The sequence below is a fragment of the Prunus persica genome, chromosome G8 (genome assembly GCF_000346465.2).
Source record: "Prunus persica cultivar Lovell chromosome G8, Prunus_persica_NCBIv2, whole genome shotgun sequence".
Taxonomy (NCBI): Eukaryota; Viridiplantae; Streptophyta; class Magnoliopsida; order Rosales; family Rosaceae; genus Prunus; species Prunus persica.
Genome location: NC_034016.1, coordinates 1,102,810 through 1,163,757, shown reverse-complemented (window position 1 = coordinate 1,163,757; position 60,948 = coordinate 1,102,810). Strand labels below are relative to the sequence as shown.

At 36.1% G+C, this 60,948-nt stretch overlaps 8 protein-coding genes across 12 annotated transcripts in view; 5 read left to right on the top strand and 3 right to left on the bottom strand.

Annotated features, from left to right (window-relative positions):
- LOC18766170 lies at positions 3,989-5,548 on the top strand. The gene has a single exon (XM_007200328.2). The coding sequence runs from the start codon at positions 4,275-4,277 to the stop codon at positions 5,271-5,273; it is 999 nt and encodes a 332-aa protein (XP_007200390.1). The 5' UTR covers positions 3,989-4,274; the 3' UTR covers positions 5,274-5,548.
- On the bottom strand, positions 7,590-9,712 carry LOC18768990 (probable indole-3-pyruvate monooxygenase YUCCA10). Its single transcript, XM_007199542.1, has 4 exons — positions 9,101-9,712; positions 8,529-8,759; positions 7,941-8,063; positions 7,590-7,775 (listed from the first exon to the last, which is right to left on the bottom strand). Exons 1-4 carry the CDS (start codon positions 9,710-9,712, stop codon positions 7,590-7,592), a joined length of 1,152 nt encoding a protein of 383 aa, XP_007199604.1.
- LOC18768723 lies at positions 16,677-21,216 on the top strand. 3 transcript variants are annotated; one of them, XM_020553834.1, is made up of 8 exons: positions 16,677-16,986; positions 18,143-18,342; positions 18,431-18,628; positions 18,714-19,053; positions 19,565-19,662; positions 19,726-19,920; positions 20,108-20,200; positions 20,271-21,216. In XM_020553834.1, exons 2-8 carry the CDS (start codon positions 18,187-18,189, stop codon positions 20,910-20,912), a joined length of 1,722 nt encoding a protein of 573 aa, XP_020409423.1. In that variant the 5' UTR covers positions 16,677-16,986; positions 18,143-18,186; the 3' UTR covers positions 20,913-21,216. The 3 variants fall into 3 exon arrangements, with proteins under 3 accessions (XP_020409423.1, XP_007200550.2, XP_020409422.1); XM_007200488.2 differs by having other exon boundaries at positions 17,622-18,342; XM_020553833.1 differs by having other exon boundaries at positions 16,677-17,236; positions 17,622-18,342.
- Positions 31,568-36,465, bottom strand: LOC18768498 (ATP phosphoribosyltransferase 1, chloroplastic). Its single transcript, XM_007199870.2, has 10 exons — positions 36,043-36,465; positions 35,829-35,942; positions 34,295-34,360; positions 34,096-34,203; positions 33,880-33,963; positions 33,242-33,343; positions 32,993-33,106; positions 32,829-32,909; positions 32,562-32,681; positions 31,568-31,920 (listed from the first exon to the last, which is right to left on the bottom strand). Exons 1-10 carry the CDS (start codon positions 36,310-36,312, stop codon positions 31,825-31,827), a joined length of 1,155 nt encoding a protein of 384 aa, XP_007199932.1. The 5' UTR covers positions 36,313-36,465; the 3' UTR covers positions 31,568-31,824.
- LOC18767383 (ras-related protein RABC1) lies at positions 38,568-41,122 on the top strand. The gene is made up of 6 exons (XM_007200424.2): positions 38,568-38,868; positions 38,964-39,032; positions 39,381-39,446; positions 39,569-39,690; positions 40,202-40,330; positions 40,720-41,122. The coding sequence occupies exons 1-6, from the start codon at positions 38,724-38,726 to the stop codon at positions 40,828-40,830; spliced, it is 642 nt and encodes a 213-aa protein (XP_007200486.1). The 5' UTR covers positions 38,568-38,723; the 3' UTR covers positions 40,831-41,122.
- On the bottom strand, positions 41,469-43,932 carry LOC18766633. Its single transcript, XM_007201321.2, has 4 exons — positions 43,772-43,932; positions 43,111-43,420; positions 42,739-42,860; positions 41,469-41,960 (listed from the first exon to the last, which is right to left on the bottom strand). The coding sequence occupies exons 2-4, from the start codon at positions 43,364-43,366 to the stop codon at positions 41,796-41,798; spliced, it is 543 nt and encodes a 180-aa protein (XP_007201383.1). The 5' UTR covers positions 43,367-43,420; positions 43,772-43,932; the 3' UTR covers positions 41,469-41,795.
- LOC18768129 (probable protein phosphatase 2C 11) lies at positions 52,205-58,211 on the top strand. Of its 3 annotated transcripts, XM_007200341.2 has the most exons (9): positions 52,207-52,653; positions 53,720-53,862; positions 54,127-54,225; positions 54,341-54,499; positions 54,803-54,889; positions 56,112-56,203; positions 56,312-56,383; positions 57,667-57,816; positions 57,949-58,211. In XM_007200341.2, exons 1-8 carry the CDS (start codon positions 52,457-52,459, stop codon positions 57,796-57,798), a joined length of 981 nt encoding a protein of 326 aa, XP_007200403.1. In that variant the 5' UTR covers positions 52,207-52,456; the 3' UTR covers positions 57,799-57,816; positions 57,949-58,211. The 3 variants fall into 3 exon arrangements, with proteins under 3 accessions (XP_020426436.1, XP_007200403.1, XP_020426435.1); XM_020570847.1 differs by lacking the exons at positions 57,667-57,816; positions 57,949-58,211 and adding an exon at positions 56,576-56,637 and having other exon boundaries at positions 52,205-52,653; XM_020570846.1 differs by having other exon boundaries at positions 57,667-58,211.
- LOC18768130 (chaperone protein dnaJ 10) overlaps positions 58,416-60,948 on the top strand; it is a 6,736-nt gene continuing 4,203 nt past the window's right edge. Inside the window, exons 1-3 of the mRNA XM_020570845.1 lie at positions 58,416-60,138; positions 60,209-60,342; positions 60,882-60,941. Coding sequence (XP_020426434.1) covers positions 60,256-60,342; positions 60,882-60,941 — 147 coding nt within the window. The 5' untranslated portion in view covers positions 58,416-60,138; positions 60,209-60,255. The remainder of the gene's footprint in view (positions 60,139-60,208; positions 60,343-60,881; positions 60,942-60,948) is intronic.

Sequence of the window (60,948 nt, the reverse complement as noted above, 5' to 3'; positions counted from 1 at the left end):
CTCGAACCCTCAATGGGCCCTGTGATTGCTTGTTCCTGTCCATACCACAACCTTCTCAGCAAGCCCCGGGTAATTACGTGACTTGGGCCCACTTAAACTTGTAGCACGACTTGGTATTAGAATAAGGGTTCATTATGTGGCATCGCGTGTTTATTTAACATGGTTGTGCTTGAATTTTATTGTGCCATAATAAGCCATGGTCTAGCCAAGTAGCATCGGATAAGTTAGTGAGCGTGAATTTATAAAGCTGGTGCATGTTTGCCTGGCATGGCGCATGGCCCACGGCTTATGTGGGTGCATCCTCCAATTTCTCTTACGTCCCGATCGAGCCTCTTTTGTGATTAATTACTTGCTGGGCTAAGAATTAACCTGGGCCTAGCCCTTGGATTTTTGGGCCTCAACAGAAGGTAATGCAGTTCTCTGTTTTCTAACATCTACATGGAGTTGGAGAATATATCAAATCTATAGCAATTCATAAAATATAAGACAAGAGAATATATGTAAGCTTACTAAGTTACTCTCCCGTTGAAAGGCTAAAACCTGAAGGGATGTTCATCTGCAACTCCAGGGGAAGAATAGTTAATAATAAATAAATAAAAGTACATGAACCATTAGCGACAAGAAGACAAAGACCAAATGCAACCTATCTGGATATCGTGTACTAAACAATTTCATCTGAGAGGGAATTCAGCCAAATGCGGGTTTGCGTGTCAATGAAAATTAATCTTTAACTGTGCTGCAATTACCTGCAAAGTTTCACAACACAACTTAACTCTCAGATCTACCAAACAGTCTAGCCTATCATTTAGTGTCATAAACATGACCAAAAAATTACATACCTTAGCACAATCACCAGGCCAGCTCATTATGCCACGCGCAGCTTGGAATAGCTCTCCGAGGGCAGCCAGAGTAACCTGTGGCAAAGATGAAATTTAATAAAGATAATCTAAATTTAATAAAAAATGTTGAGGGACGTTTTTTAATTTTAGCTGATCATCCAAATGATAAAACTAAGAAATTTATGCAGTTAATTCTTGATTCACATATATAAGGATGAAATTTGGTGGCTGGAACACTTAGGTGGTTGTTCACTTACTTTAGCAACATAGCACGCTACAGTGAATAGTAGTCTATGATCGGTAATAAGACCCTACTTTTCTAATCTTCTTTTTATTTGTTCACGTGCCCCAACATAAGTAACACCATATACTGAAGTTATTACAGTCTGCTTCACCAATTTCCTGCCAATCTAAAAGATTCCAAAACCGTACATTGTCAGATATACGTATGCAATATGGGACTTATTTATCTACAAATATTACCTATATTTAATTTTTGTTGTTTATGTGTATGTTTGTATGCGTGTGTGTCTGTATGTACATGCATGAATGCATACATACTTGTACATGAAGTTTAAGTATCCACAGTTGACAAGTAAAAGTCCATTTTATAGTATATTGCAACTCTGAACTCGAGAAGAATCCAGGAAGAACAACCTGATTGACTAAGATTCTGGCTAATAAAGCGTTTCGACTCGTAGTTGGGTTTTTATTGCTGCCTCTTTTCATAATCTCATGTACTCTGACAACATATATATACAGAGAAGATAAGCCTGAGTGAGAGGAGCTCGCAGAAGAAAAGACTAATAAACAGATCAAGAACGAAGCAGTTATTCTATGAAATATTGCAAGACACAACACACAAGTTCTTTATCTTGTTTCTCTCTCTCTCTCTCTCTCTCTCTCTCTCTCTTAAACACTACTTCACGGTAAAAATCTATTCTAAAGAATTGGAATGAATGATTGAAGTAAGAAAGGTTGATACTTATAGGAGCGGCTACAGATATGCAACCAACAAATATTTTAAATCACCAAAAGATAAGATAGAAAAGTAAAAGAATAATGTTACTCATCCCTCATCCTTAGTCAATTTTGTTGTTGTTAATTTTAATGGTGTTTTATTTGTGTATATGCGGCCTTTGGAGGTCTAGTTGTGAGGGATAGTTACCGTTTTAATGTTTACTTCCAAAAGAGTTAAAGTGATTGTCAAGAAGATTATAAAATTGCATATATTATCATATATTCTTTTTCCAAGCATGCATGGCTCTTTTTGGCACTTGGATTCCGCCAAAGCATGTATTAGTATATCTTGTAAATACCACTAAAACATAATTACGGACAGCAAAGCACGCATTAGCATAGAATGCAACGATGCAATCTATGCTTGAACTTTTGTCCTTGATATTATCAAGAAAAGCAACATGTTACAACCAACATGATACGGCAAAGCCATGACTTCATATATCCAATAACAAAAGTCTCACCGATTGAAAAATAATAATAAAATCAGTCATATTGAAAGGGGGTTTTTCATTTTTATTTTTTAAAATACAAGTTTTAGTCTAAACTACATGGGAGAGGGGGGGTTTCTCACACATGCATTATCACACAGTGTCATACAGATTTGAATTTAAGACCACTGATTTGCAAACCAAGGTTCTTTTATCTGAATTAAACCTCATTGGCACCTTACTTCAATTTTTTAATTAAGTGAAGTTGCCGTGTTCTTTTATTTATTCGATTTGACTTATTTATCCGAGGAATGGTATTTGAACATGTTGTTCCTATTAAATCGCACTAAAACTCTATTTTTCATGTATGTTTGTGTAGGATGAAGAAAAAAAAAACAAAAACAAAAATTCTGGTGTGGAATTTACTCTCTATTTTCTTAACGAATCACATAATATGAAACATTTGTGTTCTTGACTTGGGCTAGGATTGTGGGAGGTGGAAGATAGGCTCCAATTCGTATGTGGTCAGCTCAAAAACAAGGGTCAATTATTTAATAATGAAAAGAATTAGCCGTGTGCGGTGGTTTCTTCCTAGCAGGCCAATGAGCGTGTTGACTAAGTTCTCCATTGGACCAAGCCCACAACAAGAGACTTTGAAAGTGACGAAATACCATTGGTCAGGCCGCGAACGACTTGACGTATTGATCTATGTGGTCCCTCCCATGATCCCATCTCCTACTTCCGGAAATACCCTCATACTATACTTAAACTCCACTTCTACCATTTTCTAATTTTGACCAATTCCATCAACTACACAAAACTCCGTTTTTTAAGTTCACATGAAATACCGATGATTTACAAACTTATTATGTTAATTAGAAAATAACAAGTGATTAATTTTTAGTTTTTTTTATTTTAAATACTTTTGTATATTATGTCCGACTAAAATAAGTTTATTACTGAAATTCTCTTTTGAATTATCAATAGTTCATAAATAAAAAACTTGAAAAATAAGTAATAATTTATTTGGCGAGTTATCTGTAATTTACTCTAACTAATCCCAAGTTTTTATGAAGGAAAATTTTCTCATTAATGATTGGGATTAGGAAAATCAATAACCAACCTGCTAAATAAGTTAGAAAAAGAAATTGATGATATGGTGGTGGGGACAGGGTTAACGACTCTAATAAAACTTGCTGAATAAGAATATAAATGGTCCTTTTGTAAACTTCGAATAAGGTGAGATTGTGATGCAAGGGGTATGGAATATATGGGCAAAGTCAATAATATACATGTACACTTTTCAATTTTTCATTAAGAATGCTGAGAAGAACAAATGGCCTTAATAAAATTCTGGAGTATAGAATTTGAGGACTAGACTATTCTTATTGTGTAACATTATATATTTAAGCATGATAGTAAGACGAGCGATTAAGAGAAAGAGGATTTACACATAAATATTCATTAAGTGCTTAAGAGTTTCGAACTTCTATCTACATACATGAAAGTAGAAGAGTTTAACCAACGTTTAAAAAAAATTTAAATTTAAAAAAATCTTTATAAATTATCTGAATGAAAATATTCCAATTAAAAATGATAGAGACTCAAACATTAAAAATAAATAAATAAATCACAACAGTTGAGAAATTCCACAAATGCTATAAAAATGAGGAGAAAAAAATAATAAGTATAAAGCATCATTCAGAATATGTTATCTCCCTATTTACTCCATAATCAATATAAACCTTGACTCTTGGCAAAGAAATAGAAAAAAAAAAAAAAAACCATTGACTTCTAAAGAACCAATACATTGACTTGGTTGGTTTCGTGGAAACTCAAGGGTAATCTTGTATCATAATGTCCAACCTACTTTCCTATATACCTTCTTCCAAAACATTTCTTCTCCAATATCCCAATCTTTTCTCCTATCCCCCTCCTCACATTTCTCTCTCTGAATCAACAACCCAATTGAAGAAAAGTCCCCATGGATAGAGAACAAGATGAACTGCAATTTCTTGGGATCTTTGGCATCTGCAAAGAAGCCTACAAAATTGTATTTTCATGGAGAAAAATCTTCAGCCAAATCACCTTAACCCTGATCCTCCCTTTGAGCTTCATCTTCTTGGCTCACATAGAGCTCTCAAACATCCTTCTCTTAAAGATCATCCACAACGAAAGAGTCTTAGACCGAACAAACACCAACAGTCCAAGATATCAAAGAGTATCGGATGTCATATCCTCTGAGTGGGCAACTTTTTGGCTTTTCAAAGCTGTATACTTCACTTTCTTGCTCATCTTCAGCCTCCTCTCCACCTCGGCCGTGGTATACACGATCGCATGTATATACACGGGGCGAGAAATCACCTACAGGAAGGTGATGAGCGTCGTCCCGAAAGTGTGGAAGCGAGTCATGGTGACGTTCTTTTGCACTTTCATGGCTTTCTTTGCCTACAACATAGTGGCTTTTATTGTCCTAATTATTTGGTTAGTTTCGGTGGCCCTTACTGACGCTGGTGGTATTATTGGTTTCTTTCTGCTCATCTTTTATTTCATCGGGTTCGTTTACTTGTCCTTAATCTGGCTACTGGCGAGCGTGGTCTCTGTGTTAGAGGAAGCAAGAGGGATCAAAGCCATGACCAAGAGCAAGGCGTTGCTAAAAGGAAACATGTGGGTGGCTGCAATTATTTTTTTCATGCTCAATGTTCTGGGCGGCCTTCTGCAGTTTGCATTTCAAAAGCTAGTTGTGCATGGATATTCATTTGGTGTGGTGGGTAGAGTTGCTTATGGATTTATATGCTTGTTGCTGCTGTTCAAGCTCATCTTGTTCTGGCTTGTCATCCAAACCGTGCTCTATTTTGTCTGCAAGTCTTACCACCATGAAAACATCGACAAATCTGCCCTATCAGATCATCTGGAGGTTTATTTAGGAGACTATGTTCCTTTGACTGCTAAAGATGTTCAGCTTGAGCAAGTTAATGTTTGACCAAATATTAGTCCTTGCCCGGTGATGATGATGATATTAATTTCTTTTGTAATGCCTACTTGTCTTGATTATTATTAGGTAGAACCATTAAATATATCTATGGTTATGTAATCATAAAGTAGTTTTTGTAACCCCACATGTGATGTTCAAGCTTTTGACGTTTCCTCTTCTCTACCTAAATTTTTGGGTAATGCTTAAAGCAACACATAGGTTGATTGATATTGATGTGATCACATGATATTTTATTTGGAAAATTTTGGCAAGGACATTTGAAGTGGATTTTTGAGTTTTGGGGTCTCAAAATTTATGGCAATGGGGCGAATCATGGATGCGTATACTGTTTTCATCCTCATTCCCGTTAAGTATTTTTCACATCTCATTTAAGGACCCAAGCCATACTTACCGTAAAATTCAGGAGGCAAATTGACAAATTCCTCCTTACAGATACTAGATTCATAGAATGATGAAGCTTATGAGGTTTGGGCCGTTTGATTGGGCCGTGGACTTTGATTAAAGCAGGTAGGCTTTCTAGCATGAGGGTGGAGATGTCTTTATTTCTATTGAGAATAACTAGCTCGGTATCTCGGCCCATATTAATCTGTGCTTAGTTTGGGCTTCGGCCCAAATTGGTGGTGGTGTCGTTGTTTTGGGGAGGTTGCTATTGAGGGAGATTGGGGTGGGGCCGGACGTCTTGAGAAGATTGAGGCCGGAAGTGGGGACGGGAAAACAAGGAGGAGAGATTGCGTGGGGGAGGAAGGTGGCAAGAGGGGTTGGTGGTGGTTGAGGTTCTGTTTCGGGGATGGTTGGGGGCAGGAAACTTTTCTTTTCTTTTCTTTTTTTTTTCTTTAAAAGTTAATTTATTGGTTTATAAATTGCATTTCTATTTTTTTTTTTTCCGTCTTTGATAAATTAGAAGGAAACAATCCCCTTTTTTATTGAGGGATTCAATGATACTTTGTATTTTTCAAGTCTCCATTCATAAGTAAAAATTTGCACAAATTAAAGGTCATTAAGACTTCTAATTGTGACTTAAAAAATAACAATCATGGTGCTTCAAGAAAATACAAAAATAACAACCATTAATTAAGTTGTTAAATGATTTCGAATTCAAGTGATTTTTGTTTTTATTTTTTGCATAATGATCTTTGAATGAATAGATAAAATAGACGATTCTGATCCTTTAAATACTATGTGTGTCGGCCCCTACAAGGGTGTCACTCACATTATTTAACCTTATTTGAGGGATTCCTCAATTGAAGCTTTCTACATATAGAAACTACTTCCCTCCTTTCCCTACAAATAGAAACTCTTACTTTCTTACTAATCACACTATATAGAAATTTCTCTTTTTGTGTTTTTTTACAAAAATGAGGAATGTCTCCATATAAGGAATGAGACGAACAATATCCTTTTGATATTTTGTGGTATTGAGCTTATGAGCTTTTGTGGAGTTGTTATTTTTTAACCAAATTTTAAAGAATAATGTTACTCTTACCACATTTGTATACCACATTCTCATACCACCTTATGTGGCAGATGAGGTGAACAGCCACATCAATTAAAAGTATTTAATATTTTCTTTTCTTTTATGATTGATTAACACTTTTAAAAAAATGTTAATAAAACTCTTTATTAAAATGCACTTTATTGATTTTAATTAATGTTGCATATGATATGGACATGTCACATCATGTGGTATAAAAATATGGAATAAAAATGTGGTAAGTGTAGAGCATTATTCAATTTTAAATTAGTCTACTCACCACCATCCCCCTCTCTATTCGTCTAGGCCACACCATATTTTGGAAATGCCTAAAATGAATTTTGTTTTCCGTATTGGTAGAAAAAATTGCCTTTCCATGACCTTAACCTGTTCCTAAATTTTTAAATTTGATAGGATACGTAAGTTTAATAGGTAAAATACAAGTGCCACCTGACTTTGGAAATGCTTTCTAATTGTTAATATTAGAATAGATTAAACCCTAATTATTCTAATATTTCTCTCCTCTCCGTTATCCCCCTGAACTAGCAAGAGATTGAACCCTTAACATATTATAATCTTAACTTGTTTCTTCTATCCTCTCCTTGGCCCTTTGCGCTAGCCCTAACCCCGAAGGAGGTAAACTTGACATTTTTGCGTTTGAGTTGACAAGTAGAGGTCTTGGTTTTCAGTCAAATATCCATCACAGATAATGTTATTTTAATTACTTAGAAAGGCAAAGTCATGCCAAACACCCCAAAATCCATGCCTTGAGAAGAAAATCAAAGAAAAATATAAATCTAAAATCAGCTTGTAAATATAGTCAAGCTGGTCAGTTAACTCTTTTTCTTGTTCTGATCCAAAGCAAAGCTAATGTCGCTTATTATCATTCGCGCATCATGTGAAATGCCAAATAATCCACGCCTAGAAAATCCAGCACAGTAAAGACCGTTCTTCCCTTTCCAGTTATTTGGGAAACTTTGTTTCGGCATTCCATCGTCATTGAAGAGATTGTGCCCATCCTGCAACATTTACAAGTACATCACCAAATTAAAACGTAGTGCAGCTTTATAATTCCATCAACATACTGCCCTAATTTGATCACATCATCGTGAGAATTCGACTCTTATTCTACTCTTTTAAATTAGAAAAAGAAAAGGAAAATGTACAAAATGATAAGTAATAACCTTGAGCCAATTTAGCACAGTGCTTTTGTAGCCAGTAGCAAATACAATAGCATCAAAGCGGTCTTTGCAGCCATTCTCAAACTCGATATTGTCTCCTTGGATGCTTGTGATGGATGGAACGACCTGTGTTATCATCACCAACTCATGTTAAGGGATTACAGAATAAAGAAGGAATCATGGTGAATCTACACACACAAACTTATATAGAATAATATTCCCTTGTTAGATTGTCTATTTGAAATACTAATTAAATAAAAAAATTATTAACCTCTAAAATAGATAATTTATTTTTTTAGTACAAACGATAATTTAAACTATAGAGTTTAGAGAAAGAGGGGGATTTTTCATATACACACAACTATGATGCTATGAGGATTTGAACCTAAGACCTTTGGTCTACAAGTGAAGGCCCGTAAAATCTGTCGTGCACTGCTATACCTTTCAGAAAAATTTATTAAAGACAAAACTTAATTTTTGTTTAAATGTAGGTTCCGATATTTCAAAAGAAAACAGTGATTTATATTTGCTTATGTATATATATAATTTATATTTTAAAAAATGAAGTTATTTTATTCATTGCATATTTACCTTTAATTCTCCGGTCCTGATCTTGTTAACGCTCCCTACATCAATGATGGGGGCTTGACCCTTTTCCTTGAGAAAAAAGGGTCCACTTTTGGGCCTTCGAATTCCATACTTGGATAAATCTCCAAACCTTAATTTGCTTAAGATAACCATAACGTTGTCGACCAAATTAATAGGAATGTATTTTGCCATCACCATTCCAAGGAACACGATTTCCTTGGTGAGAACATGTATCTGAAAATTTATATATGTGGTAACAAATTAGGTGCTAATAAAGAAAGAAAGAAAAATAATAATATCTAAAGAAGAATTTTATTTGGAAAAATGTTACTCTTACCACATTTGTATATCATATTCATATACCACTTTATGTGGCAGATGAGGTGAACAACAACGTCAATTAAAATTAATTTTAACATTTTATTTTATTTTATGATTTATTGACACTTTTTAATTGATATGGTTGTCCACTTCATCTATCACATAAGGTGATGTACAAATGTGGTAAAAATAGCATTACTCTTTAATTTGTATGTGGAGATTAAAAAGAAAGAGATACAAGAGAAAAGTTTTACCGGAGAACGGACAACAATGGAAGTATTTGCACCCGAATTTGATAAATCATAAGCAATTTCCATGCCTGAGTTCCCACAACCAACAACCAAAACATTTTTTCCACTATATTTCTTGCCATTTTCGTACTTACTTGAATGCATGAACTCCCCTCCAAAGCTATCCAGGCCTTGCACTTGAGGAATATAACCCTCACTATTTTCACCACTTGCAACCACAAGAAACTTACCAAGGTAAATTTCTTGAGCATCCAAAGATGTGTTTTTCACAATGACGTGCCATTTTTCGACATCTGCGTCGTAAAAAGCAGTTTCCACGACACGGTGGTACAGAGGTTGTATCTTAAAATGAGACACATAAGAATCCAAGTATTCAACAAACTGATCCTTGGGGACATACTTTGGTGCATTTGGAGGAAATGGCATATGGGGAAGCTCGCAAAATTGCTTTGCCAAGTGAAGCTTCAGACGATCATACGACCTTTTCTTCCAAAGAGAAGCATAACAATCTTCTCTTTCAAGTACAACGTTTGAAATATTAAGGCGGTTGAGACATGCAGAGGTTGCAATGCCGGCAGGACCAGCACCTACGATCACAACATCCACTTGCTCCATTTTTGGACAGCAGAAAGAAAAAAAAACGACAATGAAAAATGTTTTCAAATTCGATTAAAGGGTTTTCGAGGTTTGCAAAAGCAAGAAGAGACTTTGAATCCAGGTGGTTTATAGATTTGAGTTTCCTATGTTTATATAGCATATACCGTTGGATGATATATTTGGCATTTAATGGTAGTTGGTAGCACAATGTTTTCTTGAGCTTCCATATATATAATTATCCAAATGCAATGTACTAAGATAATTCAAGAAAAATATATGAAATTATTACTTTGCAATTTACAATATTATACCATGTATGTGTGTAACTGGTACATTTTACAATTTCCTTTTTATCTAAATAAGTCGATTATCAAATTGTACAAGTGTTTCTAAACTGTGATAATCACCTTAATTAGAGACGGGTCATAATAAAATAGGCCCTTACAATTTAAAAACTCTAAACAATAACCCACTAATAATACAATGTTTAAGTAAAATCCAATTTTAAATTATGATAAAATTTGTTCATGTAGGTTGATTTATTTACAAATCATGCCACTAGATCTTTATTTGGTTGCTAACCATTTTTCAATCACCTAATTAAGGCAAATAAATAATACCTCACTGCATATTTATGTTTCCACTCCCATAAATAATGGGCTACAAACCTCCTATAACTCGAATAAATGAATTTTATTATACCTAATATGCTATAATTATATTTAACATTATCTAATATCCTCTAATGATATAGATATATATGTATAATATATATTCTAACGGTAATGCTACGAGCACCAATTCTTTTTCCAACTTTTTGTTACTAACTGACGTGGCATATGACATGTCAATCCAAGTCATGTGCCGCATCCTCATTTTATTTTGTCTTATTTTTTTTAAACCCTAAACTCTAAATATGTCTTCTTCTTTTTTTCATTAACCTGGTATTAATTTTTATAAATTTTATGTGTTTATCTCCTCAACAATCATCTCCACCATCGTTCATCCATGGAACCCAGCCACGACCTATGAACGGTACGCTCTGCATTGCCGCTCCACACAGCTCCTTCATAGCCTCTTTCGTAGTCACCACCACCATCACTCAAAGTTTTCAGAAAAATTTAAGGAAAAAAATCCAGATGGAAGAACACCATTAATTAATTAATTTTTATTACATGAAAGAAAAGAAAAATATCAGTTGCATGGAATACTCGTCTATACATGAAAGATTAATTACCATAGATCCTAGATGAGCAAGTTCGAAAACATTTTTTTATTATTTTAAGTTTAGTTAAAACTTTAAATTTTGGGTAATTAAAAAGATGATGTGGCAAATTACATCTATTGCCATGTCATATGCCACATCAGTTGGTAACCAAAAGTTAGTAAAAGAGTTGGTGCCCGTAGCATTACCGAATACAATAATAGTTTAGTTGGGGGGGGTATTTTAGGAATTGAAAAAGTATAATAAATTTGCTTTTGCGCTTGATTAGGTAACTTGCTGAGTTGAATCCTAGTCATTAAGTTTTATTTAGAAAAAACATGATTTTATTCAGACATACAAAAAAAAAAAGAGTTGTAGTTGAGGAAAAATGACTTTCAAAAGATTAAAGCTAAATGTCCTATAAATTATTCACATTATTGGTGGGGAAGGAACCTAAGCAGTAAAATATCTCCTTTGGAATGGGTGAGATTCATATTTTTTTGCTTGTTTAGAAAATTCATGGTTTCATGGAATCCATAGTTTCACATATATGTTGGAACGGTCGAAGAGAGTTTTAAATGGCTACAAAACTTTGATAAACTAACATACATGCACTTGAAATCAGTTTAACAATTTTCGACCAAAAAAAGAAAAAAAAATCAGTGTAACAATTTATTCTTTGATTAATTAACATGCATTGCTAGATGAACTCGTGACTTTGCATGTATTCATATATCATTAAAGAAACAATTAATTAGTTTAATTATCACATTACACATGACAATCCAAATTAAGGTTACATAACATACCACAATTAAAGTAGCCATTCTCAAATTTGATTATGTTCCTTCTATGTTTGTTATGGATGGCAAGACCTGATGAGGAATATTTCATCAATTTTTATTGAATATTGTCACCAAACATGACAAAGGTAATCATGTCATATTATATACAAAATTAATGCGAGATAAATTCGATCATCAATTAAGGAATTGATATGAAAATATGAAGATATAAAGATATAAATTATACATGCATGTGTAAGTACCCTCATTTCTCTAGTTTTAATTTTCTTAACGCACACCCAACGTGCGGGGGCTCAACTTTGACAAAGTGAATGACAACCCAAATGCAATGGAGATGGAGGGTGATGTACAAGAAGAATATCATATTACTCAAGGATCCGGAGTACAAGAAGTAGAAACATTAAGGGACAAGATTGTTGCAAGTTCAATGCATGCATCTTTTTAGACATTTTCTATATTTCCATGTATTTAAGTCTAGTTTCAATTTTTTATTATTGCTATAATTTGAACTTTATATTAAAATTTTTTTTTTGGGTATTTAAAAATTCTGACATCAGTAAACCTAGGCAGTAGCCCAAGCAAGTCTTGCTTTTGGGCTTGCCCAAGTTGATAGAGCCCACTTCTTATCCAGGCTGGCCTTCACCGATGGAGTTGGTTTTGGGGGCTAAGAGGCCTTCTGCCTATGCTGGCCTACACGGATGGAAGTGCTCTTAGGATTTCTTTGGACTTCTATATATAGCGGCGTGGAGTGGAGGGCTTTATATAGAAGCACACGCAGCAAAAAGAGTAGACCGCTCATTGCAAAGAAATCTTCTTGACATATTTGCAAGTCTACAAGGAAAATGGCATCAGTGTTAGGGATGGGTAAGGTTCAGGTTGGATCGGTTTTTGCCTCAAATGAGAACCGATCCGATACTATTCCCCCGATTTGGTTCAGTTTGATTTTAATTAAAAAAAATTCAAAAACTGTCCGGTTTGGGTTGAACCGGTTCTAGTTCCGGTTAGATTTTGATTGGGATTTTTAAAATTGTTTTTTAACACAATTCTCAACTGATTTTTTTTACTTGAAAATTAACAAATTATTCAATTTCATATTAAAAAAAATATTAAAGTTAGAAAAAAGAGATATTTTGAAATTGAACTTGGATAAATATTAGTTTTTTTTTTTTTGGGTGAAATTAAAAATATAGCATTAAATATAAATATATATTAAAATTATATATATTTTTAATTTGACCTATTCTATTTGGCCTGGTCCGATTTTTGAAGACATGGAACTGGATCCAAAACAGGTCCGGTTCAGTTTTTGATTTATTTTTGACTTTTTGGTCAACTCAGTTTTTTTCCGATTTGGTTCGGTGCGGTTCGGCTCGGATTTTCAGTTCGTCGGTTTGAGTGCCCACCTCTAACCAGTGTGGCCAGGGCTTGAGAAACCAAATGGTTTTAGAGGCGTAAAGAAAATGGCACCAGTGTGACCAGGGCTCGAGAATCCCAAAAATTTGGGAGGCCAAAGAAAAAATGGCACTGGTGTGACTGGGGCTTGACAACACGACACCAGTGTAGCAAGGACTCGAGAAACTAAAGGAGTTTGGTGGCAAAGAGAAAATGGTGTCGGTGTGGCCAAGGCTCAAGAAATCTAAAGATTTGGCAAGGAGAAAAAAACATGGCGCCAGTGTGGCCAGGACTAATACATCGAAAGACTTGGTTGATGCAAAGGGAATTGAGATATGCCAGTATCCGGTGTGGCGAGGACGTGATGGACTGGCGCAATCGTCCAATTGTTTTGTTGTTGAGTTCCCATCATTTCCCTTCTAATGTAATTCCTTCTTGTGCACAAATACGTTATGTTTAGTTGTTCTCTCATTCTCAACTTTCTTTTTCTTTTTTAAGATACATACTAATTAATATTCATTTACACCTAATTAATCTCCTCTCCTTTCTTGAAACTAGGGCTATATGTTTATCTTGTACATAACGTTTTCACTCATGCTCATCATGTGTGTTTTTTTGAAAATGTGTTTCCTTTTCTTATTCCTCACCAATCCGCTGCGTCCCCACATCATCACCATTTGCCCAACCTTTCTTCCCCTCACCTTGACCCGTCCTTACACTTTGACATGGACTCCCTCTCCCAAGCCCATCTGCCTTCCCCTACTGCTGAGCCCATTCCACCTACCGGCCCACCTGATCCCACTTTACCCATCACACCTACTGCAGACCTCACGGATCTGCCTTCTTCATCCCCTAATACCGATCTCACCGCCCTGCCTTCTCATTCCCCATCTTCATCGCCCACATCTCCCACCATCGCTCCGTGCCGCAGCAGTCGCTCCACTCGACCGCCTGCCTATTTGCAAGACTTCCACCTCGAGTCTGGCCTCCCTTCACGACCCGCACCAATGTCTTCCACGAACTTGGTCATCCCTTCAGGTACGGCCCACCCCCTCTCTCAGTCCTTGTCTTATGCTCAACTTTCTCACTCTCACAAAACATATCTTGCCCAACTTACCCTTCTTCAAGAACCTACGAGTTTCTCTCAGGCAGTCCAAATTCCACAATGGCGTGCCGCCATGAAATCTGAGGTTGATGCATTACAGGCTAATGAGACTTGGAGCTTGGTGTCGTTGCCCCCTCATAAACGACTGATCGGCTGTAAGTGGGTATATAAGGTGAAATTGAAGGCCGATGGCACGGTGGAACGCTACAAAGCCCGCTTAGTGGCAAAGGGTTACAGTCAAGTGGAAGGCATTGATTACCAGGAAACTTTTGCCCCGGTTGCCAAATTGGTGACCGTCCGTGTTCTCCTTAGTGTGGCATCCCTGCGTGGCTGGCATCTCCACCAATTGGATGTGAACAACGCATTTTTGAATGGCGACCTTGATGAGGAGGTGTTCATGTCCTTGCCTCCTGGTTTCGGATGAAATGGGGAGAATCGGGTCTGTCAATTGCACAAGTCGTTGTACGGTTTAAAACAGGCATCTAGACAGTGGTTTATCAAGCTGTCTACTGCCCTCAAAGCCGCGGGATTCCAACAGTCACGATCCGATTATTCTCTGTTCGTCCGTCGTCGTCAAGGTAACTTCCTAGCACTGCTTGTATATGTTGATGACGTCATACTGGCAGGGAACAATTTGGAGGATATAGAGAACACAAAATTATTCTTGGCCAACCAGTTCAAGCTTAAGGATTTGGGGCAGTTGAAGTATTTCCTTGGCATCGAAGTTGTCAGATCACGGCATGGAATCAGTTTGTCGCAACGTAAATATGCCTTGGAGATTTTGGATGATGCTGGATTTTTAGGTGTCAAACCTTCTCGGTTCCCAATGGAACAGAATTTATCACTCTCACAGTTCAATGGAAAATTACTAGATGATGCTTCGTCATACAGAAGAATGGTTGGGAGGTTGATATATTTGACCATAACTAGACCGGACCTGACTTATGCCATACATGTACTGAGCCAGTTCATGGACAAGCCACGGCAACCGCATTTGGAAGCAGCCCATAAAGTGCTTAAGTACATTAAGCATACACCGGGTCAAGGTATCCTACTACCATCTACAGGGTCACTCCAATTGCAGGCATTCTGTGATGCCGATTGGGCACGTTGTAAAGACACAAGGAGATCAATCACGGGGTACTGCATTTTACTTGGGCAAGCACTGGTCTCTTGGAAGACTAAGAAACAAACAACGGTATCGCGTTCAAGTGCGGAGGCCGAGTATCGCTCCATGGCTACCACTTGCTGCGAAGTCACATGGTTGAAGAACATTTTGAAGGATTTGGGAGTTGATCACACACATCCAGTAACCTTGTTTTGTGATAATCAGGCGGCTATACACATAGCATCGAATCCGGTGTTTCATGAGAGAACCAAACACATAGAGATAGATTGTCATCTGGTTAGAGAGAAAATTCAGAAAGGGATAATTCGGACAGCTCATATTCGAACTGCAAATCAGCCAGCCGATTTGTTCACTAAGCCATTAAGCTCGGCATAGTTTGAAGTGTTACTTAGCAAGTTGGGTGTCATAAACATACACTCCAACTTGAGGGGGAGTGTTGAAGGAGAACGAGCTTAGAATGGAATGTTGATTCTATCAATATTGTAAATAACTTCTTTCCTTATTTGTGAATGATTTAGCTTGATCGTAGGAACCATATTAGGATGCTTTTGTATCTATAAGTTTGTGGCTTTGCCTCTTGAATAATATAACACAAATCAATTACATATCAGTTTCTTACACCTCTCCTTTCTTGAAACTAGGGCTATATGTTTATCTTGTACATAATGTTTTCACTCATGCTCATTATCAGTTATCCACTTGTATCGATAAGATATGTTTTATGTTCCAAATATTTACATATCTTTATTATAATTCATAAGCTCCCTTGCCATCCAGAAAAATAAAACAAAGACAAATGACATGACATTTCTTTACTTTCTTTTTTAATACAAAAACATTATGTATCTTTCCGGTCCATTAGGATTTTGACAAAAATCATAATTTTTAAATTGAAAACCAAAACGTGTTTGGATATTAAAAAAAAAAAAAGAAATTTAAAAATTCCATGTGAGAAAAAAAAAAAAATTTGAAAGTGACAAATCTCAACTTTAAATTCTATCTAAATAGTTGTCATTTTTAAAATTTCAGAGTACCGTCAATCTTCCCCACAATTTTTTTACCTAAATTTGAACATGGGAAAAAGTGACCCAAAATTGTATAGGAGCGATAGTCAAAAACTTCGTATCAAATTTCCTGATATTTTTCTGAGTCTTTTATATATTATAATTCTTTTAAAATATATCTCAAATTACACTTGACACAATTAGCATAAACACATTTTGAATTGAGCCAAATTTATTTTCTGGGTCTTATGATTGGATATGGCATGACTTGAGTAGTACCATTTCTTTTCACATATAAGTGCTTGATGGGATTACTTAATTATGCTTTGTCATGATCAATTTAATACTTGATCGGAAAAAAAAAAAAGTATCTTGTCATTCTTACTGTTCAGCGCGCTTTCCCAAGAGGAGTTTTCTGCTTTGTCATGATCACGAGAGTAAAACAGTGACAGGCCTATGAATTTCCTCTTCTAGAGAGAGGAGTGAAAGAGTGAAGCTTTTGTGTTGTGCAGAGAGAGAAGCGTTAAGCTTTTGTGTTTTGCAGAGAGGGAAGAGTGAAACTTTTGTGTCGTGCACAGAGAGAAGAGCGAAGCTTTGTGTTGTGAAGAAATTGAAGAGTGAAGCTTTTAGGTTGTGAAGAACTGACTTTCAGGTGAGAGAATATAGCAAATATTCCCCATCTTCTCTCCCTAAGCTTTTGGCCTTCTTCTTTAGGGGGGAAAAAAAAGAGAAAAGTTTTTTCCTTTTCTTTTACTCGTTTGCTTTGGCTCTGCAATCCTTTCTCAAATTAGAGACAAAACAAACAAAATAAAGCAGCTTGCAATGATTGCATTCTCTGTTTTGCATTCCAACGGGATCAAAAGCGAATAATAGCTTTCTCTGCACTTTTTCGGTTTGTAAAAGTATTGAGCTTTCTCAAATCCTTGTATTTCTTCAAACTGACTGTATTTGTAGAAATTAGCCCGCATGCATCTCCTGATTTTTGTTCTCATTGTCATTGTTTAACTGGTTGTGTATTGTGTGACTATTTTGGGTTTGAAAATTTGCATGTCTTGGGTTCTCATTGGGGAACTGATTGGCTTATCTTGCTTTTATCTTTTGCCTTTTCCTTTTCTCGTTTAGAATATATAGATCATATGAACGTCATGTGTAAAACTGATGTGGGTTTGTAGATGTTGAAGTGATTTGGGTTCCACAATGAGGGCCAAAATCATAAGCAATTTTCTACTATTTCTGTTGTCAGTAAGGTCCTTAAAAGCCTTTTCCACCACTTTCTTCTTCCTGCAGGTTAAGCTAATCAGCAATAGTACTCAGTCTTGTATATTGTGTTGATTGTTATACCCAAAAAATGGATATTGAGCAGGCACTTGATGGCATAAATAATTTGAAGGAATGGAAGATTGACAAAAGAGTTAAACAGAGAATTAAAGACTCCGGCTTTGATGGGTTACTGAGGCTCACTACTTTTCCAGTGAACCATGATTTACCCCTATTATCTGCACTTGTAGAATCCTATGAAATAAAAAGTAGATGTTTCGTTTTTAATGGTCATAAACTTGTTTTTGGTTTAGAAGATGTATTGTATATAACAGGGTTGCCAGTAGATGGTAATCCTGTGACGGGTATTGATTCAAAAGGGAATGAGCTTTGTATGAAATACTTAGGCCGTAATGTTTGCGATAAAACGAGAACTGGTTTCACTAATTCAGCATGGCTTAGGAAGAATTTTGAGGTAGTTCCTGAGACTATTGATCAAGATAGTCCTGAGATTGAACCTTATGTTCGAGCTTTTCTGCTGTATCTTATAGGCTCCATAGTTGTTCCGAGTTATTACGGAAGTAATGTTCCTGTTATGTATCTTTCTCTTATGGAAAATCTTCAAAGCATAAAGGATTATGCATGGGGTGCTGCTTTATTAGCTCATCTTCATCTTTCCATGGAGAATTTTAAGCAATCTTATTCACCACGCCGAAGAAACATATTGATCGGACACAGCTATTCTCTTATGGTAAGCAATAATTTAGTTGGTGTTAATCGATTGTTAAATTTTCATGTTCCAAATCGGATTAACAATTTTATTATTTTCATTTTTGCAGGTTTTTGCAATGGAGCGTATTCCTAAGCTGCTGCTGAGATTTTGTTTGAATGGAGCTAATCCGGTGGATGATTATCTTCCAACAACGTTTCCTTTGTTGGCAGGATGGACAAAACTCCTGTGCGAGCACTCCAATACTGAAGAAAAAATTACTAAACAAGAATATCTTGAAATTCTGGATGGGTTAAAGGAGGATGATGTTAGTGTTTTGGCACTTTGATTTTCCTTTCATTGATTGGTTCTTCTTTCGTTTTACAGGCTATTATCTTTTCGTTTTCTTGTAGATTGTATGGCAGCCATACAAAAGGCTACCTTGTGATTTTCTTCCACAGTATTGTGCCGGGCAGGAGAAAATTGGCATGTCGCGGACAATCCTCCTTTGCTATGAGAAGGCTGTGTATCATCGTCCTGATTTAAGTCCAAAGCAATTTGGCATTCAGGAAGTGAACACCAATATATTGCGCCCCCTCGTTGAGTTGGAATTGGGTTCTCGGTTTGGTCGGAAAGGAATAAATTGGGGAACATATGGGAAGTATGGATGTTACAAGGAGGAGTGGGAAAGTAGGGCCAGCTGCCTCATAATAGAATCTGCTGAAGAGGATCCTGGCCCCCCCTCGTTTGAAGGTAATTATCTACTGAGTTAGTATTGCTGAACATAATTATTGAATTATAATTATTTTTGTCTTTAGATCTTTTGCAAGATATGGCTTATAACAATCTTTTTTCAATTTTCTTATGTAGATATCATAGGAATGCTGTGATCATAGCCTAATATCTTGTACACGTGTGCACCCCTTTCTATGTAGTTTTTTGCATGCTGTACAGCTTGTTGTGTGCTAATGTCAATTCTGAATTTTGCTATGTTATACAGTTGAATGAGCTCTGTTTGGTAAGAAATGTGAAAGAATGGCTTCCGTGAAACTTTTGAAATGTCATTTTCACTTTTTTTAAAATTTTTAAATACAGCTAATTGCATATAAATCTTACAGTGATGCAATCGTTGTCTTATTGTCGTAATGTTATAGTATTAGTCCTTTGTTTTTATAACTTGTTCTTTATAATGGGATAAATAAAAGGCAGAGGCTTTTTTATTTGTGTTTGTAGAGTTTCTAATAAGAAAGAAATCTATCTGCAGCACTTACTACTTTGTCCTCTCAAACCCCTAATGACCTTGACCCACAGTCAGCCAAGAGGAAGACAATTGATCATGCCAGCGACAAGCTCAAGGTTAAGGTAAGGATTTCTTTTTAAGTTGCAGACTTTCTCACCATATTAACAGACATTCCATTGTTTCAGACAAAGAAGACCTCAGGCATCCTTGTAGATACTTATGGGCCCACCAACTCCTTGCCATCATGGAATGCTATGCACCTTGAGCCCCAGTTGGTCCCATCTATAGAGTCACGATCATTTGACCTAATTGATGTGGCTCCTTTGGATGCGACTCAGCCTCCATCTACTGGGGTATTTCTAGTGGAATCTAACCAGGAGGTAAATACATTCTCTGTTTCTTTTCCTTCAGGGTTTATATCTTCATATTTTCCTGTCATAATACAAAATGTCGTTGTTTCTCAAGAGGTATTCTTGACGACCTATTTGTTAATCCATACCATGCTGTCACACAGCCTTCCACTTGCCTATGTGTGTTAGTCTTTAGGTTGATGTTCTTAATTTTCAGGAGCCTGCAACCATTTGTCCCTCCAATTCAAGTTCAAGCTTGCTGATTAACCATTTTCATTCAGAATTATTTCCTACAGCCGGATCACACAAGGTCGGTTGTAGTTCTTATCTTTTATTTTTGGTTGGCTGTGTCATCTACTAACTTTGCTGTATCCCTGTAGTTGTTGGATGAGTTGAGTTCATTAGAGGCTGATGTTATCGATCTACTTCGGGGGTCTGTTACCCATCATTCTGATGTTCAGCCAACAACTATGCATGCACCTGTGGAGTCTGCCAAGGAGACCATTCGAGGAATCCTTTGTCAAGGCTTTGATACTTTAACGAATTCTGAAATGCAAGAAGCTTTTTTTGCTTCTTCAGAGGTTCTTTTGTCAGCCGATGTCTTCCCATGTGCTCATTTGAAGACTAGGTTGACAGTGTTTAGGAATGAGCTCCGGGAAAATGCTACTGCCTTTCTGCAAGCACAGACAGTTATTGATACAGCTTCAGAGTTTTCTTCTCTTCAAGAATTCTTGGAGGTGCAAGCTGTTAAAATTCCAGCCCTTCAAGAACGCTTAGGCATGGCTGCCAAGAAGATAGCGGATCTTAGAGCAATATTAGACGCTGCCGTTGAGAGACAAACTAAGATGGATGAGGTTCTTGCTGCCTTTGTTGATAAGACTAAAATTGCCAAGCAGAAGTTGGCCTCCTTGAATCCTCAAGCAGCTGACATCAAGTCCAAGAAGCAGGCAGCCGTGAAGGTGGTCGAGCAATGCAAATCATCTTGGGTTGACCTTAGTACTAGTTTATTCAGATTCTTGTAACATTTAGTTATAAATGAACTCTAAAATCATATAGCTAAGGTGGCTGCTAACACACAAAGCAACTTGGAAGTGACATTAGGAAGAAAAAGAGAAGCTCCGCTGCTTGATAGTTTGTTTTAATCTGGTAGGTAATATGTGACTCCTTTTGCCTATCCTTCATTATGATTGTAATTATGACTTTCCTTTAATGAATGGAAACTAGCTTTTTCGTTCCTAATCGGGATTATTTGTGTGTCCATTGTCCAATAACACTTTCTGTGTTTTCAATAACAGCAGGTTCTGCACATGCGAACTTAAAAAGTAGTTCTCACTTTTGCTCTTGTGATTGCAGATGACCTGACTTTTTTCCTTAAAGAAACTATTCTATTGAAAACACACATTCCAATGGACTCATATATATTGTTGAGATCAAATTAAAGTTCATTGCATAAAATTAATTTTTCATACTAAGATAAATCTACTAGGAATGTCTGTAACAATAGAGACCCTTGATAATTATGTTGTGGCGATAGAATTGAGACCCTTGATTCTTGAAGGACTTGCCGTTATAATGGGTTAGATACAAATTGTCTTATGAATGTCTGTAAGAATCCCGAATGAAATTATCAAATGTTAAAGTTGCTATGGTTCACTATTTTTCTTTATGATTCACCCTAATGTTTTTTTTTTACGTCAATGGGATCTAGCCCATTGGAAATGGGCCTTGACTTGCAGATCAGAGGTCTCAAGTTCAAATTCCCACAACATCATAGTTTTGTGTGTGTGAGAAATCCCCCTCCCTTGTAATTAGATTATCACTTGTATAAAAAAAACAAATATACTGAATGTCCGGATTGTTTAGCATGCGGACCTCAATGTTTCTTCAGTTTTCTCCTCTTATATATGCTGCCAAATCAAGCCACTACATTGCCATATAAAAATATCCAGTTGGTGCTGTAGAAGTACACATCTTCAAATCATTTTTTACAATGAAACACAGCTGCAAACATTGGAATCCGCACACTAAACCATCTGGATGTCTGGATAAGAGAAAAATCATATATATATATATATATATATATATTACAAAATAGGAAAAAGAGAATGTTACAATTTACATCTTGCCCTACACCCAACCCCCTAATGGTAGTTCTAAAATCAAATGTATCTCATTCACAATCACACTATGTTACCTTTATTATTTCATGCTACAGCCCTAATCCTAACCACATAAACCCTAAACCCCCTTAAAACGTTGTGAAATCCCAACAAACCACCCTAGAAACCCACTAAACTATTTATCCATCGAACAAAAAAAATAAAAAAATTATGGAACCTTGAGATAAGAAATCAAAGTTAAGAGAGAGAAAAAAAGGCTTATATATCTAGTCTATTAGGTAAGTGTATGAATGTCTGCAAAGTAAAATAATATAAAATATAACTGTTATTTTGAATGAAAATCTGAGTGGGTTTCTGGAACATGTTGAAAAACAATTAGAATTTTGATAAAAATGTTTTCTTAGGATGATTATTATTATTTTGATAAAATATGAAGACTCAAGAATTTACAGATATTTGTCTAGAAAATACAATTGCAATTGCTTTGGAAAATGTTAAAACCCCGCGTATCCTTAGACGTGAAGTTTAGGAGACATATCATTATCTCCTATTTGCCGTGCATGTAAATGTTTAATTGGGATTTCTACTACAACTAGGATATGGATTTATGTTGCAACTTCCTACATGATTTCGGATTTCTTGGGACTTCTATAAATAGAGGCGTGAAGTGGAGGTTTCATATAGAAAGCATACACACTAAAAAGAGTACAATCCTACTTTGTGAAGCATTCTTCTTGATAAATTTGCGAGTTTACAAGAAAAATGACATCAGTCTGGCCTGGACTTGAGAAACCCAAAAATTTGGAAAGCCAAAAGAAAGTGGCACCTGTGTGGCCGGGACTTGACAATTTGACACCGGTATGGCAAAGGCTCGAGAAACCTGAAGATTTTGGAGGCAAAAGGAAAATGGCGCCGGTGTGGCCAGGGCTCGAGAAACCGAAAGAATTGGGAGGCAAAAAGAAAATGACACCAGTTTGGCCAGGGCTAGAGAAGCCGAATTTGGTCGATGCAAAGGACAATGAGATAGGCCAATACAATTGTTTTGTGGTTGAGTTCCCATTAGTTTCTTTCTAATGTAATTCCTTCTTGTACTGTAAAAGTTGTGCACAAACACGTTGTGTTTACTTGTTTTCTCATTCTCACTTAGTATCAGTTGCGTGGGAACTAAACAAGATTAAGAAGTCAAACAACTCCTGTTTTTTCTCACAAGGATCAGATATTCACATTTCGTACATGTTTAAATGTGGCTTTCTTTAGCAAATGACAACGAAATGATCTGCTCATCTGATGCTTGACAAAATACATACAGGAATAGGACTGGACCTCTTGATGTTTAAGAGGGTTTGTTTAACACATCGCTTAAGAAGTTAAGATAATACAAATGGTTTTATTGAAAATTAAAATATGATGATGACAGTACACATCTTGATAAGCATACATTAAACTAATATTATAACATTCTTAATTGGTTAGGTTGGCTTGTTTATATTTTAATTAAAGATAGATAACGAAAAAGTGACGTAAGAGTGAAGAAAAAGATTATAGATGCAAATGAGGGAAAAAATGTATATGTAAATAATTCATAAAGTAAATAAAAATAATAGTATATGTGAAATGGAAATTGCAGACAATCTTTTGGCTTGGGCCACAGAATTAGCAAAGAGTTTTTATCAAAAATAGCCAAAATTTACCCCATACTTTCATAAATGTCAGTTTTTATAAAAACTTTCAAAAATAGATAAAAATGCACTTAAATAGACATAAATGTCCTCAAAACTAAAATTCACATAAATAAATAAAAGAAAGTCAATCAGATAAATAAAGAGTGTTGCTAAACGAACCCTAAAATTAACTGAGTACACCCCTTGATCTAAATACACCATAATATTTTAATTCAAATGTAAAATTAATTAAGTACACTATATTTAACTACCAAAAATACCCCTGGTACACCCTAATACACTATCACACACACCTTTTTAAACAAATACTAACCATTAAATTAATCTAATGAATTCTAATAAGTCCACGACACCATAATTGTATCAACCTAAAACTCACTCACCATTTGCACATTCTTAGCCAATACTTATGAAATTAAAAATAATAAAAAAATATTCCAGCAATAACTACCTCCTTCCCGACCCAGCCTCCTCACTGCCAGCCATGGCTGACGCCACTCACTGTCTCCACTATCAGCCATGGTCCCCGCCCCTCACACTCTTTCGTTCTCTCACACAGACTTTCCCCCTTATGTACCTATAGTTGATAACCAATTACAGTACTTGTGGCAAATTATTAGTGATTAGAATTTGATAAAATTATTCACTATTATTGCAGAAATGATAAGCTTTATCCCATAGAAATCAAAATTGGATTATCACTAGAGGGTGGTTTTGGAGTTAGGAGAGATTCCGAATGATGGATGACTTCAATTTGTAGCCCTTGTTGAGAGTCCATCATCCAAAATTCAGAGAGAGAGAGAGAGAGAGATAGAACCACATGGCTGGCTAGTAGTGGGGTAAATGGGTTGGGTCGGGAAGGTGTTTATGTTTGATGAGATATATATTTTTATTATTTTTTATATTTCAAAAGTATTGGGTACAATGCAAATTGTGAGTTTTATGTTAGTACAATTTGCTATGTGGACTTATTAGAATTGATTAGATTAATCTAATGGTTAGTATTGGCTTAAATGCGTATAAATGCACTGATACTAAATGCAGAGGCTCGGAATCCGTGAGTAAGGTGTACTTATTAAAATCATATTTGTTTCACAATTCAATTTATTCTTTTTGGTCATTCTATAATAGGGTAAATTAGTAATTTAATAAATAGTTTGACAGTATGGTGTACTCAGTTAATTTTAGGGTTCGTTTAGCAACACTCTAAATAAAATAAAAAAGAGTATTCCAAGAAAACTTGATTTCATATCTAAGCATATGATTCGACTACTATGCCAAATAGACATCTCCACCTGCGACCCTTTCAAGCATCAACTGAAGAAGATAACAAAAAACATAGCAAGTCAGAAGTATACAACTTTTGTTTTTTTTTGTTTTGTTTTGTTTTTTTAGTTTTTGCTTTAATAACTTATTGGTCTTCAAAAATGACAAGGTTCTAAACAATTGGAGATGACAATAGAAATAACCTAGGATTACATCATCAACTAAGAAAAATCAATCCAAATGTGATAATAAGAAAAACATGGTAGCAAAGAATATACATTTTAACTACGTGCAATTTCCTGAATGTTTGATCAATCAAGCATTGGATGAAGACACTTATTACTACTACTTAGACTCACAAGTAACCCTGAGACTAAACAGAATTTAAATGAGGTTGAATTTAGTTGTTTGGAGCAAAAACTTATAAAAGGGGAATGCAAAATAGCAAGTGACTGAAAACTACTAAAAGGGATTGCAACATAGCAAGTGACCAGCAAGTAGATGTTTAGAAAATTTAGAGACAATGAAACAAGCACTAGGGATTCAACTTCACCATGACATTCCAATTTCAAGCTACAAGTTAACAATCACTTAAGTTGATTAATTCAATTTCTGGAGTTGTTCTTTCTTATATATGATTGTCCATATGGTGTTTGGTTTTAATCATGTACTCAGAATACACAATTTAGCTATAGTGTTTAGTCTAAACTATGAATCTAAATACATTAAGTTTAAGAAGAACACTAAGGAACCAAGTAAGCATTTAAACATGGTGTTTTTCCTAAATGCATACCCACTCATTTACTAATAAGTTCAAGAGTCATATGGTGTTTATGTAAACTTGAACTAAATAACCGACATGCAGGTGTTAATAGTAGCCAGCTATTTAAGCATGCATAAAGATTCAACTAAAAACAAGTGAATGAGACCAAAAAATTAGAATCAACAAGGAGTAACATTAACTTGAAAACATGAAACTGTATTGTCAGGCTACAATGAAACCCTAGCTATGGTAATTAGTTACACCCCATTAATGGAAAATACAATTGAATCATAATAAAAACATGAAGAAGGTAAGAAAAACCCGAGAAGAACAAATTATGTTGTTGAAGAGCTCCTCACAGCTTCCACCATGTATACTTGCAGCCAGAGATGAAGAGTGGTGTGGATGTGTGGATTGTGTTTGGGAAATGATGGGGATATGAAGGATGGAGTGGTTGCTGGGAAAGGTGTATGAGGTTGTGATTAATGAATGTTTGAGTGAGAATTGTGCTGGAATAGGTGATCTGGTAGGAGTTGGAAGAGAGGGATTGTGAATCCCAGGATGTGATTAATGAAAGTGTTTGGAATGGAAGTAGTATTTACAGGGAGAAGGAAATAGGACCTCTGATTTCAATATGACTTCTACCTACAACACTTGCAATTGAAAATCAGTTTCTTGGCTGCTGCACTTCACCAACAAATCCCACTAGAAGCAATATCTCATGCATAGCTCATCATGAACAAGCATCAATTATGTCATGCTTAGGTCAGAATGATGAATAACTTCTTAGGCTCACGAATTGGGTTTCTCTCAATCAAATAACGACTTTGAGCCCACCATCTTCGAGTTCAGAATGTCTTCTTTCCAACCACATGTAATTTGGCCTAATCCAAGCTCATATGAAGAAGATAAGTTCGAAACGAATTTGTAACTTAGTCTCCAGTCTTTGCACGTTTTTGCACCATTTTGCTTCAAATGCCTAAAGTGGTACCTAGAGCTCAATAAACTGAATAACAAATACAAAATAGATTAAAAGCACAAGTTTTAATTTAAAACATAACCAAACAATAGGGTAGAGTGCTACAAAATGATACCGAATTATGCATTGATCATGAGACATAAACATATAGACAAATGTAAATAGAGAACTATGAAAAAAATGGAAACATAGAAAATATATATATATATATATATAATTGACAAAAAATTCCATATAAAAAAAAAGACAAAATAAAGTAGGCTCATTTAGGCCCAGCCGAATCGATGGGCTTTTTCAAGCCAGGCTCATGGGATGGGCTTGGGCTTTGAATTTTCTGAAAAAACTCAATCTGGCCCATTATTTTCTCTCTCCTTTGTGAAGTCCGGCCCGACTTAACCCAAGCCCATTAAATTTGGGCTAGACCCATTGACGAGGCTTAATCAGACAACACAAGAAAAAAAAAATATATTACAATACCACAGTCTCGATCTCTTGGACCACAGGAGTCCAAGAGATTGTGGTCACCTACTGTTGGATATTAATCTAATGGTTCAAAAAGGTTTCTTAAAAGGAGTGCAAGAGTGAGTGAACCGTTGAATTTACATCCAATGATGAGTGACCACAAATCTCTTGGACCCCTGTAGTCCAAGAAATGGAACTATACAATACCAAAAATCTATCTTCTTCTTTTTATTTCTAAATATTTCCAACACATAAAGCTCAGAAGTTCACAAAACAAAACTTACCAAGAAACTACTCGCATTTTTTTCAAGGATAATATATATGTTTGTTCTTTTTTACGTTTTAGTAAATCAGCATCATCTCCATGAATTCCCTTGTCTAGATTTGTTTTCTATGTATCTCCCAACCCTTTGACCTGATATAAAAAAACAAAAAACAAAAAATATAAGCAGCTTAAAGATCAATTTTGACAATAAAGTAATTCCTCGAAATTAATTTCGTTTCTACAATAACTTAAAGATCATTAACCTTCCTTAATAGTACTCTCTCAAATTTCCATAAATTTAAAATATGATTTTGGAGTTTTAGTATTGAAGATAATGTCGTAACAATTTTGTATCAATTTTTTGGGTATTCTTCTAATAGATATTTAATTATATACTTATTCTTAACACTAGTGATATAGATAAACCTTACACTATTTAATTTCTATAAACAAATCCAAAAAATAACAGCTGGTCCTGTTGAATTTAATTTTGATTATTAAATTATTTTGATGCATTATTGAGTGTTTTGGGTATTTTTATAAAGTTTTGGGTTGAGATTGTTTTAAGAAAGGGTGGTGATTTTTCCACTCCCCTTTTATCCATCTATACTCCTTTTTGTTTTTTTAATATTTTTTACTATAAGATAAAAGGGAGTGTAAGTGAACAAAAGAGAAGTGAGAACATACAATTTTAAAAAAATGAAATGTAAGTGGATAAAAAGGGAGTGGAAAAATCAGGATTGCACTTTTGTAATTTATAGAAAGTTTGAATTCTCTTTATTATGTTGTACATGAACTTTGGGTGTGTTTCTAAAAAACCTTTTCATGTAGGGTTTTTCTTTATAATTTAGGACTCTATATTGGGCATAATAATAAATCCCTCTTTTTCTAACTCTTATACATTTATGCTTTTTTAAGATTAAAAAATAAAAAATAATCTCAAATAACACGTGGCACAACTTCAGGGTACACAAACTTAAATTTTGACCCAAATCTAAAATCCGGGTCTTCTGATTGAGATATGGCCTGAGGATGTCAGCACGGAGACAAACTATGATCGATGTCAGCAGCTTGAGGATTCATGGAAGCCAACTTCTGCTTGGCAATTTTATTCTTATCTACAAAGGCAGCAGGAACCTCATCCATCATAGTTTGTCTCTCAACGGCAGCGTCTAATTTTGCTCTAAGATGCACTATCTTCTCGGCAGCCACGCCTAAGCGTTCTTGAAGGGCAGGAATTTTAAAAGCTTGCACCTCCAAGAATTCCTGAAGAGAAGAACTCCGAAGCTGTATCAATAGTTGTCTGTGCTTGAAGAAAGGCAGTAGCATTTTCAGGGAGCTCATTCCTAAAGACTGTCAACCTAGTCTTCAAATGAGCATATGGGAAGACACTGGCTGACAAAAGAACCTCTGAAGAAGCACAAAAAAAATTCTTGCATTTCAGAGTTCGTTAAAGCATCAAAACCTTGACAAAGTTTCCCTCGGATGGTCTCCTTGGCAGACTCCACAGCTGCTTGCGTAGTTTTTGGTCGAACATCAGAATGATGGGTAACAGAACCCCGAAGTAGATCGTTAACGTCAGCCTCTAAGGAACTCAACTCATCCAACAACTATAGGGATACAGCAAAGCTAGTAGATGAACACAGCCAACCGAAAAAAAAAAGAAGATAAGAAACACTACAACTGACCTTGTGTGATCCGGCTGTAGGAAATAATTCTGAATGAAAATTATTACTCAGCAACCTTGAACTTGTATTGGAGGGACAAATGGTTGCAGGCTCCTGAAAATTAAGAACATCAACCTAAGACTAACACACATAACTATTATGAAATGCCATAATTCAAAGAAAAGCATTTATATTCTTCACTGGCTGAGGACGTGAGAAGTTCTCACTGAGAACTGAGTTGTTGAAACACATAGGCAAGTGGAAGGCTGTGCGACAGCATGGTATGGATTAACAAATAGGTCGTCAAGAATACCTCTAGAGAAACAGTGACATTCTGTATTATGACAGTAAAATATGAAGATATAAACAATGAAGGAAAAGAAACAGAGAATGTATTTGTCTCTCAACAGCAGCGTCTAGTATTGACCTAATGAATGGAAACTAGCTTTTTCGTTCCTAATTGGGATTCTTTGTGTCTAATAACACTTTCTAGGTTTTCAATAACAGCAGGTTCTACACATGAGAACTAAAAAGTAGTTTTCCCTTTTGCCGTGGTGAGATGGCACTTTGCAATTTGGGTTTTCAGTGGTTTTGAAGCAAAATTAACATCAAACAATAATCAAATGTGGGTTAGGTTAGTTTGTCTAGACGTCCGCCCTCTTGCATCTGAGTTCAAACCCTTTTTCATACATTAGAGTAGTTTAGAATATTTTCAAAATAATAATAATAATCAAAGCCATAACGAATCATATTCTCTGTCAGTTAATATGAGAAAGGTGAAGCAGAGTTTGTAAGAAATGGTGGTAAATTTGATCCGCATAAGTCCGAAATTCAAAAGGTTTTTTTTTATTTTTTGGTTCTTTTTAACATATTTCATGCCTTGGTTTAAAGTTTAGGCATTTACTGCTTCATTGGTTAAACAAAATTGTGTTCAGTCGCAAATTTTTCTAAGAATATTCACTAACTGCTTTAAGAAGATAAAGAAGAACAATTTTATCTTCTTCAACCAATACGTACTCCCGATGTTCTAATTAAAATGTACATCAAAATGGCACAAACCTCATTGAAGGTTAAAACCACTATTAACTGTGGATATAAATAGAACACATTTCATATGTTCTAAACTATGACAAATAAGGGAGGAATTACCTAACTCAAAAGTCCAAACTTTGTAATGCTTGCCACAGTGTAGAACTAGGGCCGGGCTTAAAGTTTTTATACACAAGAATTTCTGTCAAGGGGAAAACATTGGGATATTGAGCACAATATGGAATGTATCTCCTCAAACATCTGCCAAGTTCTAGGAATTCTCGATCTCTTTCTAAGAAACAAAACATCGTAGCTCGAAAGAAACATATCGAATATTTCGGATGGAGAAGATGAAGGACTTTAACTCCAACTGAAGAGGAGGGTGGAAGAATGTTTGAAGGAAGAGAGGGAGAAGGAGAATCTTTTGCTTGAACTAATGAGACTAGGATAAGACCCATTATTATCACCATTTGTACTCTGATATGATTTTCCTCCATTAGTTTTGAAATGTACAAGCTCTTCTTTCAAAGTTGAATAAATATGTGTAAAATGTAAACCCTTTGACATACTTTAATCGTCAAAAAAAATTTCAAATCTATAATTTGGGCTGCACCGTAGAAAGAAAACAGAGAAATTTTAGTTCTTAATTAGGGATTTTAAATTAACCAGCCAATGAAGAGAGAAACAAGAATAGGAAGAAGAAACGTCACAAACTTGATTGTACGGCAACTTGGTTACGTTCCTATAAAGTTGAATTTACTATTCGCTGTTGAATTTTAAGTCACTATTTATTTATTTTTTAAATTTAACCACACAAACTTAAAACAAAAGTTAACTCAAATTTTCAGACTTGTGGGGTTTAAGGAAAGAAAAGAACTGTTTGTGACCTTGTGTGCTTCAAAAATTTACATATCTGGAATTTTATGTCCATGAACCTCAAATGCCATTGAAGGAAATGAGTAAAAGCAGCAAACTCCTCTTTTTTTTTTTTTTTTTTTGGATTTAAAGGCGAAGGGAGGATATGCGAAGCAGTTTTGTTTCTCCCAAAGGGTGTTTATAAAAAGAAAACTGATCAGAGAATCAGAAATTGAAAGGTCTTGCTCTTGACTTGAGAATTACAATGTACGCAAATGTGAATTCCGGTTGGCCAGGACAACCCCTTTCATCCGAATTTGATTACCTTCTCCGTAAATTAGATAAGTTAGGCTATCACTTGTAACCCCAAAGAATAAAAGAGGGCAAATGCATGACACATAAGAAAATGGTATGATAAAAAAATCAAACATATTATGGAAGTGCACATTGAGTGTCTAAATCAGTGAAATCACACTAACTCATCAATGGGATATTAATTAGCCACTAGATGATTAGCCAATGATTTGCATCCATCTCGGGTACCTATTTGACCTTGCATCATAAAAAATTGCAAAATTTAACCAAAATAAGGAAACAGAGGAAAAAGTAAAATTGCATACAACTAACAAAAATCGTCTTACGCCACCACTCTGTTTACATGCCAAGTTCAATTCAAACATAAAGAGAGTACAAGAATTTCAAAGTTTATGTCCTAATTTAAGTACACCTTTTCCAACCTCTAACCATTTGCAGGTATCTAGATGGGCTTGCTCATCAAACTCTTAAATATTGGCATACCTACAAAAATATAACAAACCTTGCACAGGATCGACCACGGAGAGAGAACTAGAGGCCAAGTGCTGAGAGAAGTTCACGCCATCTTGGAGTTTCTTCATCAAAAATGTAGGTCAAAGGGGAAACTAGAACCCCGCTGCCTCCAATCTGCACCAAATTATAGGAGATTAAACCCCAGTATCCAAGGAAAATCTTAAATGAAACATGGACCTAGATTCAAAATTTAATATACAAAAAATACGCCTTTGTGTACAAGAGGCAGGCACAATGATATCTGCAGAGAAACTCCACATCCAAGGTTTAAACCAGTTCTAATTTAGAACCATTGTTCCAGCATATTAAAAAAATGACCAACTGAAAACTAGAAACTAGTTCAAACCAATGTTCATTTGTCATTGTGAAACAAATAAAGGGCAGAGTTGGCTGCTTATGTATCTAGGTGGCATGTCTGTCAATTAACCAACCAAACAAGAGCATGTTGTTGTGCACAAAACAAACAAACTAGAGAAGCTCCTAGCCAATTCAAAATATTTTCCTAGTCCCAGCAATATTTAAAAAATAATAATGACGAAACTGTCTGATTGAACAGTCCAACTGCCATCCTCTGACTTATTATTTATTTGTTTCTTTTATATATACTGTAAAGATAAATACATAAGCCAGAAGAATTTCGCTGCATGAATGTGAGGGTGCTGGTCAACAGAACAAGCACTCTCATAGCATTTGAGAAGCGAGGATTCATTTTACATAACATTGAACAATGCTTATAATATATTATCATGGCTCACCGCTCTCAGTTGTTGTACAGACTTGTAGAGCGCCTTTTTGGGTACACATATGACTATGGCATAGTAATCAGAAGAAATTTGCCCATCACGTTTGCAAAAAACCGGACTTATGGTGGGTCCCTGCACGTGTTACCATGTAGATTATTTAGAAACTCATCAAAGTGAAAAAGGGTCAGTATATCACCTTAAAAGACCAGTTATTAGTGTACACTGCAACTTGAACTTAAGGCTCATGGTTAGAGAGTAATGCTTTATTTCAAACCTCACCTGCAAACCTGATAATGATGGCTGGCTCAAGACACGCTCAGCCACTTCCTCTGTACTACTTCCTCTCATATTTGCAGTTACCTATTATGAATGCATGAAAAGAAAATTTAAAAATTATGGGAAAAAAATCCTGAAGGTACAAAAACAGGTTTCCAGATACGCACCGTGAACTGACCCTCAGCCCTTAGATGTGCCTCCAATCTTTCAAGAATCTCATGTGTTGTGTCCAGTGCACTTTTCCTTTGGATCAACGATCTCTTGCTTGCAACAAGAACTGCCTAAAGAAAATCTAATTACAAGCATAAAACAAGATATGGAAAGAGCAGACAGTTGAACAAGCTCCTTCTAAGTAGCATGCTTAAACCTACAAGATCACATGCTAGGTAAGATGAGCCATAAAGCAAGAACCATACCTGGCTTCGCAACACAACTCCCCCCTCGATCTCTTTCAAGTTGTTTTCTTTCAGTGTGATCCCACTACTCACAAGGTCCAAAATTGCATCAGCTATCCCCATCTAAATTCAAAAGAGAGACAGGTGGCAATTAATTATTTTCTACTTTTATTGATAAGTTAAAAAAAACCTTAGCTTCAAATGCCAAGGTCAACATGAAACTAGATTGTACAAAAGATTGAAGACCATCCCCATGAAACAACTAGCTAAAGAGTCATTTGAATGTATGGTCATCTAGAACTTAAGCATGGATTCAGTCTCTTCAAGAAATATCATAATATTAACTGCAGCAGCTAGAATCCTGCAGAGTTCTGGACTAGTATAACGTTGAATGAGACGACTTATGGGTTACATATTGATACACAAAATTATTTGAAACAAAAACTACACGATAAAAACCAATAGCCTATGTTTCTCCTCAAAAGGAATCAGTAAACAATGAATTGAAGATATCGCTAATAATGATACATATACTGGGAAATATGCATCATGCTTTGTATTATGCTGGGAGCAATGCAACTACATTCAGACAGCAGGCAATGCTCCTCATAAGTTCAAGCAACCTCATCAAATTTTACTCTGACAAAGCATTTTCTTACCGCGGGAGCTGCCTCAAGTGCTCCATCGGCAGTTGAAAAGCTCACATGGTTCAGTCCATTTTCTTTCATAAATTTCGGTCCCAGCTGCAGTAGAAGACAAAAGAGAAATTAAATCCAAACAGAACCCTTATTTCCAATAAGATAACAAAAGAAACTTATTCCCAAAATGGAAAGTGATGAATAATACGGTGAAAAAATCTTAAACACACTGCGTACATAGGTGAAGCCAGTAGCAACTCGAAGAGGTTTCTCTTCAGTCCATTGAGGCATTTGTGCTAAATCCTTCAGTGAATTTATATTCTCAAAAATCCCATATTTTGGAATCTGAAAAAACAAAGGATATTTGAAGGCTATTAAAGGAAATATGAGTGAGATAATTGGAATTGGCTATTTGGGTAATAAGAAAGTAACTCACTGCAAGGGATAAGCGGCAGTCCCCATAATCAAGAGCATCATGAACAATGATAAGATCTTCATTCCCCTAAAATAGAACTTTAGATGATTAGTGTTCTGTTCTCTTTGAACAAGTAATACAAGTGATAAGCTTTAATTATCAATGCAATTCTTCATATTCATTTTGGATAAGAAAAAAATAATAAACAATGAAAATATCTTTAATAGAAGAACAACATGAAGTAATTTTTCTGACACAATATGCAGAATGAAAGAGTGCAAAAGAGGACAAATAACTTATATTTAAAAAATAAAAGGACAGATTCTATGAGATGGCCTGCTTCCAAAGTTTTATCTAACACTCAATTCTTAAATATAATACAGCTGCAAGGGGATTGTAGCTCAGTGGTTAAGAACATTTACACTTGCACTTGAGGTCTATCTCTCCCCCAATATCCCTTGTATCAACAAAAATATATAACAGAGGTCTTCCAAAAGAATACACTGGTTTACTGGTCAAGTAACTATGCTGGACTATCCAAAGGTCTCAGAAGCGATGAAAAAGAAGACATAGCCTATTGCTTTATGAGTTGTTACTCTGCAAGTGCATGCACATTTCCATCTGTTTCTGGCTCTGACTTATTTCCTGGTTGGTCAACTACATTCACAGGTCTGACGTCAAGGGATTAAAACAGGGGGAAAGCCTACTATAGTTGGAGGCTTTCCTTCTCTTCTATTTGGCAAGTAATCCAAATGATGATAAGTTTTAAATATCAATGTACTTCTTCATAGTCATTTTGGATAACAAGCAAAGGAAATAGAAAATATTTCTTCAAGAGAGGGACGACATGACTGCAGGTAATTTTTAAACATACACAAATTACTAAGGAAAAACAGTGATGATCTGTTTATTAATCATTTTAAAATGTTTCAACTGAATATTGATTCATACCTTTTGGCAGAGGTATCATGGCAAAACCAAAGGCAAAACAAGCAAGCCATGATTGGTCTGAGGTAAGTATCAAGAAATTGAGAGATCATGATTGAACGATGACTAAAATCACAAATATCAACGTTTTTGCACACAGTAACAGCACATGGGATGACTCATGACTGTTGGTGTCAATTATATAGCTTTCTCCATTGTTTGGCCCAACGATTACAAAAAAATAATGATAGCAAGTTATGAAAATTTCTAAACAAATTCCACACCAAAAGAAAAAGGAGTACATTCTAAGAAATTTTTTTAATTTTTTTTTTCATCTGTTTTAAACAAAGGGCCAACTTCATATCTATAAATTTGAACTTCTAAGTAAATACATTCTGGGTTAAGCATTCCAATATCCAAGATACACAGCTAGCATGGAAGACGACATCATTAGTTTCTAAAGATTTGATGATATTGAGATGGAAATCAATTTTTCATGCAGAATTTTATAGTGCTGAATAGAACCCAACTACATTTACAATTGTGCACCCTAAATCCCAATTACATATACAACTGCACACCCTAAAACCAATAAATTGAATGAATAAGATATTTAGGTGATGGTTACCTGCCCATATTCGCTGACGGTATCAAAACCTGCTATGCCAAGGTCTAAGTCTCCAGACAACAATTTCCGTACAATGTCTTTGGGCCGTTGAAACCACACTTCCAAATCCGAAAGCTGCAGTGAAAATTCACGGAGAACTGGATTTCAATTCTTTTTTTCAAAAATAAATAAATAAAAGATAAAAGATAAAAAATTTGAATGAAAGAGAAGGAACCTGTGGGATTTGTGCAACATATTGGCGCGGATTGACATGCTTGACGGACAATTGACAATCCTTGAGAAGATCAAGAGTGTCGGCGGCCATGCGGCCTTTGCTTGGCAAGCCAAGACGAATCTCGTTCCTCTCGGGGACTCTTCCATTCACCACTTCCGCCGCCGATTGCAGCTGCGAAACGCTACATGTGATGTGGAAAGACCGGGAGATGGGAACGTAGCGAGTAGGAAAGAACGGGCACTTTGTTAGATTTGGATTTGACGCCAACATCTTCCTCTTTGTTTCAGATTTTGATTTTGAAAACGTTAGCAGCCGAAAACGGGACTGAGGGTGAGAGAGTTCAGAGCGAGAGACAGAGACTGGGAGAGATGGGTTGCGGGTGGGCTGATGGCCGAGAAATTTCAAGTTAGGATATTATGTTAGTATTTATATGAAACTTAAGTACAAGAAATAATATATTTAGTCCTATTTAGTCCTCCTTTGTTGAGCTGGGCCCCCTACCTATTTTCTACCCAAAATATAACAGTGTATTTATACTATTATTATTGCCGACTTTCAAGTAAAGAGGTCTTGACTTAAACGAGGATGCCGACATCTTTTGTGACTCACAATGCACTTTAAATTTGGGAGTTTTTGACAAGTTTAACAAAATAAAATAAAATAATATTTTCATGTGCTCATCTCTACATGTGTTTGTTATGGTTGGAGTAGAAACTTTATATATAACCCGTGTTGTGGTCTTTTAAGATAATATTTAATTTAAATATAAGAAGTATAATTGAAGATGCTCTTAGTGACTTTTGATAAATAATGTAAACATGACACGTATGCAATGTTTTCTATATTTTTAGAATGCTGATATTTCCACCTCCTGTCCTATTTTCTCACTCACCCTACTTCCTACCCACCATGTAAATTTGAAAAAATAAAATCCTATCTTTCCACCCATCATTATTCCTAAAATACCATTTAATTTTTAATTCAAGAAAATTCTCTTTGCTAATCCATTAGGGATCCGGATCCTTTGCTTTGGTTTTTCTCATAATTAAAACATACAAATATATTTTCCTTAAAATGTAAATTAATTCCCTCTCTCATCCATTATTTGGCATCTCTTTGTTTAATTAAGGAGTTTTTTTCCTTTTTAATTCTTATGAAATTGAGTTTTTATTTTAGGGTTGATTTTTTTCCTTAAGTCCTTAAAAGTCATTTTGCAAAGGGGTAAATTTGTATATAAAATTTTGAAAATAAGGTGGGTGGGAAAATATGACAAGTGGGTGGAAATAGCAGCACTCTATTTTTATTACATTTACATGTAAAAAATTATTATTTACACGACCCAAAATTCAATACAAAAAATGTTACTATCACTCCGTTGCATGTGAATATACATGGTTGCTACCTCACAAAAAGGGAGTTGATTTTTCAACTTCTATTTTGTCCACTTACACTCTCTTTGTTGGAAATTGTATGTTTTCACTCATATTTTGTCCACTTATATTCTCTTATTGGAAATTGTATGTTATAGTAAAAATTATTATTATTATTATTATTTAAAGGGAGGGTACGAGGACAAAAAATGGAGTGAAAAAATCAACACCCCATAAAAAATGTTATATTTTATTTTAGTCACTCAAGTTTGACACCAATTGCAATTTAAAACCTCATGTTTAAAACGTTGCAGTGTTACTCGACTTCATATATATATATATATATTATATATATATATATATACCACATTGTCGTACTACCTTAGTATTCTATAATTACTTTGTATAAGGTGCAATGTCAATCCTTCAACCATCATTCCGTAAGATTCGCAGTAATACAGAATGTCAGTTCAAAAATATAATATTTGAGTTTTTATGAATAAAATATTATTTTAGTTTGAAATCGCAATTATTGTCAACTTGAGGGGCTAAACATTATGCCACACATTTTTCATAGAACACCATTATTTACTTTGTACAATTTATTTCCTAATTTTATGAAATATAATATTTATATTTTCAAGTCTATTATTGCATTTTTAAAGGAGTTGATTTTCTCACTAATTTTTTTATCTATTTATAATCTCTTTATTAGAAATTGTACATTCTCACTTTTCTTGTTTATTTACACTCCCTTGTATGTTATTAAAAAAAAAAATTTAAAATTTATTCTACTTTCTTTTGGCCTGAATTTATCTTACTTTTTTTTTTGTTTTTTTGCAAAGGACTTACTAGTGCAGTGGTATAAAGTATTTACTCTTTTAAACAAATTTCTGAATTTAAATGATAGCATCCGTGTAATGTGTGTAAATTTAGTATAATATTATCCCTCAATAGAAAGCGACCCTGTCGACAAAATTTCCCTCCGTTTATTTTAAAGCGATACAGAGTTACAGCAGGGCATATGAAATTTCATTCAATCAAACACGTTACGGAAAGAAGAAGCTACCACGTTGCGTCAATGTCACGCCACGTGGTGATCCAACGGCTGGTAATGTCGGTAGCAGTATAAATGCCTTAATCCACCGAATAATCAATCACACTTTCTTTCTTCTAAGAAGACTTCAGAGCCTTCTTTCTTTTTCTTCTTCTCTGCAACAACTACTCCTCCTTTACTTTCTTTTCCAAAGAGCTTCGGTCAGGCCAATCGTTGTACGATTTGTAGGGTTTTCGTTTTCGAATTTGATTTTGATGGAGTCGGCAACGACGTCGTCTCGTGAAGCGGACTTCGAATACTTGTTCAAGCTGTTGCTGATTGGGGATTCTGGGGTTGGAAAGAGCACCCTTCTCTTGAGTTTCACTTCCGATACCTTTGAGGATCTCTCTCCTACTATTGGTGACTTATCCTTCCTTAAATTTTGTTTTTTAAAACTATTATTTGTATTTTTTTTTTCTTTTTGTAATTTTGCTTTTTATATTTTCTTTTTGTAGGTGTGGATTTTAAGATAAAACATGTTACTCTTGGTGGTAAAAAGTTGAAGCTTGCAATTTGGGACACAGGTAATGAGTTGTGTTATATAGTACTTTTTCACCTTTGTATGGAGATTAAGTTTATTGTGCAACATTGTGAAGTTCTTCAATTAAAATTATGAATTGCTTGATCATATACCATTTTTTAGATTACTCAACACATTTTCCAAGTGGATGATCAGTTCTTACTATTTTGGTGGTTATATGGTTTCTACAACCTTTCGATTTTTTGGTATTTGGTGTTTCCTTGTATATGATTACTTATTTGTCATCAGAAAATGGATTACTAGGTTTGATGGTGCAGAAGTTTTTCAATTTGATATTGTTTGCAAGTTTCACACAAATTCACTGACATAAAAAGTATTGTTCATAATGCAGCTGGACAGGAAAGGTTTAGAACTCTTACTAGTTCATATTACAGAGGAGCTCAAGGGATAATATTGGGTATGTTTGTCTCTTTCGTGTTTATCCAGCACACATTTTTCTCTTGTTAACTATATTGTTTATAGGTTAGCTGTTGTTTGAGAATCTATGGGACTTTGTACTTATTTATTGATCTGGTGCAGTGTATGATGTGACGCGAAGAGAAACATTTACGAATTTGTCTGATATATGGGCTAAAGAAATTGACCTGTACTCCACAAATCAAGATTGCATCAAGATGCTTGTTGGAAACAAAGTCGATAAGGTATGTACTCTCTCACTTTCAGTTGTTGATTATTTCATTAAGTATTGCACCAAGGTTCTAGGGCCTAGTTGGTGTTGTATATTTTATTTTTTGGATCGGATAGTTGGCGTTGATTTGGTTTAGAAGTTATCCATTCTCTCTCGCGCACTCATTAGACACTTAGAAGTCTTGAATCATTAGAAAAGAAGGGAAAAGTAGGATTTCCTCGATCTTGACCTTTTCATTTTCTAATCAATCTGCCAGAGGTCCCCAAATCTATTGCAATTATTTGTATAGCCAATATGACAATTAAAAGCCTAACCATAGCTATATAAATAACTAAGTGTAATTATTTCCTGAGTTGTAATTCTGATAAATAGAAACTAAAAGCAATCTAATTCAAGCTTGCGATCATTGCTAAGACAAAGACAAGTTTTATTCATGTTTTCATCATCAACAATCCGTGTTCAAGTTTATTCATGTATTCATCATCAAGAATCCATGTTCAGGTTATCTTTTTTTTTCCCCCCAGGAAAGTGAAAGGACTGTCAGTAAAAAAGAGGGGATGGACTTTGCAAGGGAGTATGGATGCCTTTTCCTTGAGTGTAGTGCAAAAGCTCGAGTAAATGTTGAGCAATGCTTTGAGGAGCTTGTCTTAAAGGTATGCAAAATGGTGGCTTCCCTCTTTTTTCTAAATTACTTATGATTATGAGATGTCTTCTATATGGGTTCTCTGGGATGGTACTGGTTCAGATAATGGTTTGTTTTCTAGATTTGCTACCACAATTTATGGGCACTGGGTACTTTGGAAATGATTGTTGTCACCATAATTTCATAATGCTTCATTTCTCTTAATGGCTTTGATAGTGTTGAAGTTGGTTTGTATTTACAAGACATTTTTCATATTAAAGTTACTATTCGTAGATCAATGTCAACTTGGATGTTTGATGATTGCATTATGATAATCTGGCAGGCCAACTTATCTTTTTGGTTTAGTTGGATGTTTTCTCTTGTGAATCTGTGATGATGTTATTGTACCATTTGATGCAGATATTGGAAACACCAAGTCTCCTGACCGAGGGCTCAGCAGGTGTGAAAAAGAACATTTTCAAACAAAAACCTGCTGAATCTGATGCTGCATCAACAAGTGGCTGTTGCTAGTGGTGATTGGATTTTGAGATTTCAACATATGTTGGCATATTACCCATTTGTCTTCTTTTTACCAAGGCTGATTCGAAATTCTCGTGTATCATCATCAAATTTAACGGAACTGTGATACGGTGATATTTGGGGTGATATTTGGTGTGATTTAACCCGACAATTATATATTTATAATTTCCAGAGCTGAGATTTCAGGGTTTCCGATTGTTGTCTTCTTCTTTTCCTTATTTGTTTCAGTTACCTCTTTCTGAATTTGAATGTGAAGCTTGATCGAACAAGTACTTCTGGGTTATAGTAATGATTCCTGATTCTCCTATTTTAAATGTGATCAACTACATTTTGTACATAGCATAGCAGCCTGGAAAGTGAGTGAGTTTTACCTGCGCCGTATGGTAATATCAACTGATAATTTGATACACCGATCCATCGGAGACATGCAATGTTATATTCGTAAAGAGCAGCAAACTGCTCTTTAAAGTGAAATTGTAGACCAAGTTATTACACGTATCCATGCCACGGAAGTGGCTTGTAAACCAACAATTTGTTGTTTGAGGACAATTACTCAGGACCCGCTGTTATATTTGGTCGGCGTGATGCATCAGTAATATGATATCGAAATCAGAAAACAACAAACGATAGGGTGAAGGAAACTGCATCCGTATCTCATCAAAAAAATAAGACCTAATGAAAACCAGTAGTTACTTATATGGTGGCGCAATGCCTTCTCTACTTTCTCAACCTTGCAAGCTAGAATTCAAAACCAAGTTTACAAGACTACAACAAAACTATTCGCCAAATGGCCATCCTCTGTATGATTGGAGAAAGCAAAACGCCATAAACCGAACAAACAGATAAAATGGAACCAACGAGCCTGAAGAAACTAGGTTGAATGTTCAATGGTAAAAGAGAGCTAACAGAAGCATTACAATCTGCAAACAAGGTTCCACCATAATGTTATCTAGTCATCAAGCCATGGACTTTCGCTTCTCTTCCTCCAGTCGCTGCAGCTCAGTCAGTCTCTCAGCCCATGCTCTTTCCCTTGCCACAGCAGCCATTTTGTTCTCAATTCTCTTTATATTCTTCTTCCTTTTAGCCTCCTGCACTAGAGCCTTTCTTTTCTTCTTTTCTGACTGCACAACCTCGAAAGTAGTCCATATTAGAGGAAAAGCATATCTACAAAAGGGATTTCAATAAGGACTGAAGTTCAAATTAAAAAATTGTATTTTAGGCAAGCAGGAGGAGGAATTAAATTCCATCCCAACCTAAGGATTGTTCCAGGCCAAAACGATTCCAAACCGTGTAAGACTATTGCATATGCCTTGGCACAATATCCTATATTCACTACCGTTATAATCTATGCAAACCAAGTAACCAGCTAACCGAAAATAAATTATAAGACCAGCTAGAGAACTGTATCATCCAAGACAAAGGGACAGGAGATTTGGACAATTTTGATTTATTTTTTCAAGCAAAATCATCTCAAATATATGAATATTTGCATCACTGAATATAATTCAAGTATGTGTTACTGATTTTTATAGCGTTGAATTGCCCAATTCATTCTACTGTATCAAGGATTCCTCATCCAACTACCCCATCTAAATAGATTGTAAAGAACGAGCAATTTCTGAATTATTATAGTGAAACAAACAAAGTCCTCTCTATGGTAAGCTTTAACAGGAAAACTGAGCATTTTCTGAGTAAGACATGACACAGTTTGTAACTGAAATATAAAATAATAAAATAAAATAAAATTCCCAAACAAAGAAGATAAGACTAAGTTCCCAGTTATCTTCATGACAATGTACTTAGATTTCTATTTTCGTAAAACACCCTAGTATATCTAAACCATTACAGACAACAGAAACATAATAGAGAGACGAATAAAAGAGTTCACGAAATACACACCAATATAAATGCGCGGCGCAGCCTCATGCGCTTCTTCTCATTCCTCCTCTTCACACTTCCTTCATTGGGTCTACTAGGAACTATCGGTTCACCAGGAGCACACTGAATCCCAGCATACGGTCCTGCATTCAAATAATAATGAATATCATGAATTTTTTATTGAAACCAAATCTCTAACTAAACTATTTCCCCAAATCCTAAATGTAAATCAATAAATTAAGCATTAGTAGCACTTGACGGTTAAGACTCTGTTTTTTCTTTCCACAGAAACCAAACATGAAATTTCCAACAGTGCAATCATATCCAAGAGGTAATTAGTTAATAAGAGTTCACCTCAAATTAGGAGAGTCAGGTTTAGGATGAAGAAGCTACCTGGAGGTCTTATGCTGGCCCTTTTTCGACGAGACTTGAGGCTGGGTCGCCGCTTTGGGAAACGAGTATCTGTCAAGCTGTGGAAATGATTCGAAATCAGAAAAGACCACGGAGCTTGGCCACCAGAAAGGAAGCGGGTCTCAGGTTTTGGGCACACAGAACTGGCAGCAAATGAGGTTAAGGAGCATGTCGAGGTGCGGGATATTAGGGTCCGGGATAAAGGCCGCACAATGGACCTTAGGGCTCCAAATACCATCTCTTTTGTTTGATTTCAAGTGTTGATGAAGCAGTGATGATTATTTTTAATTATCTGAAATCAAGTTATTCATTTTAGCAAGTTTAAACAAAAACCCTCAACTTATGACCTACTAGAAATCACATATGAATCAAAAGCCACCCGATATTACGTCAATGCCATGATAATTCAAATACCCATAAATCAAGAACCCAGTATGATTTTGTTCATACATTCATACATTCAGTAGTGAAAATAAAAAATTTCCTGTTAAAGCACATGCCAAGTGAATCAAATTGAAAAACTCACACAACAATACACAAACCCAGATGAAATAAATTTTTTTTTTTTTTAAAAACTATTAATTTAAGCTGAATTTCTACACTTCCAGCAATAATGTTTGCAAAAACGGAAAGATTCCATTACCTGCAAGAACGTGAAACTCTCTGTGTGTTTAAAGCTATTGCGTTCGCTTTCCCGCAGCCAGTGTTGGGTACGTTGAGAGAGCGAAATGGCTAAGAGCGAGAGAGAGAACGGAGAGATGAAGCCGAGCAGAGCAAAATTTGGGCCCCAATGGATCCGGTCGACCATTTTGCGGACTGGGCTAAAATGTAGTGGGCTGGATTAAATTCGGATTCTTTCTGGTCCGAGGAATTAAATCTGGTTCGGTTGCATATACAAAGGTGATGATTTTGGCACTAAAAATCTCACATTCCACACACCTCTACTACCACTCACACCTAGGGGTGGCATTTTAAACCGAAAAACCGAAAAACCGCAAAAACCAACCGATATTTTACCGCAATAAAACCGCAATCGCGGTAAACCGAACCGCAATCGCGGTATTAAGAATCGAACCGCATTTACGGTTGCGGTTGCGGTATTTGATTTTCAAAATTTGCGGTTACCGCAAACCGCAAAGTATAGCCGCACGGCTATATTCTATGAATAATTAAGTAAAATTGTAAACCCTTCTCTTCTCTTGAATTGGTGGAAAGGGAACCAAACAAGATATCCTATTCTTTCACAAGTTCCCAAGGATATCTTTGCAATTCCAAGTTCTACGGTTGCTAGTGAAAATGCTTTTAGCCTAGGCAAGAGGATTGTGGATCCTTTTAGAAGCTCTTTGCATCCTAAAATGGTAGAGGCATTAGTGTGTACTAGTGATTGGCTTAGAGCGGACGAATTTTCCTTTTACAAGGAACCAACAGATGATGAGGTTGAATTCTACAAGGAAATGGAAGATATGACAACTTGTAAGTAATTAGTTTATTTATGCTAATGTTATTTATGCTTCTTCTTATAATAAAATGTACTAAACTATGTTGTTTTATTTGTAAATAGCATTGGTGCTCAAACAACACAAAGGGGTTCTTCAAATCCACTCACCACTAACACTTGAGTTTGTAACATTGGTGTATTGCATTTTTCCTTTTAGTTTGTAACTTTAATTAACTGTGAATTGGAATTTTCTTTTTGGTTGTAACTTTAATTCATTTTGCTTTTGGTTTGTAAATTTAAAGGATTTGGAATTAGAATGCTTGAGAAGTTTAACTTTAATTGGAATATTTGGAATTGTAACTTTAATTTTCTTAGGTTGTGAATGCTTGAGAATTGGAATCGATTGTGAATTTATATATGCTTGAGAAATTGAGGTTGTGTATTTATTTATTTAGGTTGTAAATTTATATTTTTGTGAATGCTTGAGAATTTGCGGTTTTAAACCGCAAATTCGCGGTAACCGACCGCATTTTTGCGGTTTACCGCAATGCGGTAAACCGCAAAACGCGGTCGGTTTGCGGTTTCAAAAATCACCAAACCGCAAATAGTCGGTCGGTTTGCGGTTTGAGTAAAAATTCGCGGTTACCGAACCGCAACCACCCCTACTCACACCTATAAAAAGGGGGCGCCAAGATTATCACAATAATTAATCACTATGTCAATCACCTTTAAACTTGGCACGAAAATTTTGTAAGACATATAAAGTTGGAATTCTCTTTATCAAGGGGGAAAAAAAAAATATTTAGGGCACATTTCATTTAGGCATGCGGTTCGGTTTGAATTGATTTCACTTTTAAATTACAATTAAATTAATTAATTGTTAAGCTGTTTGATTTTATTTGAGCTAAAATGAGGAGAGAAGTGAAAACAAAACCACTATTATAGTATAAAGTTATATCATTTTTATAGGGTTTTCATTTTCCAAAACATGCATTTGCACAATTTCTAAAACTAATAGTTATATGAAATGAAATATTGTTATAAAAGTCTTGAAATGGAGCCCACACATACTGTTCATTACTGTACATTACTGTTCATCACTGTTCATTTGACGGCTTTGATACTGTTCATTACTGTTCATTACTGTTCATTTGGCGGCTTTGATAGAGTTTGTCTGTCACGGGTGAACAGTGATGAATAGTGATTAATAGTGATTATTTCAGCCTATAAATAAGAAAAGAAGAAGGAGAAGAAGAAAGGAAGAGAAGGAAGAAAGAGGAAAGAGAGAGCAGAGAGAAATTCTCCTAGAGAGAAAATTCAGTGAGCCACATATATTGTAAACACTAAACTTGTAGCTCTATCCTTTTACATAGTGGAAAAGTTACTGCTGCTGCTCTCCGAGGACGTAGGCATAGCCGAACCTCGTTAAATGCTGTGTCTCATCTACTTTACGTGCAGCTCAGAATTATCGCACATATCCCAGGTTATTTTTATAACACGTTATCAGCACGATAGTCTCTCCTTTTATTTCTGAAATTTTTCAACTAACACTTTACTTTATGTAATTATTAACCATTAACAAAAATGGACCCTTGGTAATACTAAACATATTATCAGTGGGAGACCGTTACTAATGCTAACACTTTACTTTATGTAATTACTAACCATTAACAAAAATGGACCCTTGGTAATACTAAACATATTATCAGTGGGAGACCGTTACTAATACTAACACTTTACTTTATGTAATTACTAACCATTAACAAAAATGGACCCTTGGTAATACTAAACATATTATCAGTGGGAGACCGTTACTAATACTAACACTTTACTTTATGAATTTATTTTACCGCACATTTACATTTATTTTAAAGGGTGGTGCGGGTTTATCGTCCACGCCTTTGCTTTTATTTAAATGTATGGAGCAGAATTAGTGCCCATACAAGCACACTTACTTTACCGCACATTTAAGGTATGGTGCGGAATTAACGTCCATACAGCAAGCAATTTAATTCATGATTTTATTTTTATCATCAATTAATATACCTGAATAATGAAATTCCTATTAATAAGTGGCTTAATATCTCAGATCTCGAACCTAAAATTTTGGACAGCAAATTCATGACACTTTATCATCAATTAATATACCTGAATAATGAAATTCCTATTAATAAGTGGCTTAATGTTCCAGATCTCGAGCCTAAAGTTTCAGATGGCAAATTTGGTAAAACTGGAGTTTGCTGCCTTGGACCTTTCCGGGGACAACTTTTTATCATGGGTCCTGGATGCCAAAATTCATCTACGAGCCAATGGCCTCGGACAAACAATTGTAGATGAGAATGATGCTTCGCCTGAAGAGAATGCGAAGGCCATGATCTTTCTTCGCCGCCACATCCATGAAGCGCTGAAAAGCGAATATGTGGTGGTTGATGAACCGTTGGTTCTGTGGAAAGCTCTAGGTGAAAGATACGATCACCAGAAGACGATGACTCTCCCAAGAGCTAGATACGAATGGACCCACTTGAGATTTCAAGATTACAAGTCAGTGTCCGAGTATAACTCTGCTATACATAGAATTACCTCATTAATGAGGCTATGTGGGGAAAATATATCTGAGGAGGATATGCTCGAAAAAACTCTGAGCACTTTTCATGCTTCAAATGTCCTCCTTCAACAGCAATACAGACATAGCGGTTTCAAGAGATACTCGGAACTTGTATCTTGCCTCTTGTTAGCTGAGCAGAATAATGAGCTCTTATTAAAGAATCACCAATCTCGCCCAACGGGCTCAGCACCACTTCCTGAAATAAATGCTGCATCTCAGGAAGTGAATGCCACTTCATCTCGTGGTAATATCCATAAACGTGGGCGATGGGGCAAGCGTGGCCACTGGCAAGGAAGTAGAAAAAATCATGGTGCTCGTTTAGAGGGTTTAGGACCAAGGAGTGGTCCATCCACGAATGGCAAATATGCATCCCGTAATAAGGGAAAGGCACAGATGAGTCATGTGCCTAGAAATGTTGAAAGCCCTTGCCACAGATGTGGAGCAAAGGGACATTGGGTGCGCACTTGTCGTACGCCCAGGCATTTGGCGGATCTCTATCAAGCTTCACTTAAGAACAGGAAAGTGGAGATAAATTACATTGATCATGCTCCGCCAGCCACAGATGGCTCATCAGAAATATCACGTCAGCAAAACAAGACGCATCTAGATGTTTCTGATTTTGTTACTAAAAGAGGGAATGAAGGTTATGAGTCCGAATTAGATTAAATCCCTTAATGTACTATTTGTATTAGCTGAAGTGTTGTTTAAATTTCAATCCAATAAAAGTTGTAATGTTGTCTTCTTTTTGATCCCAGCTTATTTTACTTATTTGGTGGCATGGATGTAAATTATGGATGCCCTCAAAACAAAGGCTATAGCAGAGATATTTGTCTCGCAGACAGCGCAACTACTCATACGATCCTTCAAGATCGGAAGTATTTCTCAAAATTAATGCTTACAAAAGCAAAGGTAACAACCATATCAGGTCCTGCAAATCTGATTGAAGGTTCAGGAAGAGCCCAAATTATGTTACCAAATGGAACAATACTGTCCATTCCAGATGCTTTGTATTCATCTAACTCCAGAAGGAATCTGTTGAGTTTCAAAGATATACGTTTGAATGGCTACCATGTTGAAACAAAGATAGAGGAAAACATGGAATATCTTTGTATTACCTCCAGTGATACCCAAAAGCGTATACTGGAGAAGCTTTGTGAGCTCTCATCAGGGTTGTATTACACAACCATACGGACAATTGAGGCACATAGTGTCATGGACCAAGAGTCCACTGGCTCAAATGCTTTTAAGCTTTGGCATGACAGGTTGGGTCATCCTGGATCCACCATGATGCGCAGGATCATCACCAACTCTAAAGGACATCCCTTATTAACTAAACACATTATGTTATCAAGTGACATCTTTTGCCAAGCTTGTTCACAAGGGAAGTTGGTGATCAGACCATCACAACCAAAGGTTGATGTTGAGTCTCCATCATTTTTGCAAAGAATTCAAGGGGACATTTGTGGACCTATTCACCCCCCATGTGGACCATTTCGGTACTTTATGGTCTTGGTGGACGCATCTACCCGATGGTCACATGTTTGTCTTTTATCTACTCGGAACATGGCATTTGCTAGGCTTTTGGCTCAGATAATTAAATTACGAGCTCAATTCCCAGATTATCCCATTAAGTCAATCAGACTCGATAATGCTGGTGAATTTACATCTCAGACTTTTGATGACTACTGCATGTCACTAGGCATAGATATTGAACATCCTGTTCCCCATGTGCATACTCAAAATGGCTTGGCAGAAGCTTTAATTAAACGCCTTCAATTGATAGCACGCACTTTGCTAATGAAAACAAAGTTGCCAGTTTCTGCTTGGGGATATGCCATTTTACATGCAGCATCACTTGTGCGATTAAGGCCCGTTGCCAACAATCAATGTTCTCCCATACAACTCGTATTAGGAAATCAACCAAACATTTCACATTTAAGAATTTTTGGGTGTACAGTATATGTGCCCATTGCACCACCACAACGTACTAAGATGGGCCCTCAACGCAGATTGGGAATTTATGTTGGTTTTGATTCACCATCTATCATCAAATACTTAGAACCCCTGACGGGTGATATTTTTACCGCACGATTTGCGGATTGTGATTTTGATGAGACAATCTTCCCACCATTAGGGGGAGAAAAATCTGTGTCTAAAGAACAAGGCAAACTCATTCCTGAAAAACGATGTGAATTATCATGGAATGTATCCACATTGTCTCATCTCGATCCTCATACTGCTCAATGCGAAAACGAAGTAAGAAGGATTGTTCACCTCCAAAGTATTGCAAATCAGATGCCAGATGCATTTAATGATGCAGCAAAGGTGACAAAATATCATATCCCAGCTGCAAATGCACCCGCACGGATTGATGTCCATAATGGACAAAGCAATGTGCCAGCAAATGGTTCATCTGCTGCACGCCTAAAACGTGGCAGACCACTAGGCTCAAAGGATTCAGTTCCTCGAAAGAGGAAGTTGATGGACAAAATGAATCCAAATGAAATAAATAGAGAGCCCACAATTCATAATTCAAATGCCCCTAAAGAGGGACATGTACTTCTTGACAAGGAAAACGTCATTGGTGAGACAAGTGCCCCTAAAGTGGCAACCGTACCTGAAAGTCAAGAAATCTCCATAAATTATACGTCCACTGATGAATTGTGGAGTAGAAATGAGATGATCATCGATGATATATTTGCATTCTCAGTGGCTGCTGAAATAATAAAAGATGATGATATTGAACCACGCTCTATTAATGAATGTACACAGAGGCAAGATTGGCCCAAGTGGAAGGATGCAATCCAGGCAGAATTAAATTCTTTGGAAAAAAGGAGTGTTTTTGGACATATTAGTCCAACTCCACCCAATGTGAACCCTGTAGGTTATAAGTGGGTATTTACAAGAAAGCGCAATGAGAAAAATGAGATCTCAAGGTATAAAGCGCGACTCGTTGCGCAAGGTTTTTCACAAAGGCCTGGAATTGATTATGTGGAAACGTACTCTCCAGTAATGGACACAATTACATTCCGTTACCTAATAAGTTTGGCGGTTTCAGAAAAACTTGAAATGAGACTCATGGATGTTATTACCGCATATTTGTATGGAGAATTGGATACAGATATATACATGAAAGTTCCAGAAGGATTCAGGTTGCCTGAAGCAGCCAGAAACACACCACGGGGCATGTTCTCAGTTAAATTGAGAAAATCATTATATGGGCTAAAACAATCTGGACGAATGTGGTACAATCGTCTCAGTAAGTATTTACTGAAGGAAGGATACACAAATGATCCTGTTTGCCCATGTGTGTTTATTAAGAAATCAAAGTCTGGATTTGCGATAGTGGCAGTATATGTCGACGACATGAATCTAATTGGAACTTCTGCAGAGCTTCAAAAGACTGTTGATTATCTCAAACGTGAGTTTGAGATGAAGGATCTTGGAAAGACAAAATATTGTCTTGGCTTGCAGATTGAGCACAGTGCTAATGGAATTTTGGTGCATCAATCAACTTATACTGAGAAAGTATTGAAACGGTTTGGCATGGATAAAGCCCATCCACTTAGCACTCCAATGGTCGTTCGATCGCTTGACACTAAGAAAGACCCATATCGTCCAAAAGGGAATGATGAAATGGTCCTTGGTCCAGAAGTACCATATCTTAGTGCAATAGGTGCTTTATTGTACCTCGCACAATGTACCAGACCAGACATATCATTCTCAGTAAATCTGTTAGCAAGGTACAGTTCTGCTCCAACAAGGCGACACTGGACCGGCATCAAACATGTTCTACGATACCTTCGTGGGACAACAGACATGGGGTTATTCTATTCCAGTGAATCGACCAACGCCCAGAGTATTATTGGTTATGCTGATGCAGGATATCTCTCTGATCCACATCAAGGACGATCACAGACTGGGTATGTATTTACATGTGGAGGAACTGCGATCTCATGGCGTTCAACAAAACAAACATTAGTGGCCACATCTTCCAATCACTCGGAAATACTTGCCCTCCATGAAGCCAGTCGTGAATGCGTTTGGTTAAGATCGGTAATCCATCACATCCGAAGCACATGTGCCCTACCCTCAATAACAGACACTCCAACAATTCTGAATGAGGACAATGCCGCTTGTATTGCTCAGATTACAGGAGGATATATCAAGGGTGACAGGACCAAACACATATCACCAAAGTTTTTCTATACACATGAGCTCCAGAAGAGTCAAGAAATCAAAGTCAGACAAATCCGCTCAAGTGATAACCTGGCAGATCTCTTCACTAAATCATTGCCGAAATATACATTCCAAAAGTTAGTACATGGCATCGGATTACGACAACTCTGCAAGCAATCAAGTTGGAGCATGCAAAATCAGGGGGAGCATTCAAGAGTCCTCTAACATAGGACATATGCACGTTGTACTCTTTTTCCTTTGCTTAGATTTTCCCACTGGGTTTTTCCAAGCAAGGTTTTAATGAGGCAACCAATCTAGGGTCATGTGGTCTCCAAGGGGGAGTGTTATAAAAGTCTTGAAATGGAGCCCACACATACTGTTCATTACTGTACATTACTGTTCATCACTGTTCATTTGACGGCTTTGATACTGTTCATTACTGTTCATTTGGCGGCTTTGATAGAGTTTGTCTGTCACGGGTGAACAGTGATGAATAGTGATGAATAGTGATTATTTCAGCCTATAAATAAGAAAAGAAGAAGGAGAAGAAGAAAGGAAGAGAAGGAAGAAAGAGGAAAGAGAGAGCAGAGAGAAATTCTCCTAGAGAGAAAATTCAGTGAGCCACATATATTGTAAACACTAAACTTGTAGCTCTATCCTTTTACATAGTGGAAAAGTTACTGCTGCTGCTCTCCGAGGACGTAGGCATAGCCGAACCTCGTTAAATGCTGTGTCTCATCTACTTTACGTGCAGCTCAGAATTATCGCACATATCCCAGGTTATTTTTATAACAAATATAACAATTTTATACTTAACAAAATTTCCTTTTCAGCATGTGTGGTGTGGGTAGGTATGAGACAATTAAATAAGAGTGAAAATAGTCAGACTGAAAACAATAATTTTCTTTTACCCAAAAAAAAAAAAAAAAAAAAATTTCTAAAAATATGTGGGTGGTTTTCAGCAATCGGGTGGGTGTGGCAATAAAATTCCCCTCGGTAATGGTAAGTCATCAGATTCATCACTTTTTTTTCTTCAGTCTTTGAAAAACCACCCCTCTTTTTTATATGCAACAAACAACACAACCAAAACAAAACATGGCAACATCATGAACACAACTACACAAGACTCTGATACCACCACAAGCACCACTGCCTCTGCAGCAGCCTCTTCTGAGGCTGCCCTTGAAGAGGCCCCACCACAACCACCGCCACCACCAGCTGCTGCTGCTGCTGCATCAGCAAAAGCAGAGCCTCTCATGTTCTCCAAGGATCCAAATGCCCTTGAAAGCGGTGGTGGGATCAGGTGAGGTTCCTTCTCATTTTTCATAAACCCGATTCTTACTATTTTTGTTTATAAAATTTATTTATTTATTTTTCATAATTGCTTGGTTGTTTTTGATGGGTCACTCTTTGTTTTTACTGGGATCGCTTCCTGTCTCTGAAAACATATCTATGTGGTTTCCTTTTGAATTGATCAGTTGAGGTGTTTCTTGTGACTGACTGAGGATTGAGTAATATGGTTGTGGTTGTTCTTATTGGTTTAATTTGTTTAAGATCTTTTTATAAATCTTGGGGATTCTTTCTTTCGAACCCAAGAGGGTGTTTCCATTGGGTTTCAAAAAAATTCTTTTTAATGTTTTAACACTCTTTAAATTCCACTTTTGTCTCCTGATAACCTGTTAATGTTTGATAATTCCTCTACAAAGATTGTCAGTTGATGAATGGAAATGAAGATTATAATTGAGTTATTTTCTTACAGTTTGAAATTCAGTGCAATCTTTGAAGTTGTTGAACAACATTGAAAAGAGAAGAAGTTAGTTTCAAACCTCGGAGTTTAAAAGTTTTGTGACTTTGGTTAGGGATTGTTGGACCTGCGGCTTGCACTAGGTAGTTCTTAGGCGCACACGGCCAATGAGTTCGCTCTTGAGTAGTTGATTATGGCTATCATGCAATTTCCCTTACATTTAACCTTGTTTCAGTGGAGCTATTTGAACGTACATCAATCTAAATAAATTAAAATATGCATCAATTCTGTGCTCGATATGTTGTTCAGCTTAGTCAAAGTGATCACATAAGGAAAATGCTGAGGTTCTTTATATTTTGGTTGGGATTGAGTTATATGTTAGTATGATCTTTGACTCAAACATGTGATTCTGTTTTCGTAATGTTTGTTGTGCTTTCACAGTTTCAAAGTATTGTTTTAACTTTAAATATGACTTGGATGGGTGATATTATAGTTACACAAGATATTTCATCAGCCTTTGCTAAAGGAGCCATTCTGCAGTGTATTTGGTATCAAAATGCTGATAATTGTAATTTTCATGTGTTATGTGGACAACCTAATTGTTTTTCTTCTCTTTTTCTGTTAGCTTTCTCACTGGGAGCCGTAATGCAAGGTTCAGCTATGGATTTTCCAGTTTCAAGGGTAAAAGGCCTTCGATGGAGGATTATTTTGAGGCAAATATATCTGACGTCGATGGCCAGATGGTTGCATTTTTTGGTGTTTTTGATGGTACAATACAAGTTTCTATCACCTATCCCTTGTAGCATGTTCTCTCATCAGGCTCAGAGTGTCAGAAACTACAGGCTGATCGTGTTTTATTTCTGCTTCTTCACATGTTCCCTTTGTCTAGGTTGTCCATCTTGATGGTTAATGTATACTAATGACGAAAAATAAAGTTAGGAAGGAAGAATATAGATGGTTGCTTAACAACCCCCCCTTGTCTTATTCTCTCTCTCTTCTTCTGCGTTGATGGATTTTGTGCTCATTTCTCAGGTCATGGAGGTTCAAGGACTGCAGAATATCTAAAAAAGAACCTTTTCAAAAATTTGAGTAGCCACCCAAATTTTATCAAAGACACAAAGGCAGCTATTGGTATGAAGTGAGCTATTTCTTTTCCTTCTGTTTACCCATTGAATTCATTGTTTCATGTTAAACTTTCTTCCCTGTGATCATGAGGCATGAGGCAGATCTGTGTTTATGACTGCAGTTGAAGTATTTAAACAGACAGATGTTGATTACCTTAATGAGGAGAAGGGTTATCAGAGAGATGCTGGCTCAACTGCATCAACCGCTTTGCTATTAGGTGATCGGCTTTTTGTTGCAAATGTTGGTGATTCAAGAGTAGTCGGCTGCAGAGCTGGTTCAGGTTACTGTCTTCTCTGCTAAGGGTGGGACTTACGGGGTTATAAGAGCTATAAACTGTATAATGCAAAAAAAATCAGGGCAATAACCAAAATTACTGAACAAAAAAGCTTAGTTTGGTTAATGTCCTTGTCATATTCTGTCTACTTTTACTGACTCAATAAGTCAAGGACGAGCCTTGTCAGGATACATTAAGTTAACATAATAGTTTTTGTTTTTTCCTTTTTAATCAAAGTATATGCAAATAACTTTTTCTTTTTCTTTTCTACTAAATAGTTGTGACATCATATATTGTGTTTCACTGTAGCTATTCCCTTGTCCATTGATCATAAACCTGATAGATCTGACGAACGCCAAAGAATTGAAGAGGCTGGAGGTTTCATTATTTGGGCAGGTAAGTACATTTTCTTGAGTGTATGGTTTCAATTGGTCTATGTGATGTATACTTTTATAGTGGTAAGGCTGCATTTTCCCAATATTTGTGGCACCTGTTGATTATGGCATTAATTTCAATGACTAGAACTTCAATCAGTAACTTAAATTTATATATATTTTTTCTGGATTGCCATAAATGAAGTTGACTTTTTAATTTTAACCCTTTATGACTCAAGTGTACCACCTGATATAGTAATAACACATGCGTGATAAACAATTATAAAAAATTAGAAAAAAGCTGCCAAAACCAAGCCATTCGAATGGTGGATTTTCTTTTACAGATAGAGCTTTTTACTCATTCCCATCCTTTGCTCCCTTTTTGGGATTATATCAGTTACCTTCTATCTTGTAGTACTATCAACAAACTAATGAAATATCTGACAGAAATGTTCTCTTATTTAGGTTCAGAAAAGAATATTGTCCAGCTGTGGGACTGCAGGCTAAGATGATCTCCCTGTAATTGTACTAATATTGTTGAGAATATAGAATCTCTTGTCACGAGTTCATAGCCTTGCATGACTAAATATAATATCTTGGGCGTCTCCACCCATAGCCAATTGGTTTCGGGTTGATGCTTTAACTTCAACATGGTATCAGTGAGGGAAATCCACTTGTTAGGCCTAACTGTCACATATGCTCAGGTCACCCAATATAATTGATCCGTGTGTTTGGTTCAGTCATGCCAGGGGCGTCTAGAGAATAGAGAATCTCACATCAAGAATCCATAGCCTTGCATGAAAATATATAATATCTTGGCCTCTAATCCCATTGCCTATTTGTTTTGGATTAGATGCTCCCAACTTTAACAAATATCATATGTGCCCAAGAGCAGTCTAGTTAATTTTTCCCAACTTCCGTCCTTTGATGCAAGTTGTCTCTGTATGTTGCTCCCCTTATCTATGTGTGCCAGATTATACTATGTGATTACTCTACCTTTTTCCATCCTAATTTGTTAACTATATAATTATCTATAATGAAAACATAACAGTGATGAATACAGAATTATCCTAACTATCGGTTGTACACACTGATGGATCCAGAATCATTCTATCTATCTCTGTAAAATCCAGATCAGATACTTTTTTTATGTTCTTTAACATCAGTGTTCCCAGATGACCTGTGCATAAGTCTGGAAACAATTTCAATCCCAAACTTATGCTTTGTGTTGTTAAACTTGCCAGGAACATGGCGGGTTGGAGGTGTTCTTGCCGTTTCCCGTGCATTTGGAGACAAAGTACTGAAACCATTTGTTGTTGCAGAGCCAGAAATTCAGGTAATCTGAAATTATAAGCTTGCTACTCACTTTCTGTCTCTGTGTTTACACATATACCTCTATGTGTGTGTATCTGTTCATATGCTTATCTTTCACTCTTATGCTTAGGAAGAAGAAATTGAAGGAGTAGACTTTATAATTATTGCAAGCGATGGACTTTGGAATGTCATATCAAATAAGGTGAGTGCATGTATTGAATGAATTACACTGCTCTTAGATAACGAAATTTTTGAATTTGTCATCTTAAACTTTTGAAAGAGATATTATGGGTCTTAGTATGTGCAGCATGTGACTGTCGCCATATCTATCATTTGGCTTAGTTACTAAAAGTGTAATTTTTCTCTTCTGTGTATGGCGTATATCAACTGCAAGTGAGTCACTCAGATCCTTGAGAACAGCTATTTCATGCAATGCCAACCTAATTTCCCCTCCTAGGACATTGTCTTGATGGAACCAATACTGATTGATGGTGTATTTTCTATTAAATTGCCTTTAAAAGTTGGCATTATGTGGTTGTTGATGTCTTACTGTGGGGCATTATTGGTTACTACGATTGCAACCCTAGGCGTCTTGTGATGATGACTAGATGATCTAGCCAGCCATTTGGAATGGTACAGATCTTATCATGTACGATGATTTGTTCTCGCATAATTACTGGTACAAATGCGAGTTGTGTATAACTAAAGAGTGCATCATATCATGTGATTTGATTAGCCCTTAAAGCTGGAAAAAGGTACTTGTCTTAGCTTAGAAACTAAGATCTTGTGCATAATACTTAAGTGGTCAGTAAGCTCTTCCATTGTAACTCCACCACTCTAGAGAAAGATATAACAGTTCCAGGTTGTGGATTGGTCTGGGAATCTATTTTGGGGGACTTGATTGCTACTGGGTTCCCATTCTACATGTATGCCTTACACTTCTTTGGATTATAAATAATCCTTACCACAAGAATTACACTTACATCTAGGTACACTGGGATCACAATTTTCAATTTCAATGATCTATATGGTTAATGGTTGCCTAGATAACTTCCTCTTCTTACCACCCATGCTGGGTGGAGGACATGAGATTGATATGTACCTCTTGTGGTGGTCTCCACAAAATTATCATGAGCTATTGAATTCTCATCCATCAAAACCAAACATTTTGTGCAAGAAACCTGTGTGCAAGAGCCTGCAAACATTGGAACTCAAACTAAAATGTTGAAATCTAAGAAAATAGAAAGCTAAACTAAAACTATAAATCAAATTTGTGTGCCAAACCCTTCAACTTTGTTGTTGAAGGATGTATATTTTACTGCTTAGAACTTTGAGTTTTGCTAGCATTTCAAACTCGTGAATCCACTTTCTATGCACCAAAATTTGAAGTTAGATTATCTTCTCTATATCTCGGATCCCTTGCTCTGTTCGTCCATTTTTATGGAATTTCTTAAAATCTTAAAGTGTAGTCTCTTCTATATCCAGGATGCTGTGGCTTTAGTGCAGGACATAGCAGACGCAGAAGAAGCGTCTAGAAAACTCATCCAAGAGGCTTTTGCACGCGGTAGCTCAGACAACATAACTTGTGTTGTTGTCCAATTTGGTATTTCGGAGTAGACTCGTTAATATTCCAAGGTAAATGTTGAGTTAATGGTATGTGTATATGTGTGTAGATTTATATGGCAACACATGCACATGCATGCATGCGTACCACATATACACACACATGGAATTTCATTACTAGTTGGTAAGCATTTTGATTTGCAGTTTCAGCTTACTTATTAAAACGGCATCCAAGCAATGTGGAAAGACTATTGAGGCAATAGTTTCCTGAAATTGTCTTTAACTAATTAGTGTATTGGGCTGACAGCTCAGTTTTCAAGTTGTAAGTCCTGAACTCCTGACTGTCACCACAACCCATAGTGAATTGTCATTTGTTGCTTCAATGTAGTTTTGAATTTGAGTTCTTTTTGTTGTGAAAATGAAAGCTTGGATGCCTTTCAAATGGCCACATCCAAAAGAAGGAAAAACCTCGGTGTGTTTTGTATCTCTGTCTTCAAGGACTGGTTATTGAGGATTGACAAATGATACGAGTTCATACAGGTGCTCGACCTGGTACATACCGAAGTCGAAGCATGTCATGCTGCTTTTTGGTTTAGTTTGACGGGTGTTTGAGAGATGATTAGTCTAATTGCTGATCAGGTGACATGATTAGTCTAATACTTGCATCCAATCCAATGGTTGACCTTGTATTAAATGGATGGCCAAAAGAGTTGATGTTGAATTCAACCGAGGAAATGTTTGTTACCTAGGATAAGGATAGGAAGCTTGTCTGCGTTGGTTGTGAAATGTGATGTGACTGCTGTTCTTTCCCCTTCCAAAATTAGAATCTATGAGTTTCTTGGCTTAAATTGCCGCTAGCATTTGGTTCACTTAATATATGCAAAAAGGAAACAGCCAAGAGTTCAGCAAACCGACTTGAAACACAAGAAAATCAAAATGCCCATGAAATATGAGAGCTTCAAATTTTCATTATTGTTAGGCAGAATTAAGCGAGTGAAATAGCATGGTGGTTTGTCTCGTCCATCCGAACCATTTTCTTCAATTCCTTTGGTAGTTTAGATTGGTCTAAGCTAACATTCACCCAAGTCCACAAAGGTAACCTCCATTTTCAAACATAGCTCTTTTTCCCATCAATTCAGATGCTGATGCTTTATTTCATTACGAGTTCAGATTTAATTAGTATTTACTTTCGAGTGATCTAACAAGTAACGAGTGATGAACTTGTAAAATGTATATACATCTGTTACATGCAAGTCTTTCTCATATCGAGATATGAAAAGAAAAAGTTAAGCGAAGTAGCATCGTGGAGTAGTCGTATGATTGCACGGTGTCCCTCAAACAGTAGAGGCTTTGTTATTGGCCTTTTATGTAAGGTGTTATACATTTTATTTTGGTTATTTTTTCAATATAAACTCTAAATATCAAACTTTATACTCTATAAGCTTTGATTTTATATTTCTAAAACCGTATGGAAACATTATAAACAAAAGAAATGTCAGTACAGAATTTTGAGGTTCCTCTATCGTGAAGGTTGCCTAATGCCCACCTCTTTTATTATTTTTGAAATTTAAAATTTTAATTTAAAAATAACAAAACAATGTTTTTGAAGTGTTAGTTTCCAAATGTTTACAATTATTCATCTCCTCCATAATTCATGGTTTAACAATATAGTACAAAAACAAAAGAGAATCGTTGAATTATGAGTGATTTAAAAACAAAAGAAGCAGATAGAGCATATCAAATTGTTAAGAGGATATGGTAGAATCTCCCCTTCATGGGGAGTTAGATTTTAAAGGCACATGGAAAAGTAAGTAGGGTCCTAAACTCAATCAAAACACCATTTGGGCCCATGTGAAAAAGCCCGGATCAAAGCAGAACCTGGCCTCACACACGGACCCACAGTGGAAAAAGAGGCCCACACCAGCAAAGAACCCAACCCAGTGAGACAGTGACATTTCTGGAACTTAAAAATTGGAAAGCAGTTGAAAATATTGTCACTTCAAATTCGTGAACTTAAGACATGATTTGTATTTTGGTTCTCCAATTTGCAAAATGATTGTTGTAGTCTTGAAATTCCACTTTCATTAGCAGTGTTGATCGAGATTTGTTGAATTTTATGTCATATTTTAGAGGTAAAAAAGGATCAACACTGATAATGAAAGTGGAGTTCAAAACAAACTATTTTACAAAATTAAGGATCAAAATACAAATCGAATGTAAGTTGAAGACCACTACAAGTGAAAAGCCACATGATATAATAGAAAAAGTATGCAGATGCCTATCCCCCGTCATAATAAGCGCCACCATGGGGACACTTCAAAAAAGTAGAACTGTTGTGCTCCCGCGAAAAAGTGGTTTTCAAGCCTTTGTTTATTCCTCTGTGGAACTGGAAAGGTAAGTCTGCAACTCACTCAGTCCACACCAATCTCTCTCTTCTTTTTGCGAGCTTAATTTTCACGTTCAGCTGAGCTCTGGGAGATTCTTCAGTCAAAAGCAACTAATTTAGCAAGAATGGTGAAGGAAACTGAGTTCTATGATGTCCTCAGCGTCAGTCCCTCAGCTTCTGAGGAAGAAATTCGCAAGGCTTATTATATTAAGGTTCATTCTTTGATATCTAATTTTCTTAATTTGATAACTTTGATATGTTTTACATTTATTAATAGTTTTGCATTTGGTTTTTTATTTTTATTTGTATAGTTTCTTTTAAGTGCTGATCATCTTTCAGTCGTTTTTTGGTGCATTGGTACGATCACATACAAGAATGAATAAATTGAAATATAATAAACATATCTTGGTGGTAGATCCTGATTGACTGGTTACCTTTTGTTTTGTTTTTTTGGGTCCAATTGGAAACATTAAAGATTGAGAATTGGAGAATGGGAATTTGATTGAGTTTCAGAAAAGTATGAATAATTAATTGTTAAATTGTTAAGGGACCTGAATCACCTAGTGTTCTTTGATTACTCATACAGTCATCTTTACCATATTTCTTACTATCATGCAGGGATTTATGATTTATTTTGTTCAAATCTTGGTGAACTAATGCAACTTTGTATTCTGAACTTTTCTATGTACTAGTAAACTTTTCTGTGTTTGAAATTCAAGTATCTGATATGGAGAGGCTAATATTGGTGCAGGCAAGGCAAGTTCATCCGGACAAAAATCCAAATGATCCTCAGGCTGCTGAAAGATTTCAGGCATGTC

What these genes read in the sequence shown, in the direction of transcription:
- LOC18768498 (XM_007199870.2), bottom strand. Translation starts at nt 36,312, where the DNA reads ATGTTGGCGTCAAATCCAAATCTAACAAAGTGCCCGTTCTTTCCTACT. An exon ending in GAGTTGTGTTGCGAAGCCAG is followed by an intron (nt 33,107 to 33,241) that starts GTATGGTTCTTG and finishes GATTTTCTTTAG; the next exon opens with GCAGTTCTTGTTGCAAGCAA. An exon ending in CTGTACAACAACTGAGAGCG is followed by an intron (nt 31,921 to 32,561) that starts GTGAGCCATGAT and finishes AATTTGGTGCAG; the next exon opens with ATTGGAGGCAGCGGGGTTCT.
- LOC18766170 (XM_007200328.2), top strand. Translation starts at nt 4,275, where the DNA reads ATGGATAGAGAACAAGATGAACTGCAATTTCTTGGGATCTTTGGCATC.
- LOC18768723 (XM_007200488.2), top strand. Translation starts at nt 17,683, where the DNA reads ATGGATATTGAGCAGGCACTTGATGGCATAAATAATTTGAAGGAATGG. An exon ending in ATGGGTTAAAGGAGGATGAT is followed by an intron (nt 18,629 to 18,713) that starts GTTAGTGTTTTG and finishes GTTTTCTTGTAG; the next exon opens with ATTGTATGGCAGCCATACAA. An exon ending in TAGTGGAATCTAACCAGGAG is followed by an intron (nt 19,921 to 20,107) that starts GTAAATACATTC and finishes CTTAATTTTCAG; the next exon opens with GAGCCTGCAACCATTTGTCC.
- LOC18768990 (XM_007199542.1), bottom strand. Translation starts at nt 9,712, where the DNA reads ATGGAGCAAGTGGATGTTGTGATCGTAGGTGCTGGTCCTGCCGGCATT. An exon ending in CCATTGTTGTCCGTTCTCCG is followed by an intron (nt 8,760 to 9,100) that starts GTAAAACTTTTC and finishes ATAAATTTTCAG; the next exon opens with ATACATGTTCTCACCAAGGA. An exon ending in TCAGGACCGGAGAATTAAAG is followed by an intron (nt 8,064 to 8,528) that starts GTAAATATGCAA and finishes ATGATAACACAG; the next exon opens with GTCGTTCCATCCATCACAAG.
- LOC18766633 (XM_007201321.2), bottom strand. Translation starts at nt 43,366, where the DNA reads ATGGTATTTGGAGCCCTAAGGTCCATTGTGCGGCCTTTATCCCGGACC. An exon ending in GGCCAGCATAAGACCTCCAG is followed by an intron (nt 42,861 to 43,110) that starts GTAGCTTCTTCA and finishes ATTTGAATGCAG; the next exon opens with GACCGTATGCTGGGATTCAG. An exon ending in TGCGCCGCGCATTTATATTG is followed by an intron (nt 41,961 to 42,738) that starts GTGTGTATTTCG and finishes GAGGTTGTGCAG; the next exon opens with TCAGAAAAGAAGAAAAGAAA.
- LOC18767383 (XM_007200424.2), top strand. Translation starts at nt 38,724, where the DNA reads ATGGAGTCGGCAACGACGTCGTCTCGTGAAGCGGACTTCGAATACTTG. An exon ending in TTGGAAACAAAGTCGATAAG is followed by an intron (nt 39,691 to 40,201) that starts GTATGTACTCTC and finishes TTTTCCCCCCAG; the next exon opens with GAAAGTGAAAGGACTGTCAG. An exon ending in TTGAGGAGCTTGTCTTAAAG is followed by an intron (nt 40,331 to 40,719) that starts GTATGCAAAATG and finishes CATTTGATGCAG; the next exon opens with ATATTGGAAACACCAAGTCT.
- LOC18768129 (XM_007200341.2), top strand. Translation starts at nt 52,457, where the DNA reads ATGAACACAACTACACAAGACTCTGATACCACCACAAGCACCACTGCC. An exon ending in ATTTTTTGGTGTTTTTGATG is followed by an intron (nt 53,863 to 54,126) that starts GTACAATACAAG and finishes CTCATTTCTCAG; the next exon opens with GTCATGGAGGTTCAAGGACT. An exon ending in GGAATGTCATATCAAATAAG is followed by an intron (nt 56,384 to 57,666) that starts GTGAGTGCATGT and finishes TTCTATATCCAG; the next exon opens with GATGCTGTGGCTTTAGTGCA.